A 70,456-nucleotide genomic window follows, 5' to 3' on the forward strand; every position below is an offset into this window, starting at 1 on the left:
TACTTGTTGAATGATTACATGAAGTATTCTGTTTTTGCTAGGGCAGTAGCGCTCAAGGTTTCCCTAATCTATTCCATCCCTGATTTCCTCCTCTCTTTGGGAACAATGGGCACACTATTCTTTAATTGAGACTTAATGTTTAAGGCAGAATGACAGAGAGGGACTGGTGCCCACATGGTTCAGGAATAACCCAGGACCAATGTTGTAATGACAACATCTGCAGCTGCTGGCATGACTGCTCAGAGACTGCCATGCCTGGGCACTCAGTGGGCTACTAACTTCTCATTATTAGGCATCTCCAATTTCCAATTCCATAGGATCTCCACCAAGTGTTAAATTATGCCTTAAGTAAGGCATATGTGAATTTGATTCTGCTTAGTGGCTTGGCTAACTAATTCTTTTCCTTCTTCTGAACCTCATTACTTCATCCCAGTTTCCCATTTCATAGGGATTGGATCCCGGGCAAGTAGTAGACTCTTTCAGTGTTTCCCCATCTATCGACCCAGGATAATAATAGTACCTACCTAATAGGTTTTTGTGAAGATTAAATGAAGTAATGCTGACACAGTGTTCAGCACAGTGCTCTGTACATAATTAGTGTGAAATACTTTTTTTTCTGTTCTTAGCTATTACTCAATACCTGTATTTTACATGTTTTTATAGTCTTCCTTCAGTGGTAGTATATTTGCATCTGCCACTTCAGAGATATTTTGGAGTCTCTGCAGTGATTCACAGCTCTGCTCTCTATAGTGGGTATATCAGGAAAGGGAGTTGACATTTTTTTTTTTTTTTAATCACTACCAACCATTGTCACCAAGAACATTTGTTACTTTTTCCCAATGAGCAGAGGAAAGTTGAGTAAGATGAACTCTTCCCTCTACTCTAAGGAAATACCAGCCTTTGGAGGGATTTTGTAAATTCTGGGAAAAGTAGGAAGAACTTGGTGTTGGAATAGTAGCAGGATGTGTGTTTGTGCTGAGTCATTTTGAAAACTTATTGAACTTGAAGACATGAATTGATAGTTGCACCAGTGGGTACAGTTTGGTGACTCTTTTCAACAGCACTTGGAGACAAAAAGCAGAGAAAACCAGCAGTTAGGGTAAAACAAGGTTAGAGTTTAATGAGGAAGCCTTGTTGAAGGCACTGGTGAGAGATTATTTAAGGAGAGGAATCATAGGATATGGCTGGGCAAAAAAGGAGGTAAAGTCAGAGAGATGCTTATAGATTATGAGACAACCAACAATGGAGAGATCAGAAGATAGGCAGTCCTTACTAGGCTGAGGACCCAAGTATTGGGTACAAAGGGGTGAAAGGGCTGGGATTTTGGTGGGATTTTAGAGTTGCAAGATTTCAGGCTTGGATGACTCTGGATGACAGATATTTCTGGTCATGGTCTTGAAGAGTAGGAAGGAAATGAAAGTAATGGGAAAGCCATCAGAGTTGAAGAGGTTAAGAAACTGTGAGTCTAGAATGTTCCATGGGTCCTCACTGACATTATTGGGACTCAGAAGTTCCCAGAGTGTTTAGGCTGAGAGACAGAGCTCTTCTCCAGGACATGGAAGCCAGGAGTGAGCCAGCCCTTCAGATGAGCCCCTGCTTGCTACTAAAAGGATAAAATGAAGAGGAAGAAGAGTAGGAAGTGGAGGAGGGAGACTGAGGGAAGGAGAAGAGAAAGAAAGGAAAAGAAACAAAAGGAGTTCTGGTTCAAAGTGGTTCTTTAATGCCCTTGCAATTACACTTCTGCTAGATCATCATGCCATTTCACCAGACAGGCCTGTCATATCTGAGTTTCTTTTGCACTTAAGTTATGCTCTTCCTACTTGATATTTATGTCACAGGAGAAGAGGCTCAGAGCACTTTTATGACTGGCCCATGATGACATAACATGTTATGTTACAGGACGGGGGGTTAAAGGTTGCCGATGGAGTTAAGGTCGCTAATGGGCTAATGGCCTAATTGTAAGATCAAGAGATTATTCTGGATGATCTGAGTGGGCCCAATGTCATCACAAGAGTCTTTATAAAGGGAAAAGGGAGGGAAAAGAGATAGTGTCATGATGATGCCATATAGGAGACTCACTGGCCATTGCTGACTTTGAAAACCAGGGGCCGAGGGCAAGGGACTGAGGAGTGTGGGTAACCCCTTAGAAGATGAAAAAAGCAGGAAAACAACGCTTCCCTACAGCCTCCAGAAAGGAATGCAGCTTTGTCCACACCTGGATTTTAGTCCAGGTAGACCCATCTCAGACTTGTGACCTCCAGAGCTGTATGATACTAAATCTATGCTGTTTTAAGTCACCAGCTTTATGGGAATGTCTAATGCCGATAATAGAAACTAGTTCATACCCCTGGAAATACGGTGGCACGTATGTATCCAGTCCGAAGGATTCCGACCCACCCCAAGCCTGAGGGGACCACCTTGCCCTTGGATCACTGCTTTACTGGGGCTGCCCAGGCCTGCACAGGGTTGAACGAGTGGCCTTCCTGCACGCCTCATTGGCTGGAAGGCATGGAGGACCAGTATGGGGCCAAATTCTTCCTGAATGGAGTAAGGAAGCCTGTTTCAGCCCAGAGGTGTGAAATCTTGGCTGGATTATCCAGTCAATTCTCAGGATGCTTGGCAAAGCTCCCTGGTTTGCAATGTTCTCTCAGTAATGGAAAGCTCCAGCCCCGTGGTTGCCTCCTCCACGAGCAGCCTGGGCAGGAGAATTGGAGAAATACCTTCGCATGTTCTTGGGCCTACTTCCTCCACTGTCTTGGTTTGCTTGTGGGCGAGTGGGGTGGGCTAGGAAAGGTGGGGTAATAGAAGTAGAAAGGCACCAGGGGGACCAGCAGACCCAGCGCGGCTCATAATCATTTGGTCTCATCACCTCTTGGCGGCCACGAAGAGACTTGTTCAGGGTTGAACCAGAAGACTAGCTCAGGCCTTTTCCCTCTGCAGGACTTGGCCAAGAGAGAAACTGCCCATTTCTTTTTAAAATGCAAATCCTATCTCGCCTTGGAAGAGAGTCCCAGAGAAGACTGAGGGGTCTCCATAGAGCGATGTTAGGAAAAGTTCGGAACTGGGAGGAGAAAGGCAGCCAAGGGGGCAGCACTGAGCCGGGGCGTGGAGGAGTGGGGACCTCCTTGCCCCACCTCTGCGCTCAGCACTTTCGGCCTGTATTTTGGCCAGGAAGGGCTGGCCTGGGGGCCTCTCTTTCCGCAGTCCCGCCCAGGGTGGCTCTCCCGGGTCTCCCCTATTTGGCCGGCTCAGCAGGGCTCTGGGCGGGGCCGGAGGAGCGTGGGGGTGGGAGGCCGGAGGAAGATGCGCGGAGCTGGCTGCGAGGCCCGGCGGCGCTGAAGGCAGAGGGGTGGGGATCTTGGGTGGGCTGCCCCCCTCCCGCTCTGACCCGATCCACACCCCGCGGAAAGCAGGCGCTGCCAGTTGAATCATTCCCCTTTCAGGAGGGAAGGGGGATAAAGGTAACTAACCCCTTTCTGCGTCAGAAAGCAAAGGGAGATCTTGGGCAGCTTTGCAGCCGCTCCGTCCCACTCCTGGACCATGCACCTCTGCATCTTTCTGCTCGGCCACAGGCGAGGACTTGATTTCTTGAGCTGAGAGCTAAACTTTGTTGACTTTTCTTCTCCCCAACAACTGAATCATGCCATGTGCCCAGAGGAGCTGGCTTGCAAACCTCTCCGTTGTAGCCTACCTCCTTAACTTTGGGGCCCTTTGCTATGGGAGCCAAGCTCAGCCAGGCCCTGTGCACTTCCCGGACAGAAGGCAAGGTTAGTGGCTTTTCTTTATTTCCTTTAAAAACCGTGGTGGGGAGACGCGTGGAAAGTTGGTTGCTCCCCCTCCCCCACTGGCTGAACTCTGCAAAACCGTTTGGCTGAGTCGTAAGGAAATCTGGGCTGGGAGCTCAGTACCATAGGGTGTCTCAGAATTCAGTGTTGAGTGATGATTCCTTAATTCTTACCGAAAGGTTGTGAATCCCGTCTCTTACACACTATGCTGAGGCAGAAAAGACCCAAGTGGTAACTGGTAACGCCCCCCCCTTTTGTCTTCTCTTTGAATGCTGCACTGTTTCAGTCCTCTATTTTTCAAGTTCTGAATACAGAAAATGATTTTTTTTTTTTTTTTTTTTTTTAAGTTCCAACTGGCCACTGGGGGTGTTTCTAGTTAGTTTCAGCTCTGGACAGGGGAGGGGAAATGTGATTCCGGCCCCCTGCTGAGTGAGTTTGGCTGTGTTTTGGTTTCCTGGAAAGATTTAGGGCTGTGTTTTAAAAATAACAGTTCTTTTGGGGGGAAATTGACCACTGTAGGGGCTCACCTTTCCCCACCTTGCCTTCTGATGGCATCTGGCTGCATCTCCTTGTGAATGTCATGAAGCATACAGTGCTGTTGAAAACGCTGGAGGGGGTGTGAGGACAACTTGCCCTTTAAACCTAACAGCTGGAGCAGAGGGCACTGCTGCCTCTGCTTTTTTATTGGACTTGGGAGGGTCAGAGACACTCCTGTGTTTTGTGGGGAGTTCCATGTGCTTCTGGGAGAAGATAGAGCTGCAGCAATGGCCCACGTGGCTGGAGAAAGTTCCATGCACCAAGACTGCTGAGGCACTCTGCCTGTGTCAGCTCAGCAACCACTGTCCACAGCCTTCTGGGGTGCAGGGACCATTGTTACTGTCTCTGTTTTAAAGCTGGGGAAGCATGATGAGTTCATGGGCCCAGTTCATGGTGGAGTGAGGTTTTGAACCCAGGTAGCCTTGCTCCAGAGGCTGGCCTCTTAGCAATAATAAGGTAGGGACAACACACACACACAGACACACAGACACACAAATGCACAGACACACCCACACACCCACAGCACTGCTTTAGCAGACATTAAGTCCAGTGTTTTGCTGACTGTGCTCAAGCGTTGAGAAGCTTGACTAGCATTCTGACCCTCTTAATTCCCAAGACCACTTGGGTGGCAGAGATCACGAGCCTGTCTTTGTTGAGGCTTTCCACACAGGGTTCTGCCTACGTTGCAAAGTTCCAACACCGCTGAGAGCTCATCTACTGTGACTTCAAGAACCATCAAGAGCAAGTCCCTTTTGCTTTCCTTGGACGCTGGAGCTGAGAACCCGGGTTAGATGTCAGCCAGCCAGCACTTGCTTGTGTAAACGTTCCAGATACCATCTCCCACCCCCAAGTTTAAAATAGCAGTGTTTGTTTTTCTTTGAAAAACAGTCCCTTTGTGAAAAGTCTCTCTTCTGACAGCACAGACAGAGCCTGTGAGCACTTCCCAGGGCATTTGGAGATGACCTGGTTCAAAGGCACACATTCTTGTGGGTTGGTTGCTTTTTAGGTCTCCTTGCTCCACATCTTTGTAAGTGAATTCAGCTTAGTGTGGAGCAGACTCCCCTGGGCCTTGCTCTCTCCTTTCTGGAAGGTGAGAGATGGTTCTTTTGCTTGGTCACCGCTGGGGTTACAGTGCTGAAATTATTTGATATTGACAAAGAGCTGTAGAGTGCTCCGAGTTTACCAGCGATGCTCAGCTATTTAGGTTTTAAAAAGAATTTTCGTTCCTAAAAGTCTTTTCTCCACAATATTTGTTCTTAATAAACTTACCAGTGGATTTACAAGTAATCCACCTTTGGTCCAACAGAGAAATTTCTGAGCAGGCTTCCTTTAGAACCGAGTGGAGAGAGAAAGAAAACAACTGAGAGAAAGACAGAGAGATGGAGAGAAGGGACGAGAAAATTCTAGGGCTTCTTGGGACTAAGATGACCTGAATTTTGCCCCAAATGGCCAGCCCATCATTTCACAAAGAACCAATGTCCCTAGATTTCCGTTTCTACTCTGACATTTTTTAATTGCACCCAAATGCTGCATGTTTAAACTTGTGAAAGACTTCAGATATCATCTCTGCCATCCTTATTTTTCCGGAGGTGGAGTGAGGGGCCTGGGAGGTGAGTCTGTTAGTCAGCATGAATTCAGGGAGCACCTAGGAAGTGCTACTTCAGCCCACGGGTGGAGGGGAGTGCACAGGGTCCCATGGTTGGAGACATTCTGATCCTGCATAATCCTTAACATTCTTTCTAGTTCTATGGGGCAGAGAGCAGAGGCAGGCTTTTAGCCCTGGGAAGAACACAGAGGTACATTCAATCTTTTCTCGGACCAGAAAAGGCAGATTTGACACTCTTGCCAGTATTCTTTCCACAGCGCTCGCCTGTGATACCAAAACATGCAGGGACTTCCCCAAGCTTTCCTGGTTCCCAATCAAGTATCAGAACAATGGGAAACATCAGTCTTGTGCACAACATACTGCCTTTCTGCCACAGCCATGATAGCCCCTGGGGTTCCTTATTCCTTGTACTGTCGGCAAGTCACCGGCTATTTCCCTGATCTCCGTGATCCCCAGATGGGAAATCAACAGTGCCGGCATTTCATCCCAGCGTAGAGATGTGCTTTCAGCTGCTCAGGTTTCTGCAAGAACAGAGGGAGTGTTTCCAGACAGAAGTTTCGAGTGCACTTCAACACAAATGGTCTAATCATGTATTTCTGCTATTGGGGAAAAAAAAAAAAGGATGGAAATGATCTCATTTATTTTCTTTATGTAAGGAGACACTTCACAGTTTTGGTATTTTATTTGCGTCTGTTATCCTAAGCAATGATGGTCTGGAGGTTAGTGGTCGTAGGGTTGGTGAGCCAATCCGAAATCCTGGGGCCTGTGGTACAACATGGGGGACCGATACGATACTCCACATCCTGACACGTGTAGTTTTCTACGATAAAAATGTATTTGAAAAGTTGCAACATCCCATGGAAGAGAATTCTGAAAATGAACTTCTGACTCTTAGAGAATTTCATTGCCCTTTTTAGTGAAGAGTCTTAGAAATTTACTGCTCTCTAAGAGAGAAATACACCATATCAAGAGTTAAATATAGATTTAACCTAAACTATAAAATCTGGCAGGTAAAATATTCTCTCAGCTCTCTCCTTTCTTCCTAAGCAGAGGGTAAAAGATCACCTGGTGTTGTGAATTTTCAAAAGCACTTGTGCTGGGGCGCCTGGGTGGCTCAGTGGGTTAAAGCCTCTGCCTTTGGCTCGGGTCATGGTCTCAGAGTCTGGGATCGAGCCCCGCATCCGGCTCTCTGCTCAGCCAGGAGCCTGCTTCCCTCCTCCTCTCTCTCTGCCTGCCTCTCTGCCTGCTTGTGATCTCTGTCAAATAAATAAATAAAATCTTTAAAAAAAAAAAAAAAAAGCACTTGTGCCAGCAGGCTTCACTCAAAGTTTCCCATGAGGTATCGTCAGTGTTTGTGACTGAGGGTTTGGAGGCTAATTTTAAAGAAGGCAAATCAAGGTATTCAGGGCTGATAATGTATTTCCATAAAGGGGCAGACTGTGATGGGATTACAGTGTGCCTCAGTTCCCCCCCCCCCACAGCCTTGTTGATGCGCCATCTTGATGTCTGGTTCTCAGCAGTAGACCCTTGAGAAGCCGCAAGGGCAGCCGTTAGAAGGGTGGGCTCCAGGGTCAGATCACCCCAGAATGAATCCTCACCCCTCTTCGTTGTCTTTTTACCAGGATGGGAATGAGGGCTAAGCTGAGGGACATGGTTACTAATATCTGTCCCAGAGAACAGTACGGATTAGACAAAAACCAGGTTAGTATACTCTAAATGCTGGGCTTGACCACAGAAATGGTAACAATTATTTCCTGATTTGTGCTTTCCCCATTCCTGTCATATCCCCTCTGAGCTCAGCTTTCTGTTGACCAAGGTTATAGCTACCTCATCTTCCAAACTAAATACGCACTGAGAGGAAGCCAAGGTGAGCGTGGGCTTCTCCCCTGTCTCTGCTTGGAGGTTATCTCTTTATGGTGCAGTGATCCTTGATGGCCAAGTTTCTGTCATAGCCACTGAGTGCTCTTGGTCAAGCACTGTTCGACCTCTATTACATTTATAAATAACACGGGATTCTCACAGCCACCTGGGAGGTAGAAACTCATATTGTGACGCCTTTGTATAGATAAGGCAACAGAAGGTGGGCTACCGACAACTAAGTCAGACTCCTGTGGCCTCCTATTTCTGTCCACACCTATGGGCTGACACGGCTTGCTGCTTTGTTTGCAATCAAATTAAGAGGCAAAACTAGTCTTAACCTCTTGTTACTCTACCTGCTAAACAGGCTATTGTTATCTCTCTTTATTGCTGAGCAAAAGCCTCTTAAAGAAGTTATGCCACCCTCTTCTTGTCAGATTATCTCCCTAGGGCAGTGGTGTAGCTTCTGATCTGTTACACTCTCTGCCAAGTGCAGCGGCTTCTGTACGTGAAGGGCAGTGGCTAGGAAGATCGTTTTGAAATAGGAAGCATGGGATTTCAGTATAAGGGATGCTGCTTGTTGGCTCTGGGGCCTCTCTTAGGCTCGGTGTCTTTATCTATGAAATGGGAATTCCCTGATCTGTGGCACAGGTTGCGATGACCGAGTGAGAAGGGACTGATGGTCCCTGGCTCCTCGCAAGTTCTTGTTAAATGGTGACTGTGGTTGTTACCGTCGTGTTATTGTTGAGCCAATTTACGCTGCTTCTCTTCCAAACCCATTAGATGAGAAGCAACTGGGTCAAGAGGTCTAAATTTGTTTGCTTTTTTGTTCTTTGAGGAGTAGGTGCTGGGGCTTAGGCAAGCTTTAGCTTTCATTTTATACTTTCAAAAATCGTGTTTAATTCTTTGAGATGCAACTACAGAGACAGGCCCTGTAAGGCACAGAGGAGCGTTCCCTGAGAGCATCTGGGCAGTGACCACGCACAGCTGGGCCCACTGCAAGGTGATGGCTATCCACTTGAGTAAGGCTTTTCTGCCCGTAACTTCCATCCACTGCTCACCCTGGAGAAGCCAGAGACATCACTGTGAGTAGTAGAATTAAAGAGTAACCTGAGAAGAATACCAGGGAAGCCAATTGTATCCACCCTGTTCTGACCCATCCTCCCCTTTCCTCTCCTGAGCTCTGAACTTGGAAGGTCAGTGAAACTCTGATACTAAATATATAGATATTCCTTGGGGAGTAGGCAGTATGGAGACCTAGTCCATTTGACTCCGAGTTCATGGCAAGTTAGTGTCACTGATTCAGGCAAAACCCTTTTCTTTTATTTTTTTCTCTGCACTTTTGTCCCTACACCCATTCCTCCTCATGGAAAATCATTTTAATGGGTTCCATATGTATTTTTCATTTACATATGTTCTGGCTGACTTTGTATTATTGTTTTGGTGTGCATGTATTTTCCATTGATGTCAGTGGCTCTGTTTTAACTTGTTTTGTTTCTTCTTTTTCACTCAACATTGTTTTTAAAGATTTATCCATGTTGCTGTGTGATCTCTTGCCACGAACTGCTGCAATCAGAAGCAATAGTTCTGGATTTTTTTTTGCGCTTAAAAAACTGAGACTGTTCGTTAGTACCTAAGAGTGAAAACTCTGTGCTCGGCCCCAAATTTCATCCAAGGCAGAAACGAACGATTTCACGAAGTGTGTTGGAAGGCAGTTATCTGGGAAAAGAGGATGTTTTATAAATGTACCCCCATTAAGTCCGGTTCTTTTAATTAACCAGCTACAGATGTGCTCACTGATTGACACATTACACGCCAGGCACCTGTGACGTGCAAGATTCTGGCCCCCAGAGGCTTCGGGAATAAAGTCTCATTAACAAAAAGCACGGTAAAATGAGGTATTCTGGGAGGTACGGAAAGTAAGGACCTGAGAGAACTTCAGCCAGGAACATTAGGAGAAAGAAGGGGGGTTGGAGTTGGGACTTTCAAACCTAAGTGAGAATAGATGGGCTGTCAGTGCAACAGACAGGATAGCGGGAAGTAACAGACAAAACAGCAGAAGCTGGAAGGCGGAATATAGCTGGGAGGCGGGAGGTGGCCCTTGTTTTCTCCTCTCTCTCTCTTGCTTCTTCCCTGGCTGCTTTTCTTTTTTTTCCCCCTTAATGCAAGTGTTGGTTATTTTACTAAGTGGCTCACGGTTTGCCTGAAGTAGTCTGTAATCCCGAGTGATGATTCGCTCCTGTTAGATTCCTTGTTCTTCTCAAACATCAGGCTGAGGAGGAAGGGGTGGGAATTTAAGTGTGAGCAAGCCAAAAGGCGTGTGTATGTTCTCGCGTGTGGAAGGGACAAGGGTTCCTGTCTTGCGTTTTTAAAGCGGTAGTTTTCATCTTGCCATTTTATTTTGTATACTTTGTAAACACAGAAAGAAAATCCGAGTTTGTTTTTTTAAGGACCTGTTTCACGGCACGGAACGCGAATGCCATGACTGGTGTGAAGTTTGTTGGCGTGTATACGACCGACCGGTTAGCTGTTTTTATTATTCCTCGGACCCAAGTTAATGGGAAGTTCCCGAGGCATTTAAGCTCCTTCAAATAAACAGTGGAGCTCTGTGATTTGTATTCAAGAACTCTTGAGGCTTGCAACATTCCTTACGCTGACCTTGCCCCTTTGCTAACAGGACACCTCATGAATGAATTCATCTTAATTTGACTCTGGGAAAACATCTGCCCTCCAGAGTTGTGCCTGGGTGTCGGCTCAGACTGCCACGTGTCCTCAAGGAGGGGCCCTGAGTGGATTTGAGTTGTTCCGGGAATTTACTGTTGACAGTGTTTGTGCAGTAGATGGGACCTGCAGACTTCAGGCCAACGGTGGTATTTTGCCCTCAACACGCTAAGTTCCAAATGGCGGAGCGTTGACCTTGCTGTTGACTCTGCCGAGAGTGCTCGCTGTCTCATTCTTTGTCTTCTCTTCTTTCAGAGCATTTTCTCAAGGCCCTGCCCGAATACCACATGGTGGCCCCAGTCCGAGTAGATGCCAGGGGGCACTTTCTGTCCTATGGCTTGCACCATCCTGTCACCGGCAACAGCAGGAGGAAGAGAGATGTGGATGGCTCAGAGGACCGGGTGTACTACAGAATTTCACACGAGGAGAAGGACCTGTTCTTTAACTTGTCGGTCAATCAGGGATTTCTTTCCAAAAGCTATATCCTGGAGAGGAGGTACGGGAACCTTTCCCACGTGAAGATGGTGGCTTCCTCAGCACCCCCCTGCCATCTCAGGGGCACAGTGCTGCAACAGGGTGTCAGGATCGGGACCGCCGCCCTCAGTGCCTGCCAGGGACTGGTGAGTGCCTGGGTCCCTCCCTCCCTTCTCTGCCCCCCGGCCCCTGTCCTCTCGGCTTACACACCCAGTACCCATGGGTTCACACACACCTCCAGTGGGTGCAAACTGAGCACTTGTGATGTGCGTGGTCCTGGCCACCAAATGGGTTGGGGAAGAAATGCATAAAAGAAAAAGCTGACCGATCTGGGAGATATGGAGAGGAAAGGCGCTGAGGACTCAGAGCAGGGAGAACTTCAACCAGGGACCGCATGGGAGCAAGGGAGGAGTGGAGCTGGGTCTTCAGCCTCTGAGGCCTTTCAGGGTGTTGTGCCTGACTGGCTGGCCAGCCCCTTTTGAATTTGGAAAACCTGGATTTGGACTGAGTGAGAGGCTCACTGGTGATGACGGTGTTGTCAACAGCTTTTGCGGTCTATAGTTGACTGTGTGGACTTCGTCATCAGACTTCATACAGAAACTTAGGCGGTCAGTTTATCCCTTCGTGCCTTCGTTTTCTTATCTATGAGATGGAGATAGTGACAGTACCCATCTCATATACCAGGGCTTGGCTTACGGTCCGCAGACCAAATCTGTACACCTCTTGTTTTTATAAATAAAGTTTTATTGGAACACAGATAAGCCCACATGTTTACATTGTCTAAGGTTGCTTTCGGACTACAACAGCAGATGAGTAGTTGGGATCAGGACTATATGGCCCATGAGGCCCCAAAATTGCTATCTGGCTTTTATAGAAAAAAAATTTGCTGATCCCTATAGAATATTGTGGAAATTAAATGAATTAATATATATAAACACCTTAGAAGAGTGCTTATAAACAATACGCACTCAATGGGTGTTGGCTGCTATTATCATCTTTTTATGTTTCCAACATACCAGGTACTAAAATGTGTGGCATATGAGGTAGTTTCAATACGTTCTTCTCTTCTGCTCTCCAGCCCCCCATCTTGGTTATATTGAGTAGATGATGAAGCTTGGAGATGTTGAATAAATTTACTGCACAGTTCATTTGAGCCCGAGTCTTTCTACCAGTTGCACTCTGATCCCCTCATCTTCCCTAGTTTTGGGGAACCATGAATCTACTTTCTGTCTCTGTTATCTGCCTATTTGAAACCTTTGTTTTAATGAGTCCTCCAGGAGATTCTGGTGCTCACTGAAGTCTAACAGGCACCGGACTACAATAGTCACTCATAACCCTGTTTGAATATTAGGATCCACGGGGAGTTTTTTTAAAAATTTAAAAAATTTTTTATTATGTTATGTTAGTCACCATACAATACGTCATTAGTTTTTGATGTAGTTTTCTAGGATTCATTGTTTACGTATAACACTCAGTGCTCCATGCAGTATGTGCCCTCCTCAATACCCACCACTGGGCTAACCCACCCCCCTACCCCCTCCTCTCCAAAACCCTCAGTTTGTTTCTTGGAGTCCACAGTCTCATGGTTTGTCTCCCCCTCTGATTCCCCCCCTTCATTTTTCCCTTCCTTCTCCTAATGTTCTCCATGCTGTTCCTTATGTTCCACAAGTAAGTGAAACTATATGATAATTGACTTTCTTGGCTTGACTTATTTTACTCAGCATAATCTCTTCCAGTCCCGTCCATGTTGATGCAAAAGTTGGGTATTCATCCTTTCTGATGGCTGCATAATATTCCATTGTATATATGGACCACATCTTCTTTATCCATTCATCTGTTGAAGGGCATTTCGGCACTTTTCACAGTTTGGCTATTGTGGACATTGCTGCTATGAACACTGGGGTGCATGTGGCCCATCTGTTCACTACATCTGTGTCTTTGGGGTAAATACCCAGTAGTGCAATTGCAGAGTATAGGGTAGCTCTATTTTTAATTTTTTTGAGGAATCTCCACACTGTTTTCCAAAGTGGCTGCAGCAACTTGCATTCCCACCAACAGTTTAAGAGGGTTCCCCTTTCTCTATGTTCTCTCCAACATTTGCTATTTCCTGCCTTTTTAATCTTTGCCATTCTAACTGGTGTAAGGTGGTATCTCAATGTGGTTTTGATTTGAATCTCCCTGATGGCTAGTGATGATGAACATTTTTTCATGTGTCTGTTAGCCGTTTGTATGTCTTCATTGGAGAAGTGTCTGTTCATGTCTTCTGCCCATTTTTTGATGGATTTATCTGATGGATAATCAGATGATGATTATCCATTTTGTGTGTGTTGAGTTTGAGGAGATCTTTATAGATCTTGACTATCAGCCCTTTGTCTGTAGTGTCATTTGCAAATATCTTCTCCCATTCCGTGGGTTGCCTCTTTATTTTGTTGACTGTTTCCTTTGCTGTGCGGAAGCTTTTGATCTTGATGAAGTCCCAAAAGTTCATTTTCGCTTTTGTATCCTTTGCCTTTGGAGACATGTCTTGAAAGAAGTTGCTATGGCCGATGTTTAAGAGGTTACAGCCTACGTTCTCCTCTAGGATTTTGATGGATTTCTGTCTCACATTGAGGTCTTTCATCCATTTTGAGTTTATCTTTGTGTATGGTGTAAGAGAACGGTTGAGTTTCATTCTTCTGTATTTAACTGTCCCATTTTCCCAGCACCATTTATTGAAGAAACTGTCTTTTTCCCACTGGATATTTTTTCCTGCTTTGTTGAAGCAATCAGACAACAAAAAGAAATGAAAGGTATTCAAATTAGCAAAGAAGAAGTCAAACTCTCTTTCTTCACAGATGACATGATACTTTATGTGGAAAACCCAAAAGACTCAACCACCAAATTTCTAGCACTCATACAGCAATTCAGTAATGTGGCAGAAGACAAAATCAATGCACAGAAATCAGTTGCTTTCTTATACACTAACAATGAAACCGTAGAAAGGGAAATTAAAGAATCGATTCCATTTACAATAGCACCAAAACCCGTAAGATACCTTGGAATAAACCTAACCAAAGAGGTAAATGATCTATACTCGAGCAACTACAGAACACTCGTGAAAGAAATTGAAGAAGACAGAAAAAGATGGAAAAACATTTCATGCTCATGGATTGGAAGAATAAACATTGTTAAATTGTGTACGCTGCCCAGAGCAATCTATACTTTCAACGCCATCCCGATCAAAATACCAACAGCATTTTTCAAAGTGCTGGCACAAACAATCCTAAAATTTGTATGGAACCAGAAGAGACCCAGAATCACCAAGGAAATGTTGAAAAAGAGAAACAATGCTAGGGGCATCACGTTGCTTGATTTCAAGCTTTACTACAAAGCTGTGATCACCAAGACAGCATGGTACTGGTACAAAAACAGACACACAGACCAGTGGAACGGAGGAGAGAGCCCAGATATGGATCCGCAACTCTATGGTCAAATACTGTTCGACAAAACAAGAAAAAATATACAGTGGAAAAAAGCCAGTCTCTTCAGTAAATGATGCTGGGGGGCTTTTCAAAAGTACCCATTGCCCACCTGTCCTCCCCGATGTTCTGATTTGATGGGTCTGAGAGGGGAGCTCAGACATCTGTAATTCTTTAAAGCTCCCTAGGAAACTCTAACACGCAGTCAGTGTTGCTGGCCAATGGATTGGCGTGAGTGGGGATTAATTAACAGCATTAGCTAATATGACTCTACAGTAGCAGCTCTCTCCTGTAATGCTAGTGTGCAGCCAGGGTTGAGAACCGCAGTTCTCAGTTGGCCCCTCTTTTCACCCTGTGTTTTGTAAGGGAGGTTGCACACTGTTTAGCATTATTCCAGGCTCAGAAACAGAATATTGGGATCTTTTCAATTTCACATGGCCCCAGGGAGCCATGAAGACAACCATCTGGGCGTTTTCATTTTCAGATTCCAGATTCATACTGAGTACACGGGCACAAAGAAGCAAATATGAACTAATGGACTAATGTGGTAGCCAAGATGATGGAAAATTTTAGATTCAAACTGCTGAATGATTTTTTTGCCAGAAGAGCCAGTCCACTTGCATTGCCTTGGAGCCCTTCACCCAGAATTGAGCAGTTAATGGACAGTTATAAAATAGGCACTAAAATCCAAATGACTTTCTTTTCCTTTCTGTGAGCATACAAGCTGGCCAGCTTCAAGTTCATTTGTGATTAAGGCCCAGTGCTCCTGGGTGGCTCAGTGGGTTAAAGCCTCAGCCTTTGGCTCGGGTCATGGTCTCAGGGTCCTGGAATCGAGCCCTGCATCGGGCTCTCTGCTCAGCTGGGAGCCTGCTTCCTCCCTTCTCTCTTTCTGCCTGCCTCTCTGCCTACTGCGATCTATCAAATAAATAAATAAAATCTTAAAAAAAAAAAGACCCAGTGCCCCTCATCAAAAGGATAGTGATTGGACTTGTGTCTGATTTCTCCTGATCATTTATCTGGGAATTTGACTTCTGTGACACTTATTTTCCTTTCATCCAAACATGACCCTATACTCAAATCCACAGGATTTGAGCTTAGGATATATTCAGTTTTAAGCCCCCCACCCCCCAAACCTAAGGACAGAAGTGGCATTTGGGAAGGCTTTCTGAGGCTTATTTTTGTGAGTCTATTTCTGAGTTTTATGTTCTATTCCACCAGTAGAATCTTTATTACTGTAGTAGCTATATAATTAGTCTGGAAATCAAGTAGACTGATTCCTACCATGTTACATTTTTTCAAACCTGCTTTAGTAATTCTTGTTCCTTTGCCTTTCCCTGTACATTTTAGAATAATCGGACCACAAAAATTTGCTGAGATTTCGGTAGGAATTACATTAAGCCTATATATATATAGATTTGGGGAATTAACATGTGTTATTTTTAGTCCAATCCATGAACACAGTAGGTCTCTTCCAATTCTTCTCATGAAACTTATCCAGGTTGACTGGTGGGACTGAAAACGTCCAAAATGCTAGGTTGTCCCTCCTTCCCAAGGTGAGAATTTTGCAGCTCCATGGGCCCTCCCTTCTAAATCTCACTCTGATGGCATTTCTCACCAGGAAATCTCCCAGCCATTAAGTGGGCTGTCCTTACCAAGGGCAGGCCCATACCACCTGTCAGGTAGTTAGTGTGATTAGAGAATGAGGCTGTTAAGTGGAATCAGTAATTGCCTTGTATTTTTTTTTTTTTTTTCCTAATTCACTTTTCCGGATCAGAGAATTTATTTGGGGAAAACTTAGTGAAAACTTTTTTGCAAATTTGTTCCCTTGGTTTGTTCACTCATATTTATGCTTGAAGTATTCTATTTTGGAGAGTTTTCTGATTCTAAATTAGTCTGGTAGAATGATAATAATTTCTTCTGCGCGGAGCCTCACTGTCTCCCCTGCTGCTCAAAGATGGCAGCTGGTGGGATGACGGCATTTTATTCCCGGGGAGACTTAGCTCATCGATTCAGAGTAGATTTGGAGAAGAGTCTGCTCTGATGGAACCCAAGTTTCTATGGCTCGTTAGTATGATTTACTATTTCTTTTCAGTCTGAAGAATTCCAGTGCCCTTTTCCCTTTTGAAAGGTTTTTAAGTGTGCAGCTTGTCTCGAAAGCTGTGGCAAGAACCTTCATTTCTGTGACTGCCTTAACCCTCATAGGCCCCTTGCAAACTATTCCTGCCTGAAAAAAATGGATAATCCCATTAGTCAGCCCTGCTTATCTCACACCGCTGTAGATAACAGCTTCAAATACTTGAGAAAAGTATCCTGACCTTTTGTCTCTTGTTGCGTACTCTTGTTGGGCGAGTAGGAGGAGTTGAATCTCTTCACTGACAGTGTTGGGACGCCTCATTAAAACTGTTCTTGTCAAGTCAACAGTGAAGGTCATGTTGCCCATCGGTGCCTTTCTGATTTCCTTGGACTTGTGTTTCAGCACCATGTGACACAATTCCTATTTTTAGGTATTTTTTTCTCTTGGCTTAAGTGACACCACATTATTATGGTTTTACTCCTACCCACCACTCTGAGAGTTCCGTCTCAACCTCCTTTGCTCCTTTCTGTATTTTTTAATTAATAGAGTGTCCCGGGGCTTGGTCTGTGGCTCCCTCTTCTCTCACTTGACCCTCTTATTAGGTGATCCTGACCAGCCCCAAATGTTATCAACTTCTCTGTCTGTCCATCTGTTCATTCATCATCTATCATTATTATCTATCGTCTACCTAATCATCTATTTGTACAGTTATGTTTGTCTTTTGTGTCTACCTGTCTGTCTATCACTCATCTATCTGTCATCGTATCATCTTTCTCTATCTCTGTATACTTATGTGAATAACTACTAAATTTATTTATTTATTTGATATTTCCTTATAACTCCAGCTCTTGGCCATCTTATGTGTATGCCTAATAGGAATCTTAAATTTGACATGTTAAAAGAAATATTCTTTTTTTTTTTCCTTAGGATTTGATTTATTTATTTGACAGAGAGAGGGAGAGAACGAGCACAAGCAGGCAAAGTGGCAGGCAGAGGGAGAAGGAGAATCAGGCTCCCTACTGAGGTGGGAGCCCAACGCAGGGCTCCATCCCAGGACCCTGAGATCATGACCTGAGTTGAAGGCAGACATTTAACTGACTGAGCCACCCAGGCATCCCCAAGCAATACTCTCTATTCCCTCCTCCTGCCATCTTCCCTATCGCTGTATTTGTCAACTCTGTTCTTCTAGTTACCCAGGCCAAAACTCATGGAATTATCATTGACTCATCTACTTCTCTCACACTCTGTATTTATTCCTGTCAAATCCTGTCAGCTCTTCCATCCCAGTGTATGCAGAATCTACTACTCGTGTCATTTCCACAGCTAACACCGTAGTCCACTCGTTCTCAGCAAGAGTAGTTTTGCCCTAGAGGGGACATTTGGGGATGTCTAGAGATATTTTTGGTTGTCATACCTGGGAAGGGGGAGATTGCTTCTGGATTCTAGTGAGAGATGTTGGAAACTTTCTACAGTGCACAGAACGGCCCTCCACAGCAAAGGATTATATGGTATAAAATATCAATCGTTTCTAGGTGGAGAAACTCTCCCCTAGTTCTAGTCACCATCCTGTCTCTCCTGGGCCACAGCATTGACCTCCCAAGTGGTCCCCCACTTCCTGTGTTAATTCCCTGCAAGTCATTTCTCACAGCGGTACACTGGACTTTTGAACACATTTATAGAGCGGTGCACTCTGCTGCTTAAAATCTCTGCTTATTTCCCACCACAGCAGGATAAAATCCAAATGTCTTGTCCTGGCTGCCAGGCTCCCTCTGATCTGCTCCTGGCCTACCTTGCTGCCCTCTTGCCCCATCCCCTTGGCCTCCTGCCTAGCTCTGCAGTCACACTGACCTTCTCTCTGTTGTTCAGATGTATCAAGCATACTCTGGCCTCATCACCTTTGTGTTCATGTTCACTCTGTCTAGAATGCTCTTCCCTCAGACTTCCATGGGGACACCCCTTCTTGTCTCTCAGATCCTCGCTCATGATCTTCCCTGGCTGTTCAGTCTACAGAGACGCCTCCAGAGTTTCATCACATTGCCTGTTTTATTTTAAAAAAGAACCGACAATACCTCATATTTTCTTCTCCTTTTTGCCTAACTCTTCTTTCCCTCACCTTGTCTTGTTCACGCGTGTTTAGCCGTGTTCCTTAGTAAACCTTCAGTAAATCGTGGTTGAAGGGATGGACGTATTTATTTCAGCCGTTAGCCTTCTCCTACCCCATGTTTCTGCAGACCCTTCCTGGCTGTGGCTTCACAGTGAGATTATGGTTTCTCAACGACCCAAACCAGGGCTGGAAAGCCATCTATTGACTTCTAGAACACAGTCTGCTGAAATGGTCCCTGAGTCACTTTGGGTGGGTTCCCAGGGCACTGGGTCCTTGTGATGGCGGTGTGATGTCACTCTGCTTTGTGGCTCTCCTGGGTTCATCACTCTAAGAACGCTGGGACTGCCACCATCATGTTGAGTTTGGGAGGGGACACTGCTGTCAACTCTGCTATTCTCTTCTGGGCTTGGGTCAGGCCTTTTCTTCTTCTTCAAAGTGTAATTTTTAGTAAGACTCTTTTAGAAAGTTTACATTAAAAGGAAGGACAATACAAATAATGACCTGAAACTTCTCTTCGCTTTAGCTGTGCTGGGTCTAGGCTGAGCTCCAAGAGGGTCTCTAACCAAGTGCTGGGCTTTTGATCTGTAGCAAGGGTTGCCCCACTGTTAATCCCCCTGCTGAGGGGTACCCGGAAGCATAATTGTCTCCTGAGTCCTAGGCCCAATCACGAGGCCTCTGAGAAGGGAGGAGAATATCTCCACCCCAGACTCAGGCCCATCTTTGTTTCTACTTCTTCTTTCCAGGTGTTTCTTGTAAGGAATAGATACTCGCTTCAGGGGAATCCCCAACCGAAAGTGGCTGGGCCCCCCAGGGTGGTTTGTGCTTTGCCAACCCCACAAAAGTACCCCATCACAGGGACCAGTGAGGGCTGAAATCCAGCTCTTATGCTGCTAATGGAACCAAATCCTAGCTTCAGGAGGAAAAGAAGGTTTTTATAATCCCTTTGCCCAAAGTGGAGGATCTTTTTGTTGTTTGTCAACTTAGACAGGTGCCTTTTAAAATTCATCTGTTTGAAAGGGACACCTTTCATTTCATAATTTCATCTGTCTCTCTTGCACACCTTCTTGCAATTTGCCCAAATGTGTGCTATTAGAATAACCCCGGAGCCTCTTACCCACAGGATTTGGGCTGGCTCTGTGGCCCCCAGGTGACAGTCACATGAGGACACAGTCTCCCATTGTCCACATGTTTCCCAAAGCCTGAGGTGCTCAGTTTCATATAGCAGTATGAAGAGTTGGGCTTTGTATGGGCGTTAAGAGCAGATCCTTTTCCTTTTTTGTTTTTTTCTGAATATTTTATTTATTCATTTGACAGAGAGAGAGAGCGCACACAAGCAAGGGAGTGGCAGACAGAGTGAAGGGGACAGTCAGGTTCCCCACTGAACAGGGAGCCTGATGTAGGGGTCCATCCCAGGGCCCTGGGATCATGACCTGAGCCAAAGGCAGATGCTTAACTGACTGAGCCACCCAGGCACCCCAGGGAATCCTTTTCCATTGACCTCCCGAAAGTCTTGACCAAAACTTTTTCCCAACATCTTCTTCAATTCAAGGTGAAGAACAAGTCTGTGTCTATTTCCCGAGACTATTGGGTTCTTGGCTTCAGATCTCCAGTGAACAATTGCTTGAGCTGGAACGAGGGAGGAGGTTTTCTCAAGAAGAGACAGTTACATAAATGCTCAGATCCTACCGACATGTCAGAGAAACACATTTCCACCCAATACCCATGTTTGAAGGCATCCCTGTTTCCTTGATTAGTCAGCTTTACATTGAGGTGAAGAAATTTTGATTTATGTCACCAGAACAAATGGAAGATGTGCTCAAAAAAGAGATTTAATTCTAGGATGTGGGCCACTATGAAGCCTTGGAGTGGTCTTCCAGCCTCTCACTACCAAGACCTCAGTTTTTGCTACCACATGCTGTTATAGCATTGTAACTCTGGAAAGTTCGTTAGGTTCTAATTTCCATAAATGCAAGAATTAAGTGTTCTCTGTGTTTCGCTGTGCAAATGCTGTCAGTGACATGAGTGACATGTAAACCCCTAAGCTCAATGATGGCGCCTCCATTGACAGAGGGGTGGGCTTCATACCACATGAGTCCCTTAGTGTGGGTTAGTTCTTGACCCAGATGGAAAGGTCTGCGTGTTCTTTTTCCATACGATCAAAGAATGTAACCATTTCTGCCCTCTTGTTCTTGAACTCTGGCTGAAGGGGTGATGTAGCCAAGGAATGAAATGCACTGGCAGAGCTGTGTGGGAAAACTTCCCCAGCATGGCTTCTTGCCTTGATTCCTGATCTGGAACTCTGTGGCTTGTTTGCAGAAAACAGTCGTTTTGAGTTGTGGGATGCCTCTGGGTCAGGGTTTGTTGTTCCTCGGCAGGAGGGATGGAAAGAAATGCTCTGTGTATCCTCTAACCCTGCTCCCAGGCTGAGGAATTCCCCGTGACCCCTGACCTTTGGGGGTTGCCCGGTCAGACCCATGCTTACTCTGACGTGAGACTTTGGAACAGGTCCTCTTGCTGGCGGGAGAGTCCTCTCCTCACCATCAGTGCTTTGTGTTAGAGGCTCAGAAACATGAGTTTCCCCCTGCCCCTCTTCTTTTTCGTCTTTCTGCTTCCTTTTCAGTTCATCTTGTGAGTTCCCAGCATGTCGGACAGGAAGTGAGAGAGAGAACTGAAGAACCCGAATTTCAAGAAGCAACATTATTTTCTTTCTTTTACTGGGTTTTGAGTTAAGGGCCTTCTCTGTGGACCAAGCACAGGTCAGGAGCAGGAATGACCTTCATCTTATGGGAGCTGAGAGGCCAGGTGCTCTGTTGTTACTGGTTAATTATGGCTTATGGGTTCACACAAATTCAGCTAGAGATGTTACTCCCTCCTCCTCTGTCTCTCTTCTCTGAAGACTTTATTTTTTTTTTAATTTTATTTTTAAATTTTATTTTTTTATAAACATATAATATATTTTTATCCCCAGGGGTACAGGTCTGTGAATCGCCAGGTTTACACACTTCACAGCTCTCACCATAGCACATAAAGAAAGAAAGAAAGAAAGAAAGAAAGAAAGAAAGAAAGAAAGAAAGAAAGAAAGAAACTGCTCTCTTACCCGCCTATGCAGAGTGATGTTCAGACTGGCCACACTGGCATCCCTGGGGAGCTTGGAAAGACCATACCCTGAATCTTTAAAACCAGAACCTGTGCTATAAATTCAGTGTTTGCCCTCAAAATGTATACGTGAGCCCCCTAAGCCGCAATGTGATGGGATCAGGAGGTGGCGCGTGTAGCAGGTGGTTAGGTCACGAGGCCTCCTGAGTGGGATTAGCACGCCTCACCGGATACCCCGTCTGCTGACTCCGCAGTCGCCACTACCCAGCCAACACAACTGGGAGAAATAACTCTTTGTTGTTTAGAAGCCACCCGGCTTATGACATTCTTGTTACATAAACCCAAACAGACCAAGGCACTCTGCATTTTAAGAAGATGTCCATATGATCCATGCGCACATTAAGGTTTAAGAAGCACTGCTCTAGACTGATATTTTTTTAAATCAGGCACTTACTGTTGTTAAATCAGGCACTTTCCAGGTTTGGGATACATTTTCCTTCCACTATACTTCCCACTTGCCCTGCTTGGTCAGTGGTAGGCCCAGCTCATCCCCCAGAAAGATCCCTCCCTGGATTCTAATCACTGGGCAGATCGTCCCCCTGATGCAATAGTACTTTCCCACTTCTGGGGAAGGCTTTGGAGTCAGGGTTTCTGGAACAAGTCTAGAGGGCCTCGGTTTGGGTCCTGGTTCTGCCACCATCTGTGCCGACGAGGTACGTGCGTTGTCATGTTAGCAGTCACACAACTCACGCGAGGGAGTTTCACCACCCCCAGAAAGCACACGGTGGGGGGGGGGGGGGTTGAAATCAGGGAAAATTCCAAATCCCTTCTTTCCATGCTGTCCCCTGTCACTTAACCACTGTAAACCATTGGCTTTCAGATCGAATTCAACCAGACGAGTTCAGAACAGCCTTCTACCTCTAATATCTTTGATATACTGAACTCTTACGAACTTCATTGCTAATCAAGAGGAATCCTATAATAATTATTAATAATCAACATCATCTTGGTACTATTAACTAGGTGCCAGAAACAACTAAATTCTTCAGAACTCCTCTATACTCTGAGTACCCAGGTCATAGTTTTAGCATCATTTTCTTTTATTTTTTAAAGATTTTCTTTATTTCAGGGAACAGGGGGAGGGGCAGAGGGAGAGGGAGAAGCAGACTCTCCACTGAGCATGGAGCCCAATGTGGGGCTCGATCCCAGGATCCTGAGATCATGACCTGAGCCAAAAGCAGACACGTAACCAACTGAGCCACCCAGGTGCCCCTCTAGCATCATTTATTACAGTTTCTTTTCTTTAAAGATTTTATTTATTTATTTGACAGAAAGATCACAAGTAGGAAGAGGGGCAGGCAGAAAGAGGGGGGGGAAACATGCTCCCCACTGAGAGCCCAATGTGGGGCTTGATCCCAGGATCCTAGAATCATGACCTGAGCTGAAGGCAGAGGCTTAACCCACTGAGCCACCCAGGCCCCCAGTTTTTTTTTTTTTTTAAAGTAGCTGTTTAGGGGCCCCTGGGTGGCTCAGTGGGTTAAGTCTCTGCCCTTGGCTCAGATAATGATCTCAGGGTCCTGAGATCGAGTCCCTAATCGGGCTCTTTTTGCTCAGTGGGGAGCCCGCTTTCCCCTCTCTCTCTGCCTGCCTCTCTGTCTACTTGTGATCTCTCTCTCTCTGTCAAATAAATAAATAAAATCTTTTAAAAAATAAATAAAGTAGCTGTTTACTTACCTGCTTCTTCCACTTTGAACTGCCTTCTGGGGAGGAATGGAAGGGGTGCTGCATCTCCTTTACATCTGCATGCCCAGAAGCTCGGAGAGTCCTTCACATTTATTTAGTGCTCAACAATATTTATTGAAGTACGCTAAGCCAGCAGACATCAAAATAGACTAGGAAACCTTCCAGTTGTAGAACTCGATCCTTCTAGTCAATACTGAACATGAATTCATCATTAGATTTATGCCCATATATTTACATCCATAAAATAAAGCCACCATTCTGTTGCACGGTGGAGGGTTCATCTCACATATAAATTCTTCTAAATGGGCAGGGGTCTTTTACTTTACATTTCCCTTGCTCGGTGGAATGGTAGCTGAGAAGGGAAGAGGCATAAATGACAGGAGAACTAAATGACAGTATGACAACCATTGATCTGGTAATGAATGATGAACAGTTTCCAAAAAAGAACGTGTAAGTTTTTCATAAGATTACTTTTAGGTCAGAGGTTCTCAACCAAGGGCCATTTTGCCCCCCATGGGACATTAGGCAATGTCTGGATGCATTTTTGGTTATCAGGCTGGTGGAGGAGTTGTTACTGGCATCTGGTGGGGAGAGCCCAGAGATGCTGCAGACACCCTGTAGTGCACAGAACAGCCCTTCACAACCAAGAATCCTTCAGCCCACAAGGTCCGGGGTGCTGAAATTGGGAAATCCTGATTTAGATAGACCCTCAAATAGTGCTGGGAATTTAGTACATCTTAATTGGTTGATTGCTCGGCTCAGCCCAGGACCTCTGATACCCTGGGCGTCTCCACCACGAGATAAAGAGAATCATTGTCTGATAATGATTGTGAGGCACCACAAGTCCCAGAGAGGCCCTCCAAATCACAGCCGGGTGTGGCTGGCTCAGTGGCCCCTCCTTCCTCTCACAGCCTGGGACCCACACGTGTCTTATCTGTTTATGGATATGACCATCATCCATAGCTAGACCATATATTCCTGTTGGCAGAAGACATGTATTTTTGACCTCATTGCACCCAGTCTGCCACTGTCTCCCATAGTTCTGTCTTATAATGCCTTGGCACTTAGGGCAGGACAACGATGCTTTATTTTTGAAATCCATTGGTTAACAGTTAAATAGTTGGTCGCCTGTAAATATCCTCTGTGTAAATTGCAACTAACCAGAATGTAGCGTGACCAGAATCGCCCATTCTTCCACCATTCGAGATAAATTAGGAGTCATGGTATTTGACATTGACATTTGTGTTCCTGGGGTCAAGGTTTATGTTGGGTATTTAGGGTTAGAATTAGAGAATCCCTTAAGTTCCCTTTTCTTCCTTGATTCCCTGGCTTGTGAGGGTACTGTCTTTATCTGGGAAATAAGATGGAGACTTCACTGGCATAAGAAAAATAAAGACAAAAACAAAGCTTTTCTGTCCAGGTGGCTCTCTGTGTTTGGGAAGGCATGATGGGCAGTTGAAGTGGAAAGGTTAACAGGGTGATCGGCCCTACATAAGTTTGTGACACAGGTAGGCATCCATCTCCTTACTTCCCCTGGCACCCTCCCACCCCCAGAAGTGCCCCCCACCTCACGTTTTTTAGAACCACTGACACTTGCCACCATCTGAAGAGCACTTAACTACTTTGGCGCTGGGTAATACAGTGTCTTGCCCGGGTCAGGGGCTCTTGTGTTTCAAAATCCAGAAAGAATGAATCACTACTAATAGGATTTCAAATATTAGACCATTAGAGGGCAGGATTGATTTGGGGAAGTCCTTCCTCACTGTTCCTTAAATCACACTGTCTTTAGCAAAAGCAGGTAAAATGAGCAATGGAAAGACTTCAAGTCAAAATCCCGTCCTGTGAGAAGACAATAAGATTTTTTAAATTCATATTTCACCTTTTGTTATCCACTGGAAAAAAGTTCCTTTATTTTCAAATAGAGGAAAGAATTCAGAGTCCAAAGATGTTTGATCTTGGCAAACCTGCGCCACACTAGGAAGCTTATTAACAGATAAATGCCAATACAAATAATTTTACTGCAGTCAGAGGTTGGTTTTTCCTAGGGCTCTTTAAGGGCAGGACTTTTAGTTCTGGAGCAGTTTAGAGTGTGCAGTTTAGAAAGGCCATAGGGTTTCTGATGGTGGCAATGGTTGTGTCTGGTTGTGTCTGGCACTAGTCCATTTTCCAATCAGTCCTGATTTAGATAGACCCTCAAATAGTGCTGGGAATTTAGTACATCTTTATTGGTTGATTGCTCAGCTCAGCCCAAGACCTCTAACACCCTGGGCATCTCCATGATGAGATAAAGAGAGTCATTGTCTGATAAAGATCCTGAGGCACCACGAGTCCCAGAACAGCCCTCTGAATCACAACCAAGTGTGGCTCTTCTATCATTACCCCCACGTTATGAGTGAGGAAGGCCAAGGGCACAGCAAGCACATGCCAGAACTGATCTTGAACCCACATTTTGTGGTTGCAGATGTCTTGGCCTCCTGCTGTGTTAACTCTATCATAACCAGGTGCCTCTGCTGTCCTCAGGGAGCTTTCCCAACGAAGGGCGGGGGGTCTCCAGACACCATGGAAAGAGAAGATGGTTTGCTAACTATGCTAACACAGCTTTTTCTTGCTTTCTAGGTTTTGGAGGTGCCCTGGGTTACCTTTTGGGTGGCATCGACTGGGCTCATCTGGAGACAGGAAGAGCACTGGGCACAGAATTCCAGGTCATGTTCTTCTTCTCCGCCTTGGTGCTCACTCTGTGTTTTATTATTCATCTCTGCAGTATCCCTGAAGCCCCACTTAGAGATGTTACAAGGGACATATCCCCACAGCAAGCCCCCCAGGACTTTGCATTGTCATCAGACAAAATGTACCAGTATGGGTCTATTGAGAAAGTCAAAAATGGTTCTGTAAACCCAGAACTGGCATTGCAGGGAGACAAAACCAAAAATTCTGCTGGACAGGTAAGAGGCAAATTCTTTTTTTCTTTACTCAGGAAAAATATCCTTGGTCTAACTCCTCCTCCTCCTCCTCCTCTTCCTCCCCTCCTCCTCCTCCTCCTCCTCATCCTTCTTCTTTTTTAACCATTCTTTGTTTTGTTTGCTTATTTGATGTGAAAAGTTTGATGCGAAGTCTAACCAAATCCTCCAATCCCCTATAGCTCTTATCCCTTTGAATCAAAACTTTAAAAATGTGTGCTTTTTCCTCTGATCTTCCTCTGACTCTTTTCAGTGCATCAAGGTAGGGAAGATGATGAAGCCAGTTCCAAAATGTTAGACCATGAGAGAAGCCTGGAACCATCTTTAGGCCTCAGGAAATAGCTTGACTTCTTAGATTGGGACTATAAATTTGTCCCTCCAAATGAATGCATCCCTGGGTTGGTAACTGGGTTGGGCATGTTGAATTTGTATTTCATGAGTTGATTAAATATTTCTTTTAGGCCATTTTCGGTGAACTGGTCAGTGAATTAATTAGTTTAAAAATTAAAAAAAAAAACTCTACTAAATTACAGAGAAATAGGACTAGATTAAGGGGAAATTGTCAGAGAGAAGAGGCTAGAACTATGCTGACCAATACATTGGCTTCTTGACCCATACAGCTATTTAAGTTTAAATTAATTAAAATGGAATAAATTAAAATGTCAGGTCCTTAGTTGTGTTAGCCACATTTCAAATGCTTAAGAACCCCTTGGGGCTAGGAACTACAGTCCAGGACAGTGCAGATATAGGACATTTTCATCACTGTAGAAAGTTCTGTTGGATAAGACTGATGTACAGCTGCTTCCTCCTTCTAGCTGAGTTTAATGGCACTACGTCAGCTATATAAGCACAAAGGATGCCCTGATTGGCAAAGAGGTTGTAGAAGACCTAGGTTTAAATCTTGATTCCTCTAGCTGACTGGCCTGTGTTATTCATTCAACAGCTACCAGGCACTTGCTGTAAAGAGCCTAAAGATTAAGAGGGTATGGGTCACCTTGGTGGCCCAGTCAGTTAAGTGTCCAATTCTTGGTTTGGGCTTAGTTCATGATCTCAGGTTGGTGAGATCAAGCCCCTCATTGGCATCAGGCTCTGCACTGAGCATGGCTCCTGCTTAAGAGTCTCTCTCTCCCTCTCCCTCTGCCCCTACCCCCATGCTTGCAGGCACTCTCTTAAAAAAAAAAAATTAAAATATTAAGAGCATAGGTGTTCAAATCCTGCCTCTACCACTTCTGGAACGCATGACCTTGAGCGTTTACATTTCTGTAAAATGAGAAAGTTGTTCTATTTACCTACAAGTGTTTTGTGCTGATTCTATGACATAAGCCATGCAAAACTTACTTAGATTGGTTCCTACCACATAGTAAGGTGTTAGCTACAAGTGCCTATTATGAGCCAAGCAGAATGCTGAGCCCCTCACACACCAACAGGGAATAGACTTAATCTGTGCTCCAACAGAACTTTCATACAAGCTCAGTGAGTCTCTGTGAGTTCAACGTCTCCTGATGGGTTGGCCTATTTTCCAGGATTATTGGGTTGTTCAACTAAGATAAAGCATGTAAAGTGCTTTTTAAGCTTTATATGACTATGAAAACATTATAGTCATTATTTAGTCAACACACTACTTTGGGTACCAAGTATGTACAGAGCATTACTAGGTATTTAGGGATCATAAAATTGACTAATCTGCTCACTATGCTCAAAGACTTACAGCCCTAACAGGGGGCATAATAAGCCATTTATACTATTACTTACATTCCAAGGTGGAATATAACACTTCCCAAAATGACGGTGGTGATGCAGTTGGAGAATTGGGACTAATTTTTTTTCAATGGCAAGAGGAGGCCTGAATTATTTCAGGATTCAGACTGGATCCCATAAAATTCATCTGCAGTTCCTCCATGCTATCATTGCTTACTTCAACCTTTCAGTGGTCTCCTTTTGAGTGCACTCTCATGAAGTTCTCCTCCCCGCTCTTGGCTCTGTGCATTTTTCACGTATAAATCCAACACCACTCAACCTCCAGTTGACAAAGGTGCAGGATACATGGAGTAGAGCAACTCCCAAGGGCCCTGGGCCATGGAGAGGGCTTCTCCAAGGGAACTGATGAGTCCCAGAATAAGATGCCTTCTGAATGTTCCTTCTGAGTGGAAATGCCCAAAGTGTTTGAATATTTACAATCCCAGCTTTTGCAGAAACACTAGACACAATTTGAAAGCTCATATTTGTTTTTGGATGAAAGGGAAAGTTAGATTAACAATGAAAGTAGGATGAAAATTACGTCTAAGGCAGAAGCATAAATTAGGATTTGGAAAGAGGATGAATACTTGCTGGCCACATTCACTTTTTAGAATTTTGCATTTTTGGAATGAAAAGAAGGAAAGGCATGAAACTTAGGCTATTGCTGTTTAAAGATTTTATTTCTTTACACCCAGCACGAGGCTTAAACCTACAACCCTGAGAACAAGAGTTGTGTGCTTTACCAACTGCACCAGCCAGGAACCCCTGTTTTTGGTTCTCTAACCTTAGCTTCTTCCTATGGTCAAATAAAAAGTAACAATCCTGCATTGAGTTTCTTTTTCAGTCAACATTTATTTTGACAGTTACTGTATTTTACGTTCAAAAAGTTATTTTTCCTAATTCCAAAGGAATGTCTATGCTTTTTAAATACTGACTAGGTACGGTTGTCCCCAGTTATCTGAAGTTTCACTTTCCAAATTTCAGTTGCCTGTGGTCAACCGCCATCTGGAAGCAGATGACCCTTTTGATTTATCATCAGAAGGTCAATAGTGGGGATGCCTGGGTGGCTCAGTGGGTTAAGCCTCTGCCTTTGGCTCAGGTCATGATCTCAGGGTCATGGGATCGAGTCCCGCATCGGGCTCTCTGCTCAGTGGGGAGCTTGCTTCCCCCCTCTCTCTGCCTGCTGCTCAGCCTTACTGTTGATCTCTCTCTCTCTCCCTCTGTCAAATAAATAAAATCTTAAAAAAAAAGGTCAATAATAATAGCCTAATGGTATGTCATCCACCTCATTTCATCTCATTCCATAAAAGCCTTCTATCATCTCATGTCATCACAGGAAGAAGATGAAGAAGAACAGTTGGTACAATACAATGATGTATTTTAGGAGGGAGAGATCACACTCACAACTTTTATTATAGTATATTGTTGTAATTGTTCTATTTTGCTATTAGTTATTGTTGTTAATCTCTGACTGTGTCTAATTTATAAATTAAAACTTATCGTTAGTATGTGTACATACAAAAAAACATAGTCTATCTAGGGTTTGATACTATAGGCTGTTTCAGGCATCCAGTGGGGGTCTTGGAAGGTATTCCCCATGGATATGAGTGGGAAAGACTGTGTAAGATCATTTATTTATTTAACCTATAGGCAGACTACACCAGTAGGTTAAATACTAAAAAATTGACAAATTAAAAAATCAATTTATGTAACAAATCTACAATAAGTAAATGTATTTTTCCACAATAAATATTGAAGGGAAAGGCATTGTTATATAAAGTTAAGAGTTATAAAACAATATGTTGTTATAGTTAAAATAGAAATTCCCAGGAGACCACCTTATAAATAAACTAGCCAGGACTCAATTTCATTATGTCAAGACTCAGAATAAATAAAGATCTGACAAGAAAGACCTAATCCCCCACCATGATTGATGTTTATAGTCTCAGTGTCTTAATATTCCCAACCTTTCTTTCTTCTGTTATAAAACAAGACGCCGAAAGCTCTTTTATTCTTTTTATTTCAAAACAGTTGTGTCAATAGTTCAAGATTTCTCATTTTCTCAAGGTTTCTGAGGCAAAAAAACAAAAACAAGAACAAAAACAGTGTAGCCTTTGGTTTCAACACAATTTAAGTCCAAATTAAAGAATGTGGATATGTGTATTCATTGTGTGTGTATATGTGTGTGTGTGTATTTTATATTGACTTCACCTCTGACTCCATATAGGGATCATTTACATGTGCTGGCTCATGGCAGGAACCAGAAAAAAATAAACTGGAAAGAGGGACCTGAGCAAGAGCAGGGAGCTGCTTGGCTCTTTGTATTAGTTTTCTGTTGCTACCTAGCAAATTACCTAGAAAATTACCTCAAGGAGCTTAAAAGCACATTTATTATGTCACAGTCCTATAGGTCAGAGTTTTGGGTGGGCTCAACCGGGTTCTCTGCTTAGGGTGTCACAAGGCTGAAATCAAGTTGTGAATGGAAGTGCATTCTCATCTGGAGGCTCAACTGGGGAAGAATCGGCTTCTGAGCTCATTCAAGTAGAACCCAGCTCCTTGTGGTTGTAGGACTGAGATGCTCCTTTTTTTTTGCTGGCTGATGGCCAGGAGTCAATCGCATCTCATCTAAAGTCCCTTCCATTGGGTCTCTTCCACCTTTAAAGCTAGTAACCCTTGTGCTTTAAAATTCTCTAACTTCCTTTTCTGCTCTCACCTACAGAAAATTCTCTACTTTTTAAAGGACTCATGTGATCCGGTTAGAGTACCCAGCTAATCTCCCTTTTGATTAACTCAAAGTCAATAAATTAGTAACCTTAATTATATCTGCAAAATCCCTCTTCCATGTAACATAACATAATTATGGGGTAACATCAGGGGACAGAGTTCATGGGGCCATCTTAGAATTCAGTCTAACACACTTTCAGACTCAAGAAATCTAAGAATTATAATCATCCAAGGGCAAGCTTAGATCTGTGAGCTCTGTCCTTATGTAGTGGTTTTGTCATTCAAAGACAGGATGTTAGATATTTGTTCCACCTTGGCCCAAAGCAAGTTCCATTTGCAGTCCCTTTGCCCTTAAGTCTCCAAAGCTTTATTCAGGGCCTGAAATTGCTCAGTATCCACACATACTTAACAGAACACCTCCTATAAGACCTCTCTATGGAAACCTTGGTGCTGTGCCCAGAAAGTGTGATTCTGTCGGGGTAATCGACTGACAGATGTGAAACACGGCTGAGTGCTCTGGCTCACACAGCTGGCTGCACGTCTGCCCTGAAGTTCACACCAGTTTCATGTTTTATTCCAGTATAGGAAAGCGATGACCATGAAGTCACTGCTGAGGGCGCTGGTGAACATGCCTCCCCAGTACCACTGCCTTTGCATCAGCCACTTCATTGGATGGACCGCCTTCCTATCTAACATGCTCTTCTTCACAGATTTCATGGGTCAGGTAATAAACATGTTTGTGCAAAGACTCATTGACTTGCACATCACTCCCTTGTTCAGCACCTGTCGAGTTTCTTCTCGGCTCACTCCTAGGATGGGCACAGTGAGAGTATAAGAAAGAGTACCTTCAAAGAGCTGTCTTACAGACAGGAGCTGGAGACAATTTACTGCACCCAAGACATCTCTATGGGACCAGCACTTGATCAAATACAGCAGACAGGGAAGATGCAGTGTGAGCTGCAGCTGTCGTGGCAGGCTCAACAAAGCATGTTCAGTATGACCCAGGCCTTGAAAGGTGAAAATGAGCTAGACAGAGAAGAGGGAAAACATTCTAAGCAGAAATAGGAATGGCACGTGTGGAGATGAGTCAGAAGCCTGCTGGCTGTACCCGAAGAAGGGTGGCAGGGTTGCCTAAGTCAGGCAGGAGCCAGGTGTTAGGCGGAAGGAAGGGTGTTAATGATCCAGGGAAATGCTGCTTAGACTTGATGGCATTAGGACTTCCTGAAGGTCCTTGAGTAGAAGTGTAAGAGGAAGAGAGGGGTGATATGGTCATGGGAGAGTGAGCTCTGTGTCCTGGGAAGCTGTACAGGGACAGAGAGAGCACATAAAAGGGAGTCCCTACCACAGTGCGTTTGTATCTCAATGTTCCCAAATCTCTCTTTCAGATTGTGTACCACGGGGATCCCTACAGTGCACACAACTCCACAGAGTTTCTCATCTACGAAAGAGGGGTCGAGGTTGGATGTTGGGGCTTGTGCATCAATGCCGTGTTTTCCTCACTTTATTCTTGTAAGTCTCTTCCTTCTGAAAGTATCTTCTAGAGGGCTCTGGTCTAGCAGAATTTTGGATTTTATATTTTTATATTTATTTTCTGCTTTTTAAAATACCAGATCCTTGGGTCCCCTGGGTGGCATAGGCAGTTAGGCATCTGACTCTTGGTTTGGCATAGGTCATAATCCTAGGGTCGTGAGATCGAACCCCATGTCAGTCTCCTTCTTCAGTGTGGGGTCTCCTTGGGATTTTCCCTCCTTCTTCCTCTGGCCCTCACACTCATGCTTGCTCTCTCTCTTTCCAATAAATAAATCTATGAAATAAAATAAAATAAAATAATAAAATAAAATACCAGATTCTTGATAATTATATGGAGATCAGGAAAAACTCTTCCCTTAGAAAGGACCACAAGATGTATTCTCTTTCCATACTGAAGTCTATGTTACTTTCCTCATTGATTACTTTTTCCTTGGAGTTCATGGGTTCTTGATCAAAGTTCCCTGGAAAATAAAAGGAAATCTTGGAAACCAGATGGTGAACTGTGAGATACACAAGGACTAGGGTCCCAGCACTGAGTACTGATTAGCATCAGGTCTGTGTTCTATTGGAGTAAGGTCACTGGTGGAGTTTCACATATACACAAATATAGCTTATTAGATCTGTAGATGACAGAACATAAGAGGGATGGTTAATATGCTAGGTGACAGAACTAACATGCAAAATGACCTTAGCTCAGGTGGGGAGGAAGGTATGTCACAGGAGCACTGTTCCAGGACTGAGGATGACAACTTTCTTTCCCAGGTACCAGCTTTCCATGGGGACTGAGTCCATTAACCCCCACTTAGCCACATTTCATTTGTAAAGACACTGCACACAAAGAGATTCCTGTGATTGGTTTTATTTATTTATTTATTGTGTCTTTAAAAAAGATTTTATTTATCTAATTTATTTGAGAGAGAGAGAGAGAGCATTGGGGAAGGAGCAGAGGAAGAGAGATAAGCAGACTCCAAGCTGAACACAGACCCTGATGCAGAGCTCAACTCCAAGACCCCTCAGATGACCAAAGCTGAAATCAAGAGTCTGTCGCTCAACAGACTGAGCCACCCAGGCACCTCTGTGATTGGTTTTAAACAATCCCAAACTAATGTACTATAACCTTAGTCTCATTTGGTGCCTGCCAATGTATATGGACATCTCCAAGATCTGTATGCATTGAATTAAGTGAAATAATCTAGCCTATAAAATGTAATCAGGTCCCCCCTTTGGGATGGAAATTGGGCTTCTAATAATAATGGAAACTCCTCCTAGATTGTGGGGAGATAGCTGGCCCCCAACACAGAGCTCTAAGCTTTGGGCAGGCCCAAGGAACAGCAGGGTTATGGCCCATGTGGGAGAAGGGTAAGTATTGGAGGGTGATCCCTGTTACCATTCTCAGGGGCATTCATTCTGCCATTGAAGTGTGCTTCTTGGGTGGGGGCAAGAGAGGGAATGCTTATAGTGTCCCCTTGTCTGACTTCCAACTAGCCACAGCACAGCAGGAAACCTGCTTCAGGGTCAAAAAATCTCTTCAAAATATAGCACAATTGAGAAAAGTGCAATTGGGAAAAACACGTAAGGAATTCATGAGCCCAGTAATCATGAAACAGTAAACTTTATTATTCTAAAATTTATAATAACAAAATAATAGTGGCTTATAACTTATATTTCCCCTCCCCACTCCTTACCTCCCACTCCCAGGGGGCATGAACGAAGAAAATCACAGGAGGAGGGTTTCAAGTACTTAAAATAGAATCAGAGAATAATAGACTAAAAGGGTCTCATCATTCCTCTCAGTCCTTTTGTGCTTTCAAGATGTGGAGAGACTATTTACTACCACCCTTGTTCTTGTAAGAGGAGCCCAATTTTCCACAAGTAATACACATTTTAGTTTTGTGTCAATGCTTTTTTTTTTTTAAGATTTTATTTAATTATATGACGGAGCACAAGTAGGCAGAGGCAGGCAGACACAGAGAGGGGAAAGCAGGCTCCCTGCTGAGCAGAGAGCCCTATGCGGAGCTCCATTCCAGGACCCTGCGAACATGACCTAAGCCAAAGGCAGAGGCTTATCCTACTGAGCCATCCAGGCGCCCCTGTGTCAATACTTTTTTTTCTCAAAGAATCCCCATTAGGGACATTCCCTTAGTCTAGTCTTAGTTCCTGTACGAATTGCATGGCATTTGAAGATTAAAATGCATGTTATTTTTAGGTCCTTTCGAGTTAAAAGCCCTGTGTACAATAAATTATTATTTGAATAGTTTCCCAAAGTTATATTAATGTATCAATCTATGGGATCCCTTTCACTTGAATTAGAACTAAATTTTATTTATAAATTGCCAGTCAGCCCTTAAGGATCTTCAGGGACTCTCGGTGACCAAAGTCGAAGTCCTGAACCTGGTGTTCCAAGATTCTCAGTTTGGGTCCCCGTCACACTTTGACCTCTCGCTCCCCATTCAGATTCACTGCCCCTGAGGACTCATTACACAGACTTTCTCAACTCTGTGTATTTCCTACTGCTTTTGGTTTCTCCTTCTCCAGATGCTCTCTCTAATTCCACATCTAGACAACTGCTAATTGTGCTTTTAGACTCAGGTCCAGTGGACCTTGTCTGTTAAATCTTCCAAGTTCTCTCCCCCTGCACTCCAGCCCACCCTGAGCAAAATCAATCAGGTCCTTCAGTTCCAGAGCGCACCCGCTATCTTGGACTCATCACATAACATCAGATGCAGATCTAGAATTTCTATCCAGATGGAGTTTGGCAGGGCAATCTGGCTGCTGGGGTGGAGGGTGAGGGATGGTATTTTCAAGTTCCTTTTGCATAGCGGGCATACTTAGATCCATGAAAATAGCAGTATTAAGTACTGGAATGTAGCCAATTTTTCATATCCAACACTCCTACTCATAGCCGATGCTTAAATACATTATTTACCTCCAGTTGTAACGAGAGACACACTGTGAGGACATACCGTGACTCGGTATTAGACCCAGTGGAAGGCAAGTCAGCTTTACGCTTACACTGACTGATTTCTCCTCATGGATAAAAGTTTCTTTGCTTGGCTTCCAGTCTTTGTTCTGAAGTTGCTTATATTTCCCAATAGCTCTTTATGCTTCTTTGCCCTCCTCTTGGCTGGCCAACATACTGGATGAGAGCATTTCTCCAGTGAATACTGATAATGTCTTTTGGGTACTGAGACATCTAGATTACATTTTTTGTATAAATATAATCATTAAGCAAACAGAAACTGACCTAACTCTAGATGGCTTTTTCTCTCCACCTTGACAACAGCCCCCTAGGGATGATATGAACTTAGTAGAGGAAGTAATGGTGTCCACTTGTCAAGCTCTGACTTCCATGGGATGATCTGAAATAGTGTTTAGTTTCATAATTGAATCAAGTGTAATACAGATTAGGTTTCCTGTCTTTGTGATGCGAGTCCAACAGTTATTTGGTTAGATAGGGAGAATTTCATTCTTGAATAGACACACTCCAGGTCTTTGTCAGTCATCCCCTGGGTTCATATGTTCCAGTAGGATGGCCAGGAGAAAGATAGGGAGCCTATGGATGAGAAACAGCCACTTAAAACAGAGAGACTGGAGGGTTTTTTAGGGAATTTTCCCACCATGGTGGAACACAGAATGAAACATTTTAAAGCAAAAAAATTTCAATTTTTAGGAATGAACTCTACTACAGTACTTTTAGGAGCAAGCCAAATTTACTTGCTGGGAGGGGAACCTCCTTAAGAGATAACCATCTTGCATGCCTGTATTTGTTGAAATAACAATACCCACCATTAATCATTAACCGGATGGTCTACGTGTGCTGGGTGCTGGGCTCAGTGATGTCGCAAGCTTTGGATCTCACTTGATCCTGACAACAACCACAAAGAAGGGTTTTACTAGTCCCATTTGTTTGTTCCTTTGTCTTTTTAGGTTTCTTTTGGATGAGGAAGTTGAGGTTTAGACAAGTGAAGGGAATGGACTGATGGGGAGGGAGCCTACAATGGGGTGGCACTGGGTACAGAAAGGGCCTCTCACCAATGGGGAAGTGTTGGCAAGTCAGGCAACCTGCCTGTCCATAGACAGAGAGCATTCTTTGGCTTCCTTCTTAGGCATGCAGATGACATTCAAATGCGGGGCGGGGGGGTGGGGGGTGAGGGGTGGGGGGTGGGGTGGGAGTGGGTGTGGGGGTGTGGGGGGCTGGTCAGGGAACGAGATAACTTGCATCATTCTTAAAATCTGGTGGTTTCAGTTTCCTCCAACCTAACTTTGGGCCATGGAGTCAAGATAGGCCTGGATTATTGTTTGTGTCCTATTAGGCCAGACTCTGAATCAGAAGGACCCACTCTCCTCCCACATCTGGCACCCCTGTCACGCCCACAGTCCCATAGCCAAGGTGGCCTTTCCCACCATCTCTTTGCATCCTGGCACTATTCAGCTGCCTGGTCCTTACTTGTGGAAAAAGAAAATCAACCTCGGGAGGCAATTTCCAGCCCTCTGTGTGCACAGGATTTAAAACTGATTCCAAAAGCCAGCTGTCTTTAAGCACAGATAAGGAGGTTCTTTTGTTCCATATTCAGTATCAAAGGAAAGCTCCTTAGAAAAAAAGTGAATTTGAAAAGAAAAGATTCTCTGAAATTACAAAATATTATGAGGAACTGCTCAGCGTAATTTCTTTCTTTCTTCTCCCCACAGACCTTCAGAGACCTTTGGGATCCTACGTAGGGTTGAAAGGTCTTTACTTCCTGGGGTATTTTCTATTTGGCCTGGGGACAGGATTGATTGGACTTTTCCCGAATGTCTACTCCACCCTGACTATGTGTACCTTGTTTGGTGTGATGTCCAGCACTCTGTACACTGTGCCCTTCAGCCTCATTGCCAAGTACCACCGTGAGGAGCAGGATGAGAAGGTATGTCATTGAACCTCACCGGAAGGCCAGGGGGGATGTGGGAGGAAAGTGGAGGGCCCAGCCGGAGAATAAGGATCTTGAAACAGCAACTCTAAAATGCCCAGCCAAATGTAATGATGGTCTGGCCAAAGCATGACCAACTTCCCAGACTGCACCCTACTCCTTACTTGGAAGCCCTGTGCCCCCGGAGAGCAGCAGAATAGGTACCATTGCCCTCTGTTATCTGATTAGGAAAAGGGGGCTCAGGAATGCTGAGAAACCACCCCACCTCCACAGAGAAGAGGAAAGGGGAACCTGGGGATTCTGACAATTGCCCCAGCGTCCCCTGCAGTTGCAATATTTCTGGGCCCCCCATCCCAATGGCTGCCCTGAAGGATGGTTCATGTAGAGTAAGTGTGTTCCTGCATTTCCCTTGCAGAGACGGCAGGCCCCAGGATGGAGCCTGGACAGCGATGGGAGAGGGCAGGGCCTGGATTGCGCTGTCCTCACCTGCATGGTGCAGCTGGCTCAGATCCTAGTCGGAGGTGGCCTGGGCTTCCTGGTCAACAAGGCTGGGAGCGTCATCGTGGTAATCACGGCCTCTGCAGTGTCGCTGATCGGCTGCTGTTTTGTGGCTCTCTTTGTTAAATACGTGGACTAGGTCAATAAACATTGTCCCTACCCTCAGACACTGGGAAGTCCATGGCAGAAAATCAATCTCTTTCTTTGGCTCTACAGTTTTGGGGTCTGCCCACACCTCACTTTCTGCCAGCTCTCTGCACAACAGTTTCCAGATTTCAGGCATTATTCATCTTAGAAAAGACTGGGATCGGCCTCCATTCACTGGGGCAAAAGCTGAGTGTGGGAGAGAGCGCCTCCATCTCAGGGTATTTCTGGCCTTGACCAAACTTGAGAAGCAGACTAGTTCTACACACGACAATTGGGTTTATTCTATCATGTGTTGTGTTTTTTCTAATTAGAGGTCCGTATTTTGTCAGAGGGTCATATTTTTCGTTAATTCACCAATGCTCAAAATATTGCTGACGATTTATTTTATGATATTAATTTATTCATATTTAATTCACTCATACAGACAGATAGTCCCTGACTTAACAATAGTTGGACTTAACAAAAAAAAAAAATTTTTTTTTTTTTACTTTATGATAGTTGGACAGCAATGCGCATTCAGTAGAAACCCATACTTCGAATTTTGAATTTTGATCTTTCCTAGGTGATATGCCATATGACCCTCTCTCTTGATGCCAGGCAGTGGTAGCCACAGCTCCCAGTCAGCCTCACGATCACAAAGGTGAACATCTGGTACATTGACAACCATTCTGTCCCCATAGGGCTACGTTGATTTTTTTCACTTTCAATACAGTATTCAATAAATTACAAGAGATAATCAACCCTCAAAACCAGTCTGTCTTCCAGTCTTCCCTCCTCCATCTCCTTCACATTAACTATCCTAGAGCTGCAAGGTCATACTGAGTTAGAGGAATGGTCAGGGACAATCAATCCCTGCTCCCTTCCCCATAGTGTGGGATGATAATGTGCCGATGCCCAGAGGACCCCACGTGACTTGGTACCCTACATTTATTAAAAGAGACAGCACCAAGCTACCCCTCTTGCTTTACCCACCTGTCTTTGACCTCTGTTAGGTTTTAAAATGGAATTATTTGCAGACTTCAATGTTTATTTCCTGATCATTTCTCCAAAGACTGTTCTGGTGATTGAATATTTTGAAATCATGAATGGGTGAGCTAGGAGGGTGACCTGCAGCAGAGGACCCTCTTACCTGGACCCCAAGAAGTTAAGAGTTGTCATCTCTGGCCAAACACAGGGTGTGATCTTTATTACGAGTGAAGCTCTTTTCAGCTAGAGCACTGGATGGGCTGCTGGCATGAAGAAAGGAGCCAGAGCACCCACCCTGGGGCATCTCATCTACCCACCCCATCCCCCTTTTACATATGCATGAACACTCACTCAAATATTCAAATAAACACTCTGCTCTTTTAACTCAACTCCACTGAGGTTTGAATGAGAGGATAGAAGTAAATTTTAAAAGTCTTTAACCACTTTTGGGAACTCAAGTATTTGTTCTGAGGTTACCAATGACATGTTCTGTCTGGGACAAAAATGTTCTATTCTCAGACAAACAAAACAAATACAGGGACATCTAAATTGAACAGAAATCCCAGGAAATTCTGTAGAAGAAAAGGAAGCCAAACTGCTTTATTTCCTGCTTCCTCCCCCCATGCAGTTGACAGGCCAATCTCCAACCTTTAATAATTGCTTTTCTTCAGCTTCAAATGTCCTCTCTATGTCCCTGCTGCCGGTCTAAATCGCCATTCCTGCCCATCTAACTTGTACCCATATTTCTAGGTCCATCTCAAGTACTGTTTTGGTGAGGAAGTCTCTGAACCCCCAGCAGAGCTAAGCTCTCCATCCCCATGGACTCACTTTCTCGTAGCCATTGTTATGACATTCAGCTCTTCATTCAGTGACTTAGTTGCCTTGTGGACATGACTTGTGTTTCCTTCTAGATGTCAAAATCATTAATGTGTCTACCTTGTATATGTCATCTCAGCAGCCAGTACAGGGCTTGGCACACAACTGGCACTCAAAAACATAAAATAAATGTGGCCATTTCCTAGTTTATTTATTTATTTATTTATTTGTCTTTGTGGTAGATGGAAGTCATAATCTTAGTTTTCTGTCTAAGCCTACAAAAACCCTGGCGGGGCCATCCCTCTACTGGTTGGTCCCGAGCCTCTATCAAATGGACGTCCGGATTTGCGAAGAGTGGGGGCGGGGAGGGGAGTGCTGCTGAAAAGTCCCCACCCGCAGACCTGTCTACTCAGACCTTGTCAAGTTGCTCCAGGGCACAGCTCGCCTGCACCGCGCACACTGGAGCGCGCTGCGTTTCCAGGAGACCCGCTATGCTCTCCGGGAACCGGGATGTCCCCGCTGCCAGCGCCTGGAGCACTCACTTCCTGCTCGGTCACCAAGTGAGCACGTCAGCTCCACTTTCCCTATAAAGGCCGTGGCCCGATGAAGTCTCTATTCAGCCCCTCTCACCTCTCTGCACCGGCTTCTTCCCGCAGTGACGCCACTCCCCCGCGAATCTCTAGTGCGCGTTGGAGACAAGTATTTTGCCTCGGTGACACCTAAGCATAGAGTCGCGATCCGGCTCCCGCGCACCCACCGGCTCTGTCGAGGATGATTAACTCTACAATGGCTCCATGGGAGGTACCCCTCTCGCGGTGCCTTTCTCTAGAGGGCGGATCGGGATCGTCAGTACTTTCTGGCGACTCCGAAAAAGTTTCTTATTCCCAAACTGGTCCCCTGCGCAACCATGCTGCAAGTCAGATGGCGCTGTGGCGGTCTCGCGCGCAAGGCGCGAAGGAAAGCTTTGGTGGGCGGCTCCCCCGGTTGGATGCACTTTGAAGACCCCTTCAAGAGCTTCATGAAAGTCGCTGGAGTAAATGCGCTCAGTTGTCGGCGCATCTCTGGCTGAGCCCCACTTCCTTGTGCCCAATTTCTCTTCATTCCTGATTCCTTTCTCCGCTTCCGGGCGCCCTCACCCAGCCCAGTGTTGAGAGCTTAAGGGGAGGAAGAAGTCTATGTGGGGAGAAGGGGACGCAGGCTGGCGGCTTGTTCTTGTGAGTCTAACATTTGCCAGCGTCCTCTCTCCACCTGGTTTGAAGCCTTCCCTCTCCGCAGACGGCCTCCCCTCCCCCGCCATTTCACAGGCTGTTCCTCTAGGCTTTTCCCTGTCTTGGTCCCTCCTACCTCTCATCCGATGGGCCCCCAGCATCGCTTATCTGCTTTCTTCTTTCCCCGCCCGGGGAAGGCCACTTTGCAGTGACTGCGTCCCCGGCCCCCAGTCAGTAGGCGGAGCTGCTGGGCAGCAGGTCGTAGCGCCCCCCGCTGTAGACCACCACGCCAGGCGGGTAGTAGACCAGGTCAGGCTCCGCGGTCCGGTGGAGAGGTGCCAGGGCCTGCAGTCCCTGCTCCTCGGGCTCTGGCTTGGTGGTGGCCGTGAAAGGGCGCATGCTGGTCAGAGAAGGGGACGCGATGCGCCACAGTAGACTCTTGAGCGCTTTGCGGAACTCGCGGCGCACCAGGCAGTAGAGGATGGGGTTGAGACAGCTGTTGGAGTGAGCCAGGCACACGCTCACCGGGAACGCGTATACCTGGCACAGGAAATACTCTTGGCTGAAGGGCACGGCGTTGAACTTGATGAGGATGCTCCAGGTAGTGAGAGCCTGGTTGGGCAACCAACACAGGAAGAAGGATAGGACCACGATGGTCACAGATTTGGTGACCTTCGACCGTCTCCGGGTGCTGGCTGTGGCCAGGCCGCCCCGGGCGGCTGAGGCTCCTCCTTCGGTCCCAGCCACACGGCGGTCGGAGATGAAGCGCACCAGCAGAAGATAGCACAGGCTGGTGATGCACAACGGAAGCACGAAGCCTAGCAGCACCTTCTGCAAGTGGTAGAGGCCCAGCCAGAACTGTCTGTCTCCGCCCAGCAACTTGTCTGGGAAGCGCACCAGGCACAGCTCCTCGCCCATCACCTTGATGGTGGTGGAGAAGACCGCGTTGGGCAACGAGGCCAGCGCGGCGGAGGCCCAGATCAATACGCACAGTGCTTTGGCTGAGAAGCAGCAGCTGTCCCCCAGGCTTTGGCCGCAGCATTCGCCCCGGCCATGCCCTCGGGTCCGGTGGCTCTTAAGAGCGGACGCCACCGAGTGGTAGCGCGCCACGCTCATGGAGGTGAGGAAGAAGACGCTGGCGTACATGTTCATGGACGTCACTATGGATACGATCTTACACATGGCCTTGCCGAAGGGCCATTTGAAGTCGAGAGCGTTTTCCACCGCCCAGAAGGGCAGGGTGAGTACGAATTGAAAGTCTGTCAGCGCCAGGTTGGTGACAAAGAGGTTGATGGAGGACTTGCGCCATCCCTGCTTACTCTTCATCAGGTAGAGCACCAGCAGGTTGCCAGTCAGCCCCAACGCGCAAACCACCCAGTACACCGCGCTGATGAGGATCCGCACCCGGGACTCGGTGTCCGCACTTTCTGCCCCGCCGGTGCCCGGGGGATGCCCCGGCGCCGCGCCGTCAGTAAACTCCAGCCCCAGCTCCCACCACAAGTCCTGGAGCTGCAGCGACGACGCGTTGCCGCTGTTGTTGGCCGCCTGTAGAAGGGACGGGATCAGACCGAAGAGTTCTGCAAGCTCCTCTCCGCCAGCCTCCTTATTCATGGTGACTGTCGTGGCTGCGGCGACTGCCTCCAAGCGCAGGTGCCTCTAGGTCATGTTCGGGGAGGGCGGAGGGCAGAAGTGAAGACCAAAGCGAGTCCAACTCGCTAGGGGTTCTGTCCCGGCGAGGGCGCAGGGCGTGCGTGGGAGCTTTCAAAGCCGCATCTGTAGATAGCCCCCCGGGAACTGGGTGCCAAAGGCTCTCCCCGCGCGGAGTACACAGCCTTGGGGGCCAGAGTTGTGCTTGGCGTTTGTTCTGGAGGGGAGAGCTAGAACTGAGCAACGCTGTTCCTGAGGCGAGCTGTGGGCATCCAAGGGTTCTCTGGCCAAGGTCGGAGTCTCCGATCCTTGCTGTACAATCCAGACGTTCCCCCCACTGCCTTTTTTGGGCACTAGCTTATACCCACCCTGCCGCTCCGGACCGCTACAGGGGGCTCCCTCCTTCTCTTTCAAACCTTTGTCGGTTTCTCTGCTGCTGCTTGGACGAGGTTTCTGTCCCTTGAGAGGAAAGAGAGAGATAGGAGAGTTCCGTCTACCTTGCTCTGATCCCCTGGAGGTCTTTCGATGTCGACCTCGCTGGCTCGCGCCTTCATCTCTCCGCTGTTGTCAGCTCCCAGTGAGTTGTCAGCGGCCGCCACCCGAGTTATATTTGCACCAGCAAAGCTCGGGCTGCGGGCTCCCATGGAGCATGCGTAACCCCCGCGCGGGTATGAGGGGGGCGCTTTCCGAGGTGCTGAACTTCGCCACGCCCGCCTCGGGGAGGAGGAAGAGGAGGGTAGCTGGCAGAGCCCACCAGCTGATTCCCCCTTTCCACTTCAAAGTTCCAGGAGATAGTTGTAACCCTTTATTTTCCCACGTTGCTGGAGAAAGTCGGCTTTGATTTGCGATCCCTTTTTCTTTCTTATTCCCAAACGTAAACAGGTATTAGAAATTTTTTCTTTCTCCCTTACTCCCACTTTATCTTTGAAATTATCCCATTCGATGAAAGGGGTTTCTAAAACTTCACGCTCTGTTGCCCATTTCTATTTTTGAAAGCAATGAGTAACCTCTTTTCAAGCCCAGACCTTAAGTCAGATGATGGGCTTTTACCGGATACACAAGAACACAAGCTCCATTTCTCTTTCTACTTGGTGCCTGTGGCTGTTGGGATTTTCAAAGCATCCTCGTATAGCAAAACTCTGGGTTCACGTGTTGCCCTCTGCCTTTGGTATATTCTTAGAACTGAGGCTAAGCAGAGACTATATCATTGGTGAGTAGACTTCATAGACATTAGGTACCACCTGTCCAGCTCTGAGCCCAAAGCTCTTCCACAAATTGTTTATCCACATGACTCTCTTTACCTTGATGAATTGGAATAGAGGATTCCATAAAGCTATTTTTGGACTACCAGCCCCTTACTCTGACAACTGTTATGATCAGAACTCTTTAGCAGGTGTTTTTCAGACCAATGGAAGTAAATGCTAAGGAATCTTCTAAGTTACTTTGGGCAAGGGAAACCGGTGTAAGCCATTTGAATTACTTCTCAGACGCAGTTTGTTTAAATGCCAGTTCAACTGCTCTAGTGTAAATTGCACTTTTTAAGGGTGAACTTAAGAAATTTGAAATGTTTTCTTCACTATCCCCCATGAAACTGAGATTAAAAAAATCTTAAGCATGGCTCTCCTCTCTCCTGCAGAATCCACAACTTTACTTACAGATCTCAAGAGGATGTGACTTTAAAGCAGAGGAGAGATTAAGCTACTAGTTAAAAAAGAAATGTGATACCCAAAACATTTGAGGGGAAACCGAAACAGTCTGGCTGGATTCCAAAGCGAGGACCCAGTTCCAAGCCCAGAACACGCTTCACCACAGACTCTGGATTTATCCACTTGTCCGCTAGAGGGCGTCAGGACTTTAGTGAAGGAATGAACTAAAACCAAACCCCCTTTCAAACAGTTCTAATCTAGAGAAGCTCAGCGCTGCTGGGACTATTGCTCCCAATCCACGGGGTGCCTTTGGGGACACCTCTTATCTCTGTATTTTTTACTAGTCTCACCTTCGAGCTCACTTTTGATTTCATGTTTTACCATTCTTTCTCCATCAAATTTTTATCTCTCCTTTCTTTAAAAAAAAAGTAAAAAAAAAAAAAAAATTTCAAGGTGCTGTTGAAAAACAAGGAAGACTAGGGCATACCCTGACAGACCTTTGCCTTGGTTTTCATGTCTGTAAATGAAAGGGATTATAATTTCAAATATTCTGAGGCTCAGTACTAAGCAGGTGACGTCAGAGTGAGGTAGGCAACTTGCTAAAAATATAAATTACAACTCTCCCCCCAGCCCCACGCTGACCCAGAGACTGATTCTCAGTAGATTTGAAAAGGGCCCAAGACTCTACATTTTAAAAGCCTTCATCCAGATGATACTAATTTTTTCCCAAGTTTGGGAACATCTGGACTTTTATTTCTTTTCTGATTTTCCATGTAAAAAAAAATTAAGTTGCCCAAACTTTATCACACACTAGGACTGGAAGCAAAGGAAAAGAAGGAAGTCTTGGCAAGTTTTCCTAAAATCACATTTTAGGGCCCAACCATGACATTTTCTTCATTGTGGGACTTGAGGGGGCATGTGCTCTTGAGGCACACCAGGCCTTGAGGTACACCAGGCCTTGGTTGGTCCCAAGTGCTACTCTCCGAGAATGCTGTCAGATGCTCCTGAGCCTAGAATGTTCTTCATTTTCAAATCTGCTCTCTGAAAATGAACCAGAGATCATGTTCGAGAATTTGTAGTATCACTTAACTCTGCCTTTTTTATGGAAGCAAAAATCCACTTTCAAATATGAAATGAAATTTTCCGATATGAACTAAAGATATTTTAGACCATTTACTTAAAAGCATGAGCCATGCTTTTCTCAAACATCATCTAAAAAATTGAAGGAGAGAAACATTAGTTGTGGTCAAATATCATTTAGGCATATAAGATCATAATCCAAATAATGTAAAATATAACAAACAGGTAAGTAAGAGTTAGGGTGTGAGTTTGGGGGAACCTGTTATCACGTGGATTGTTTGTTCTGGGTAGACTGTAGCAAAATGGAAGAACTTAAGCTCAATCTAAATGAGGAGACAGGAAACTACAGGAGTCAGGTTAGAGAGGAGACACAGAATCGTAATTCTGGGATTCTATAAAGAAAAGTGGATTTTCAGATAAAACCTATTATTTCAACATTTTTTTGGAATATGTATAGTTACCCCTCACTGTGCATTACTTCTTTTCAGCCTGCAGATATCACAGATTTTTATTTTACCATAATTATGAATTGAGTTCCTAATAATGCAAAGCAATGTGTTAGGTGTTTGGATATACAACAAAAACAACAATGGCACAACATGAATGATAATAGTAGAAACCATGATTAACTACTCATACTCCACATTTATTTGGACACTGTATTATTTTTCTAGGGTTGCTGTAACAAATAACAGCAAAACAGGTGGTTTAAAATGACAGAAATATATTATCTCAAAATCCTCAAGATTAGAAGTCAGAAATCAAGGTGTAGGCAGAGTGGGTTCCTTGGAGACTCAGAGAGAAAACATTCCTTGCCTAACTTCTGGTGGGTCTATGTTGTTTCCTTGGTTTGTAACTACATCACTGTCATCTCTGTCTTTGTCTTTAAATGGCATTCTCCTCTCATTGTATATCTTTGTGTCTCTGTTTTCTCTCGATAAGGATACTAGTCATTGAATTAGGGTCTACTCTAATCCATGTGACCTCATCCTAACGAATTATATCTGCAAAGAATGTACATTTACATTTCCAAACAAGGCCACATCCACAGGTACCAGGGACTAGGACTTGAGCACATCCTTTGAGGGGAAGCAATTGTACCCACTGCAGGTAACAACTGTGTGCACTGTGCAAAGGGCTTTATCAGCATTTTCTCACCTAGTACTGAAAACCAGTGAGGTTGGTACTACTATCATCCCAAATCTGATTTCTAGCCTTTAATTCCCAGAGCTGCATATCCAGCTGTTACTTGCCACTTCTACATGGTTGCTGATTTCCTTCAGATTTCTCAGTCTTAGTCAAAGGCATTACTATTCATATAACTGTTTGAACCAAAAGCCCAAGAGTAATTCTTTATCTCTCATTTTCCCTTACACCAATTTAACTCGATCTAGAAGGTCTTGTTGGATGTTCCCAAGAATAAGAACAAAACAACTCCCCCCAAATTTCTGAATCTATCTACTTCTTTTTATTTTTCCATTTCTCTCATTCCATATTCTCTCCATTTCATCTCTTCACGAATAATAATTTATGTTAAAACTTTACGGCTTAAAACAACACATATCCTCTCACCATTTGTGTAGGTCAGTGTAGCGTCATTGGCTCCAGGTCTATCACAAGGTGGCAGGCAAGCTATCATCTGGGGCTGCGGGTTTATTTAATAGATGTAGTGGTGGTGGGGGGGAGGGTTGCCTTTAAGTTCATTCAAAAAGTTGTTGGCAGTCCTTGATCTTCACTCTGTAGGGTTCTCCACACGGTTGCTTCATAATATGGCAGCTGGTTTCCAGCAGGGTGAGTGATGAGAGAGAAGAGAGAGAGAGAGAGGAATTGGCATAAAAGCTATAGTGTTTTATAATCTAGTAAAAGTGACACTCCCACAACTTCTTCCCTATTCTGTTGTTCAGAGGCCAGTCAATAAGTCCAGGGGTACCTGGGTGGCTCACTCAGCATCTGCCTTAGGCTCAGGTCATGATCCCTGGGTTCTGGAAGCATTGGGCTCCCTACTCAGTGGGGAGCCTACTTCTTCCTCTCCCACTCCCTCCACTTGTGCTCCTTCTCCCTGTCAAATAAATAAATAAAATCTTAAAAAAAAAAAAAAAGTCCAGCCCTCTCTCAAGGAGAGGGGAATTATACAGGAATATGATTACTAGGAGGCATCTTGAAAGCTGACCACCACCATAGGACAGGTTATCACAACACCCAGCAGGAAACAGGAGTTGAAGTCCCACTTAACTGAGTAGCTATCTCCAGAGCTATGCAGTGCTGGGACAATAAAGACTGACATTCAAGTCTAGTAAAGTGGAGGGGACTAAGTAAACAGTCTAGGCTTTCAGTTCAGACCCCAAAAGAGGCACACCCTAAGGGTAAGTTCTACACTCTATTCTCAACATCCAGAAAATACCCAGTTTCTTCAAATACACATAAAACATTCACCAAGATAGGCTACTTCATGGGACTAAATCAAGTTTCAACAAATTTCAAAGGACTGAAATCATACAGAACATGTGTACTTTGAGCACAGTGGACTTAAACTAGATTCAACAAAAGGATGATTACTGCAAGTCCTCGAATGTTTCAAATGAAGCCACACATTTTAAATAACCCTGATTAAAGAACGAAAATGTAAAATGTTATAAAATATAGAATATTTTGAAGTAAATCATATTAAAACATGGCATCAAATTTTGAGATGCAATCAAAACAGTGCTTAGAGGGAAATTTATAGCTACAAGTGTATCTTTTTAAAAAGAAAAGAGGTTACACCTCAATAATCTAAGCTTCCAACTCAAAATCCTAGAGGAAGACAAGATTCTTTAATTCCAAAGAAGCAACATGGGAATATGGAAGATAAGAGCAGAGTATGTGGACAGCCCCTGCTACGCCAGGGATTAACCTTCTAACTGCTGACTCAGAGAGAGTGGGTAGAAGAGGTCTCAAGAGAAGACCAGAGCAGCCCTAGGTGCGGTTACTCAGGGGGCTTTCAGCATAAACACAAAGGACAATATTTATTTCTGGGGAAAAAGAGAGAAATGAATAGTCTAAATACTAAAACCAGAATCTGTTTCCTGACTTCAGGTGGTAGTTAGAAGAGGAAACCAACTCTTCAATGGAGAGGCGTGCCCATGGGTCTCAAAGCACGTCCTTTCCAGAACATTCCCCATCCAGTCTTCCAGCCACCCACCCTTGGATCAAATATTTGTTTATCATTTTTACCTTTGAGGGAAATGCGGTAATAAATAAACATAGTCCTTGTATCTATAGTTTATAATCGAGGGGAAAATCAATGGTAAGGAGTTGTGAGATTCATAAACTCGAGTTTCACTGTATGAAATTCTGCCTGCTCTCTAATTCATCGCTTGACAACATCCGTTCTATGAGTCTTTCACAGACTTCTCTGTGCCTTACGTACTAGCCCCTGTATTCAATAAACATATCCTGTGTACCCCATCTTCTCACACTGGGTTTTAAGGACTCCAGCAGGATAGCCACACACACATCAGTCCTCTTACTGATCGCAGTGTTCATCGGATCGCAGCCACTGCTTTACTGCAGGGAACGGTGGCTGGATGGATAGAGCCCTTTGCTCCTGGAGGCTGCTCAGGAGCCGGGGGTGGGGGTGAGGGGGCAGATTTCCCAGGACAGCAAACAGTCAATTAACGGTGAGAGCCAATGCTATCTGCCACACTCAGGCGGACTGTGAAGCAACAGAACAGGCCTTCTTGTTGCCAAGGAGGCGATCCTGGGGGACGCCATGTGGAGAGTGTGGCCGCGGTAGAGAAAGGTGTTCACAGAGGCATCTAGGTCTCAGCCAGCTGTCCCCTGGGCCCCATGAAAGGGTATCCGAGAGCACAGAGCCTGGCTTTCTGTGCTCTGAAGATCAAAGGGCCGCAGATACCCATCTCGTGGCGGTAGAGAGAAGCCACACCTCTGTCTGGCAGAGAGGACCGTCTATGCTGAAACTCTACAAAACCGTCAAGAGAAGCTTTATCTTAATCCAGGGTTAACTTCAAAGCCCGTTTGTCATGGTTTTCATCTGCATCTTTTCAAGTCACTTTATCCTGAGGAGAAACATATACTGTTCATTGAAATGAGATTGTTGAAGGACTTAGGGGCCTTGTTTCGTAAGTTTCAAGGAAATATCTTTTTTGTTTTGTTTTAGATTTCATTTATTTATTTGACAGAGAGAGACACAGCGAGAGAGGGAACAAAGCAGGGGGAGTGGGAGAGAGAGAAGCAGGCTTCCTGCTGAGCAGGGAGCCCAATGCGGGGCTCAATCCTAGGACCCTGGGATCATGACCTGAGCCAAAGGTAGAAGCTTAACGACTGAGCCACCCAGGTGCCCTTAGGGCAATATCTTTAACAGGAATTAGTAGAAGGCATGCGTCTGCCTGATTAGGCTAGGTGCAGCTGACCAAGTTTCGCTCCGTCAGTCTTCCCTGGCCAGCAGATAAATCAGTGACAAGACAAATGAACAGGTCCACAGCAGCAGATCCCTACAGTGGAACACTGTGCAGAAATAAAAAGGAGCAGAGGATTGGGACACAAAATACCCAAATAAGGATGCTGAGTGAAAGAAGGTAGAAAAAAGTCAGTTTATACCGTATGAGTCCCTTTATGTGAAATTCAAGAAATGGCTAATGAATGTCCATGTCGGCAGGGGAGTGGCTACCTGTGGTTGTGGGGTCATTCAAGGAGGGGCAGGAGGAGGGGACTTCCAAGGAGCAGGAGGAAATTTCTTGTTTGACTCATGTACACTAGCACACACACACGTGCACATACACATTTATATGTCAAAGCTTACTGTGTCCATGATTTCACAGGTGTGTCTACGTATATGTGCAAACACAGAAAATTGTATACTTTAAACATATGCAGTTTACTGCATGTCAGTTGTACTTCAATAAGGCAAAAAAGTGGGGGTACTATTATGGTATATCTTTATTGCCACCTGAGCTAATCTCATTGACTCGTTTCCAAGTTTCTTGGGAGCAGAGCTGATCTGCTCTCAATGACCCCAGGAGGCTCATGGAAAGCAGCAATGAGTAGCTGGGGAGTCCCTCTGGGGCCAGGGCAGGAGCTCTCCACTGAGGAGGAGAATGCCAGCCCAGGCTACTCATAGGCTCTTTTTGAGCTCAGTAGGTTAAAAGAACATTAAAGGTGGGGTAAACTAGGCTTGTGCACCTTCCTTGGTACTTTCATACCTTCCTGACACTGCTTTCCATGGGAGAGTTTCTGATTGGTCAGATTCCAAGGACGTTGATGTGCTGTATGTACTAGCGGGTGGAGTTATTGTTTCTTAACCAATCAAACTCAACCTTTCTTCTCCATTTTTTTCTTCTTCTGGGCCCAGAGACCGTAAAGCCTGGACTTATCCCTTGTCCTTATTCCAGTCTGAGCTAGTGAATAAGTCCTCCTTGAAACGCTTTCCACTTGGTTTTCTCTTATTTCCTGTAATGATTTCTCTTTATTTCCCGGAACTCTAAATAGTGGAGCACTCCCAGTGTCTTAGCCTGTTTGGGCTGATATAATAAAGATGTCAAAGACTGGGTGACTTATAAACAGCAGAAATTCATTCCTCACGATTGTGGGGGCTGAGAAGTCCCAGATCAAGGCACTAGCAGAGTCAGTGCCTGGTGAGAGCCTGCTTCCTGGTTCACAGACGGCCGTCTACTTGCGTGTCCTCACACAGTGGAAAGGGCGAGGGAGCTCTCTGGGCTGTCTTTTATAAGGGCACGAACCCCATTCATGAGGCTTCCACTCCCATGACCTAATCACCTCTCAAAGATCCCACCTTCCCATGCCATCACTTTGGGGTTTAGGATTTCAACATAGGAGTTTTGTCTGTGTGTAGGGGTAGGGGCAAGGGGAGACACATATATTTAGTCCATAGCACCCAGAGTACAAGCCTCATGTCTTTTTTCTTCCCAGCTACGTTCACACAGTAGGTGTTCTCCTTCCATTTCAAGGCTGTTAATATCATCCAAATACCCACACTGACTTCTAAACGCATAACCCCAATCCGAACCTCTTCTGAACTCCAGTCTTATACATCCAATGGCCTATTGACATTTCCTTTCAGATATCTAAGAGACATCTCAAGATGTCTCCAAGTGAACTTTTGATTTTCCCTACCCCCACCGTTTCTAGTCCACCTTCCATCTTCCCCATCTCAATTATGGGCAACTCTAAACCTTGAAATCCATCTCGAGTTCTTTTTTCTCACACATCCAGTTAATTAGAAAGTCTTGTTGTTTTACCTTCAAAACAAATCCAGAGTTTGCCCAACTTCCTCCATGTCTTTTGCTACCACCTGATGTGATCCATCATTATCTCGTCCCTGAGTCAGTCGCATGGCCTCTTAACCGCTCTTTGTGCTCCTCCTTTTCCCTCTACAGCAGCCCAAGGCATCTTGTAAATCCTAAGTCAATTCTTGTCACTCCTGCACTCAACCCCCCCCCCCCCACACCCACCCAATGACTTCTTAATGTGCTCAAGGTAAAAATCCAAAGTCTTCCTTGTGGTCTCTAAGGGCCTTCATGACCTTCCCTTCCCCTGTCCATCACCACTCTGTTTGTTCACACACTACAGTCACAACAAACACTTGGCTTCCTCTTGAGCTCTCTCAGCATACTCCTACTTATTCCCAATTGACGGTCTTTCGTATTACTGTCTCCTTGGCCCGGAATGTTCTTCTTCCAGATACCGATTTCATTCAGATTCTTAATGCCTTCCTTAAAATCTTCTTGGTGGAGGCCATTCTTGACCGTCTTATATAAAACAGGAACCCTCCCCTGTTGATCACTTCCAGTCCTCCTTAGCCTGTTTATTGTCTCCACTGCTCTTATCACTGTCTTACATATTATATATTTACTTGTTTATTCTCTTCCCCCCTGCTCAAGCCATGGCATATGCAAACACAAGGAAAGAGTCTCTGATTATTTTATTTGTTGCTATATCCCCGATGCCTGGACACAGAAGGCAGTCAATAAATACTTGTTGAATGATTACATGAAGTATTCTGTTTTTGCTAGGGCAGTAGCGCTCAAGGTTTCCCTAATCTATTCCATCCCTGATTTCCTCCTCTCTTTGGGAACAATGGGCACACTATTCTTTAATTGAGACTTAATGTTTAAGGCAGAATGACAGAGAGGGACTGGTGCCCACATGGTTCAGGAATAACCCAGGACCAATGTTGTAATGACAACATCTGCAGCTGCTGGCATGACTGCTCAGAGACTGCCATGCCTGGGCACTCAGTGGGCTACTAACTTCTCATTATTAGGCATCTCCAATTTCCAATTCCATAGGATCTCCACCAAGTGTTAAATTATGCCTTAAGTAAGGCATATGTGAATTTGATTCTGCTTAGTGGCTTGGCTAACTAATTCTTTTCCTTCTTCTGAACCTCATTACTTCATCCCAGTTTCCCATTTCATAGGGATTGGATCCCGGGCAAGTAGTAGACTCTTTCAGTGTTTCCCCATCTATCGACCCAGGATAATAATAGTACCTACCTAATAGGTTTTTGTGAAGATTAAATGAAGTAATGCTGACACAGTGTTCAGCACAGTGCTCTGTACATAATTAGTGTGAAATACTTTTTTTTCTGTTCTTAGCTATTACTCAATACCTGTATTTTACATGTTTTTATAGTCTTCCTTCAGTGGTAGTATATTTGCATCTGCCACTTCAGAGATATTTTGGAGTCTCTGCAGTGATTCACAGCTCTGCTCTCTATAGTGGGTATATCAGGAAAGGGAGTTGACATTTTTTTTTTTTTTTAATCACTACCAACCATTGTCACCAAGAACATTTGTTACTTTTTCCCAATGAGCAGAGGAAAGTTGAGTAAGATGAACTCTTCCCTCTACTCTAAGGAAATACCAGCCTTTGGAGGGATTTTGTAAATTCTGGGAAAAGTAGGAAGAACTTGGTGTTGGAATAGTAGCAGGATGTGTGTTTGTGCTGAGTCATTTTGAAAACTTATTGAACTTGAAGACATGAATTGATAGTTGCACCAGTGGGTACAGTTTGGTGACTCTTTTCAACAGCACTTGGAGACAAAAAGCAGAGAAAACCAGCAGTTAGGGTAAAACAAGGTTAGAGTTTAATGAGGAAGCCTTGTTGAAGGCACTGGTGAGAGATTATTTAAGGAGAGGAATCATAGGATATGGCTGGGCAAAAAAGGAGGTAAAGTCAGAGAGATGCTTATAGATTATGAGACAACCAACAATGGAGAGATCAGAAGATAGGCAGTCCTTACTAGGCTGAGGACCCAAGTATTGGGTACAAAGGGGTGAAAGGGCTGGGATTTTGGTGGGATTTTAGAGTTGCAAGATTTCAGGCTTGGATGACTCTGGATGACAGATATTTCTGGTCATGGTCTTGAAGAGTAGGAAGGAAATGAAAGTAATGGGAAAGCCATCAGAGTTGAAGAGGTTAAGAAACTGTGAGTCTAGAATGTTCCATGGGTCCTCACTGACATTATTGGGACTCAGAAGTTCCCAGAGTGTTTAGGCTGAGAGACAGAGCTCTTCTCCAGGACATGGAAGCCAGGAGTGAGCCAGCCCTTCAGATGAGCCCCTGCTTGCTACTAAAAGGATAAAATGAAGAGGAAGAAGAGTAGGAAGTGGAGGAGGGAGACTGAGGGAAGGAGAAGAGAAAGAAAGGAAAAGAAACAAAAGGAGTTCTGGTTCAAAGTGGTTCTTTAATGCCCTTGCAATTACACTTCTGCTAGATCATCATGCCATTTCACCAGACAGGCCTGTCATATCTGAGTTTCTTTTGCACTTAAGTTATGCTCTTCCTACTTGATATTTATGTCACAGGAGAAGAGGCTCAGAGCACTTTTATGACTGGCCCATGATGACATAACATGTTATGTTACAGGACGGGGGGTTAAAGGTTGCCGATGGAGTTAAGGTCGCTAATGGGCTAATGGCCTAATTGTAAGATCAAGAGATTATTCTGGATGATCTGAGTGGGCCCAATGTCATCACAAGAGTCTTTATAAAGGGAAAAGGGAGGGAAAAGAGATAGTGTCATGATGATGCCATATAGGAGACTCACTGGCCATTGCTGACTTTGAAAACCAGGGGCCGAGGGCAAGGGACTGAGGAGTGTGGGTAACCCCTTAGAAGATGAAAAAAGCAGGAAAACAACGCTTCCCTACAGCCTCCAGAAAGGAATGCAGCTTTGTCCACACCTGGATTTTAGTCCAGGTAGACCCATCTCAGACTTGTGACCTCCAGAGCTGTATGATACTAAATCTATGCTGTTTTAAGTCACCAGCTTTATGGGAATGTCTAATGCCGATAATAGAAACTAGTTCATACCCCTGGAAATACGGTGGCACGTATGTATCCAGTCCGAAGGATTCCGACCCACCCCAAGCCTGAGGGGACCACCTTGCCCTTGGATCACTGCTTTACTGGGGCTGCCCAGGCCTGCACAGGGTTGAACGAGTGGCCTTCCTGCACGCCTCATTGGCTGGAAGGCATGGAGGACCAGTATGGGGCCAAATTCTTCCTGAATGGAGTAAGGAAGCCTGTTTCAGCCCAGAGGTGTGAAATCTTGGCTGGATTATCCAGTCAATTCTCAGGATGCTTGGCAAAGCTCCCTGGTTTGCAATGTTCTCTCAGTAATGGAAAGCTCCAGCCCCGTGGTTGCCTCCTCCACGAGCAGCCTGGGCAGGAGAATTGGAGAAATACCTTCGCATGTTCTTGGGCCTACTTCCTCCACTGTCTTGGTTTGCTTGTGGGCGAGTGGGGTGGGCTAGGAAAGGTGGGGTAATAGAAGTAGAAAGGCACCAGGGGGACCAGCAGACCCAGCGCGGCTCATAATCATTTGGTCTCATCACCTCTTGGCGGCCACGAAGAGACTTGTTCAGGGTTGAACCAGAAGACTAGCTCAGGCCTTTTCCCTCTGCAGGACTTGGCCAAGAGAGAAACTGCCCATTTCTTTTTAAAATGCAAATCCTATCTCGCCTTGGAAGAGAGTCCCAGAGAAGACTGAGGGGTCTCCATAGAGCGATGTTAGGAAAAGTTCGGAACTGGGAGGAGAAAGGCAGCCAAGGGGGCAGCACTGAGCCGGGGCGTGGAGGAGTGGGGACCTCCTTGCCCCACCTCTGCGCTCAGCACTTTCGGCCTGTATTTTGGCCAGGAAGGGCTGGCCTGGGGGCCTCTCTTTCCGCAGTCCCGCCCAGGGTGGCTCTCCCGGGTCTCCCCTATTTGGCCGGCTCAGCAGGGCTCTGGGCGGGGCCGGAGGAGCGTGGGGGTGGGAGGCCGGAGGAAGATGCGCGGAGCTGGCTGCGAGGCCCGGCGGCGCTGAAGGCAGAGGGGTGGGGATCTTGGGTGGGCTGCCCCCCTCCCGCTCTGACCCGATCCACACCCCGCGGAAAGCAGGCGCTGCCAGTTGAATCATTCCCCTTTCAGGAGGGAAGGGGGATAAAGGTAACTAACCCCTTTCTGCGTCAGAAAGCAAAGGGAGATCTTGGGCAGCTTTGCAGCCGCTCCGTCCCACTCCTGGACCATGCACCTCTGCATCTTTCTGCTCGGCCACAGGCGAGGACTTGATTTCTTGAGCTGAGAGCTAAACTTTGTTGACTTTTCTTCTCCCCAACAACTGAATCATGCCATGTGCCCAGAGGAGCTGGCTTGCAAACCTCTCCGTTGTAGCCTACCTCCTTAACTTTGGGGCCCTTTGCTATGGGAGCCAAGCTCAGCCAGGCCCTGTGCACTTCCCGGACAGAAGGCAAGGTTAGTGGCTTTTCTTTATTTCCTTTAAAAACCGTGGTGGGGAGACGCGTGGAAAGTTGGTTGCTCCCCCTCCCCCACTGGCTGAACTCTGCAAAACCGTTTGGCTGAGTCGTAAGGAAATCTGGGCTGGGAGCTCAGTACCATAGGGTGTCTCAGAATTCAGTGTTGAGTGATGATTCCTTAATTCTTACCGAAAGGTTGTGAATCCCGTCTCTTACACACTATGCTGAGGCAGAAAAGACCCAAGTGGTAACTGGTAACGCCCCCCCCTTTTGTCTTCTCTTTGAATGCTGCACTGTTTCAGTCCTCTATTTTTCAAGTTCTGAATACAGAAAATGATTTTTTTTTTTTTTTTTTTTTTTAAGTTCCAACTGGCCACTGGGGGTGTTTCTAGTTAGTTTCAGCTCTGGACAGGGGAGGGGAAATGTGATTCCGGCCCCCTGCTGAGTGAGTTTGGCTGTGTTTTGGTTTCCTGGAAAGATTTAGGGCTGTGTTTTAAAAATAACAGTTCTTTTGGGGGGAAATTGACCACTGTAGGGGCTCACCTTTCCCCACCTTGCCTTCTGATGGCATCTGGCTGCATCTCCTTGTGAATGTCATGAAGCATACAGTGCTGTTGAAAACGCTGGAGGGGGTGTGAGGACAACTTGCCCTTTAAACCTAACAGCTGGAGCAGAGGGCACTGCTGCCTCTGCTTTTTTATTGGACTTGGGAGGGTCAGAGACACTCCTGTGTTTTGTGGGGAGTTCCATGTGCTTCTGGGAGAAGATAGAGCTGCAGCAATGGCCCACGTGGCTGGAGAAAGTTCCATGCACCAAGACTGCTGAGGCACTCTGCCTGTGTCAGCTCAGCAACCACTGTCCACAGCCTTCTGGGGTGCAGGGACCATTGTTACTGTCTCTGTTTTAAAGCTGGGGAAGCATGATGAGTTCATGGGCCCAGTTCATGGTGGAGTGAGGTTTTGAACCCAGGTAGCCTTGCTCCAGAGGCTGGCCTCTTAGCAATAATAAGGTAGGGACAACACACACACACAGACACACAGACACACAAATGCACAGACACACCCACACACCCACAGCACTGCTTTAGCAGACATTAAGTCCAGTGTTTTGCTGACTGTGCTCAAGCGTTGAGAAGCTTGACTAGCATTCTGACCCTCTTAATTCCCAAGACCACTTGGGTGGCAGAGATCACGAGCCTGTCTTTGTTGAGGCTTTCCACACAGGGTTCTGCCTACGTTGCAAAGTTCCAACACCGCTGAGAGCTCATCTACTGTGACTTCAAGAACCATCAAGAGCAAGTCCCTTTTGCTTTCCTTGGACGCTGGAGCTGAGAACCCGGGTTAGATGTCAGCCAGCCAGCACTTGCTTGTGTAAACGTTCCAGATACCATCTCCCACCCCCAAGTTTAAAATAGCAGTGTTTGTTTTTCTTTGAAAAACAGTCCCTTTGTGAAAAGTCTCTCTTCTGACAGCACAGACAGAGCCTGTGAGCACTTCCCAGGGCATTTGGAGATGACCTGGTTCAAAGGCACACATTCTTGTGGGTTGGTTGCTTTTTAGGTCTCCTTGCTCCACATCTTTGTAAGTGAATTCAGCTTAGTGTGGAGCAGACTCCCCTGGGCCTTGCTCTCTCCTTTCTGGAAGGTGAGAGATGGTTCTTTTGCTTGGTCACCGCTGGGGTTACAGTGCTGAAATTATTTGATATTGACAAAGAGCTGTAGAGTGCTCCGAGTTTACCAGCGATGCTCAGCTATTTAGGTTTTAAAAAGAATTTTCGTTCCTAAAAGTCTTTTCTCCACAATATTTGTTCTTAATAAACTTACCAGTGGATTTACAAGTAATCCACCTTTGGTCCAACAGAGAAATTTCTGAGCAGGCTTCCTTTAGAACCGAGTGGAGAGAGAAAGAAAACAACTGAGAGAAAGACAGAGAGATGGAGAGAAGGGACGAGAAAATTCTAGGGCTTCTTGGGACTAAGATGACCTGAATTTTGCCCCAAATGGCCAGCCCATCATTTCACAAAGAACCAATGTCCCTAGATTTCCGTTTCTACTCTGACATTTTTTAATTGCACCCAAATGCTGCATGTTTAAACTTGTGAAAGACTTCAGATATCATCTCTGCCATCCTTATTTTTCCGGAGGTGGAGTGAGGGGCCTGGGAGGTGAGTCTGTTAGTCAGCATGAATTCAGGGAGCACCTAGGAAGTGCTACTTCAGCCCACGGGTGGAGGGGAGTGCACAGGGTCCCATGGTTGGAGACATTCTGATCCTGCATAATCCTTAACATTCTTTCTAGTTCTATGGGGCAGAGAGCAGAGGCAGGCTTTTAGCCCTGGGAAGAACACAGAGGTACATTCAATCTTTTCTCGGACCAGAAAAGGCAGATTTGACACTCTTGCCAGTATTCTTTCCACAGCGCTCGCCTGTGATACCAAAACATGCAGGGACTTCCCCAAGCTTTCCTGGTTCCCAATCAAGTATCAGAACAATGGGAAACATCAGTCTTGTGCACAACATACTGCCTTTCTGCCACAGCCATGATAGCCCCTGGGGTTCCTTATTCCTTGTACTGTCGGCAAGTCACCGGCTATTTCCCTGATCTCCGTGATCCCCAGATGGGAAATCAACAGTGCCGGCATTTCATCCCAGCGTAGAGATGTGCTTTCAGCTGCTCAGGTTTCTGCAAGAACAGAGGGAGTGTTTCCAGACAGAAGTTTCGAGTGCACTTCAACACAAATGGTCTAATCATGTATTTCTGCTATTGGGGAAAAAAAAAAAAGGATGGAAATGATCTCATTTATTTTCTTTATGTAAGGAGACACTTCACAGTTTTGGTATTTTATTTGCGTCTGTTATCCTAAGCAATGATGGTCTGGAGGTTAGTGGTCGTAGGGTTGGTGAGCCAATCCGAAATCCTGGGGCCTGTGGTACAACATGGGGGACCGATACGATACTCCACATCCTGACACGTGTAGTTTTCTACGATAAAAATGTATTTGAAAAGTTGCAACATCCCATGGAAGAGAATTCTGAAAATGAACTTCTGACTCTTAGAGAATTTCATTGCCCTTTTTAGTGAAGAGTCTTAGAAATTTACTGCTCTCTAAGAGAGAAATACACCATATCAAGAGTTAAATATAGATTTAACCTAAACTATAAAATCTGGCAGGTAAAATATTCTCTCAGCTCTCTCCTTTCTTCCTAAGCAGAGGGTAAAAGATCACCTGGTGTTGTGAATTTTCAAAAGCACTTGTGCTGGGGCGCCTGGGTGGCTCAGTGGGTTAAAGCCTCTGCCTTTGGCTCGGGTCATGGTCTCAGAGTCTGGGATCGAGCCCCGCATCCGGCTCTCTGCTCAGCCAGGAGCCTGCTTCCCTCCTCCTCTCTCTCTGCCTGCCTCTCTGCCTGCTTGTGATCTCTGTCAAATAAATAAATAAAATCTTTAAAAAAAAAAAAAAAAAGCACTTGTGCCAGCAGGCTTCACTCAAAGTTTCCCATGAGGTATCGTCAGTGTTTGTGACTGAGGGTTTGGAGGCTAATTTTAAAGAAGGCAAATCAAGGTATTCAGGGCTGATAATGTATTTCCATAAAGGGGCAGACTGTGATGGGATTACAGTGTGCCTCAGTTCCCCCCCCCCCACAGCCTTGTTGATGCGCCATCTTGATGTCTGGTTCTCAGCAGTAGACCCTTGAGAAGCCGCAAGGGCAGCCGTTAGAAGGGTGGGCTCCAGGGTCAGATCACCCCAGAATGAATCCTCACCCCTCTTCGTTGTCTTTTTACCAGGATGGGAATGAGGGCTAAGCTGAGGGACATGGTTACTAATATCTGTCCCAGAGAACAGTACGGATTAGACAAAAACCAGGTTAGTATACTCTAAATGCTGGGCTTGACCACAGAAATGGTAACAATTATTTCCTGATTTGTGCTTTCCCCATTCCTGTCATATCCCCTCTGAGCTCAGCTTTCTGTTGACCAAGGTTATAGCTACCTCATCTTCCAAACTAAATACGCACTGAGAGGAAGCCAAGGTGAGCGTGGGCTTCTCCCCTGTCTCTGCTTGGAGGTTATCTCTTTATGGTGCAGTGATCCTTGATGGCCAAGTTTCTGTCATAGCCACTGAGTGCTCTTGGTCAAGCACTGTTCGACCTCTATTACATTTATAAATAACACGGGATTCTCACAGCCACCTGGGAGGTAGAAACTCATATTGTGACGCCTTTGTATAGATAAGGCAACAGAAGGTGGGCTACCGACAACTAAGTCAGACTCCTGTGGCCTCCTATTTCTGTCCACACCTATGGGCTGACACGGCTTGCTGCTTTGTTTGCAATCAAATTAAGAGGCAAAACTAGTCTTAACCTCTTGTTACTCTACCTGCTAAACAGGCTATTGTTATCTCTCTTTATTGCTGAGCAAAAGCCTCTTAAAGAAGTTATGCCACCCTCTTCTTGTCAGATTATCTCCCTAGGGCAGTGGTGTAGCTTCTGATCTGTTACACTCTCTGCCAAGTGCAGCGGCTTCTGTACGTGAAGGGCAGTGGCTAGGAAGATCGTTTTGAAATAGGAAGCATGGGATTTCAGTATAAGGGATGCTGCTTGTTGGCTCTGGGGCCTCTCTTAGGCTCGGTGTCTTTATCTATGAAATGGGAATTCCCTGATCTGTGGCACAGGTTGCGATGACCGAGTGAGAAGGGACTGATGGTCCCTGGCTCCTCGCAAGTTCTTGTTAAATGGTGACTGTGGTTGTTACCGTCGTGTTATTGTTGAGCCAATTTACGCTGCTTCTCTTCCAAACCCATTAGATGAGAAGCAACTGGGTCAAGAGGTCTAAATTTGTTTGCTTTTTTGTTCTTTGAGGAGTAGGTGCTGGGGCTTAGGCAAGCTTTAGCTTTCATTTTATACTTTCAAAAATCGTGTTTAATTCTTTGAGATGCAACTACAGAGACAGGCCCTGTAAGGCACAGAGGAGCGTTCCCTGAGAGCATCTGGGCAGTGACCACGCACAGCTGGGCCCACTGCAAGGTGATGGCTATCCACTTGAGTAAGGCTTTTCTGCCCGTAACTTCCATCCACTGCTCACCCTGGAGAAGCCAGAGACATCACTGTGAGTAGTAGAATTAAAGAGTAACCTGAGAAGAATACCAGGGAAGCCAATTGTATCCACCCTGTTCTGACCCATCCTCCCCTTTCCTCTCCTGAGCTCTGAACTTGGAAGGTCAGTGAAACTCTGATACTAAATATATAGATATTCCTTGGGGAGTAGGCAGTATGGAGACCTAGTCCATTTGACTCCGAGTTCATGGCAAGTTAGTGTCACTGATTCAGGCAAAACCCTTTTCTTTTATTTTTTTCTCTGCACTTTTGTCCCTACACCCATTCCTCCTCATGGAAAATCATTTTAATGGGTTCCATATGTATTTTTCATTTACATATGTTCTGGCTGACTTTGTATTATTGTTTTGGTGTGCATGTATTTTCCATTGATGTCAGTGGCTCTGTTTTAACTTGTTTTGTTTCTTCTTTTTCACTCAACATTGTTTTTAAAGATTTATCCATGTTGCTGTGTGATCTCTTGCCACGAACTGCTGCAATCAGAAGCAATAGTTCTGGATTTTTTTTTGCGCTTAAAAAACTGAGACTGTTCGTTAGTACCTAAGAGTGAAAACTCTGTGCTCGGCCCCAAATTTCATCCAAGGCAGAAACGAACGATTTCACGAAGTGTGTTGGAAGGCAGTTATCTGGGAAAAGAGGATGTTTTATAAATGTACCCCCATTAAGTCCGGTTCTTTTAATTAACCAGCTACAGATGTGCTCACTGATTGACACATTACACGCCAGGCACCTGTGACGTGCAAGATTCTGGCCCCCAGAGGCTTCGGGAATAAAGTCTCATTAACAAAAAGCACGGTAAAATGAGGTATTCTGGGAGGTACGGAAAGTAAGGACCTGAGAGAACTTCAGCCAGGAACATTAGGAGAAAGAAGGGGGGTTGGAGTTGGGACTTTCAAACCTAAGTGAGAATAGATGGGCTGTCAGTGCAACAGACAGGATAGCGGGAAGTAACAGACAAAACAGCAGAAGCTGGAAGGCGGAATATAGCTGGGAGGCGGGAGGTGGCCCTTGTTTTCTCCTCTCTCTCTCTTGCTTCTTCCCTGGCTGCTTTTCTTTTTTTTCCCCCTTAATGCAAGTGTTGGTTATTTTACTAAGTGGCTCACGGTTTGCCTGAAGTAGTCTGTAATCCCGAGTGATGATTCGCTCCTGTTAGATTCCTTGTTCTTCTCAAACATCAGGCTGAGGAGGAAGGGGTGGGAATTTAAGTGTGAGCAAGCCAAAAGGCGTGTGTATGTTCTCGCGTGTGGAAGGGACAAGGGTTCCTGTCTTGCGTTTTTAAAGCGGTAGTTTTCATCTTGCCATTTTATTTTGTATACTTTGTAAACACAGAAAGAAAATCCGAGTTTGTTTTTTTAAGGACCTGTTTCACGGCACGGAACGCGAATGCCATGACTGGTGTGAAGTTTGTTGGCGTGTATACGACCGACCGGTTAGCTGTTTTTATTATTCCTCGGACCCAAGTTAATGGGAAGTTCCCGAGGCATTTAAGCTCCTTCAAATAAACAGTGGAGCTCTGTGATTTGTATTCAAGAACTCTTGAGGCTTGCAACATTCCTTACGCTGACCTTGCCCCTTTGCTAACAGGACACCTCATGAATGAATTCATCTTAATTTGACTCTGGGAAAACATCTGCCCTCCAGAGTTGTGCCTGGGTGTCGGCTCAGACTGCCACGTGTCCTCAAGGAGGGGCCCTGAGTGGATTTGAGTTGTTCCGGGAATTTACTGTTGACAGTGTTTGTGCAGTAGATGGGACCTGCAGACTTCAGGCCAACGGTGGTATTTTGCCCTCAACACGCTAAGTTCCAAATGGCGGAGCGTTGACCTTGCTGTTGACTCTGCCGAGAGTGCTCGCTGTCTCATTCTTTGTCTTCTCTTCTTTCAGAGCATTTTCTCAAGGCCCTGCCCGAATACCACATGGTGGCCCCAGTCCGAGTAGATGCCAGGGGGCACTTTCTGTCCTATGGCTTGCACCATCCTGTCACCGGCAACAGCAGGAGGAAGAGAGATGTGGATGGCTCAGAGGACCGGGTGTACTACAGAATTTCACACGAGGAGAAGGACCTGTTCTTTAACTTGTCGGTCAATCAGGGATTTCTTTCCAAAAGCTATATCCTGGAGAGGAGGTACGGGAACCTTTCCCACGTGAAGATGGTGGCTTCCTCAGCACCCCCCTGCCATCTCAGGGGCACAGTGCTGCAACAGGGTGTCAGGATCGGGACCGCCGCCCTCAGTGCCTGCCAGGGACTGGTGAGTGCCTGGGTCCCTCCCTCCCTTCTCTGCCCCCCGGCCCCTGTCCTCTCGGCTTACACACCCAGTACCCATGGGTTCACACACACCTCCAGTGGGTGCAAACTGAGCACTTGTGATGTGCGTGGTCCTGGCCACCAAATGGGTTGGGGAAGAAATGCATAAAAGAAAAAGCTGACCGATCTGGGAGATATGGAGAGGAAAGGCGCTGAGGACTCAGAGCAGGGAGAACTTCAACCAGGGACCGCATGGGAGCAAGGGAGGAGTGGAGCTGGGTCTTCAGCCTCTGAGGCCTTTCAGGGTGTTGTGCCTGACTGGCTGGCCAGCCCCTTTTGAATTTGGAAAACCTGGATTTGGACTGAGTGAGAGGCTCACTGGTGATGACGGTGTTGTCAACAGCTTTTGCGGTCTATAGTTGACTGTGTGGACTTCGTCATCAGACTTCATACAGAAACTTAGGCGGTCAGTTTATCCCTTCGTGCCTTCGTTTTCTTATCTATGAGATGGAGATAGTGACAGTACCCATCTCATATACCAGGGCTTGGCTTACGGTCCGCAGACCAAATCTGTACACCTCTTGTTTTTATAAATAAAGTTTTATTGGAACACAGATAAGCCCACATGTTTACATTGTCTAAGGTTGCTTTCGGACTACAACAGCAGATGAGTAGTTGGGATCAGGACTATATGGCCCATGAGGCCCCAAAATTGCTATCTGGCTTTTATAGAAAAAAAATTTGCTGATCCCTATAGAATATTGTGGAAATTAAATGAATTAATATATATAAACACCTTAGAAGAGTGCTTATAAACAATACGCACTCAATGGGTGTTGGCTGCTATTATCATCTTTTTATGTTTCCAACATACCAGGTACTAAAATGTGTGGCATATGAGGTAGTTTCAATACGTTCTTCTCTTCTGCTCTCCAGCCCCCCATCTTGGTTATATTGAGTAGATGATGAAGCTTGGAGATGTTGAATAAATTTACTGCACAGTTCATTTGAGCCCGAGTCTTTCTACCAGTTGCACTCTGATCCCCTCATCTTCCCTAGTTTTGGGGAACCATGAATCTACTTTCTGTCTCTGTTATCTGCCTATTTGAAACCTTTGTTTTAATGAGTCCTCCAGGAGATTCTGGTGCTCACTGAAGTCTAACAGGCACCGGACTACAATAGTCACTCATAACCCTGTTTGAATATTAGGATCCACGGGGAGTTTTTTTAAAAATTTAAAAAATTTTTTATTATGTTATGTTAGTCACCATACAATACGTCATTAGTTTTTGATGTAGTTTTCTAGGATTCATTGTTTACGTATAACACTCAGTGCTCCATGCAGTATGTGCCCTCCTCAATACCCACCACTGGGCTAACCCACCCCCCTACCCCCTCCTCTCCAAAACCCTCAGTTTGTTTCTTGGAGTCCACAGTCTCATGGTTTGTCTCCCCCTCTGATTCCCCCCCTTCATTTTTCCCTTCCTTCTCCTAATGTTCTCCATGCTGTTCCTTATGTTCCACAAGTAAGTGAAACTATATGATAATTGACTTTCTTGGCTTGACTTATTTTACTCAGCATAATCTCTTCCAGTCCCGTCCATGTTGATGCAAAAGTTGGGTATTCATCCTTTCTGATGGCTGCATAATATTCCATTGTATATATGGACCACATCTTCTTTATCCATTCATCTGTTGAAGGGCATTTCGGCACTTTTCACAGTTTGGCTATTGTGGACATTGCTGCTATGAACACTGGGGTGCATGTGGCCCATCTGTTCACTACATCTGTGTCTTTGGGGTAAATACCCAGTAGTGCAATTGCAGAGTATAGGGTAGCTCTATTTTTAATTTTTTTGAGGAATCTCCACACTGTTTTCCAAAGTGGCTGCAGCAACTTGCATTCCCACCAACAGTTTAAGAGGGTTCCCCTTTCTCTATGTTCTCTCCAACATTTGCTATTTCCTGCCTTTTTAATCTTTGCCATTCTAACTGGTGTAAGGTGGTATCTCAATGTGGTTTTGATTTGAATCTCCCTGATGGCTAGTGATGATGAACATTTTTTCATGTGTCTGTTAGCCGTTTGTATGTCTTCATTGGAGAAGTGTCTGTTCATGTCTTCTGCCCATTTTTTGATGGATTTATCTGATGGATAATCAGATGATGATTATCCATTTTGTGTGTGTTGAGTTTGAGGAGATCTTTATAGATCTTGACTATCAGCCCTTTGTCTGTAGTGTCATTTGCAAATATCTTCTCCCATTCCGTGGGTTGCCTCTTTATTTTGTTGACTGTTTCCTTTGCTGTGCGGAAGCTTTTGATCTTGATGAAGTCCCAAAAGTTCATTTTCGCTTTTGTATCCTTTGCCTTTGGAGACATGTCTTGAAAGAAGTTGCTATGGCCGATGTTTAAGAGGTTACAGCCTACGTTCTCCTCTAGGATTTTGATGGATTTCTGTCTCACATTGAGGTCTTTCATCCATTTTGAGTTTATCTTTGTGTATGGTGTAAGAGAACGGTTGAGTTTCATTCTTCTGTATTTAACTGTCCCATTTTCCCAGCACCATTTATTGAAGAAACTGTCTTTTTCCCACTGGATATTTTTTCCTGCTTTGTTGAAGCAATCAGACAACAAAAAGAAATGAAAGGTATTCAAATTAGCAAAGAAGAAGTCAAACTCTCTTTCTTCACAGATGACATGATACTTTATGTGGAAAACCCAAAAGACTCAACCACCAAATTTCTAGCACTCATACAGCAATTCAGTAATGTGGCAGAAGACAAAATCAATGCACAGAAATCAGTTGCTTTCTTATACACTAACAATGAAACCGTAGAAAGGGAAATTAAAGAATCGATTCCATTTACAATAGCACCAAAACCCGTAAGATACCTTGGAATAAACCTAACCAAAGAGGTAAATGATCTATACTCGAGCAACTACAGAACACTCGTGAAAGAAATTGAAGAAGACAGAAAAAGATGGAAAAACATTTCATGCTCATGGATTGGAAGAATAAACATTGTTAAATTGTGTACGCTGCCCAGAGCAATCTATACTTTCAACGCCATCCCGATCAAAATACCAACAGCATTTTTCAAAGTGCTGGCACAAACAATCCTAAAATTTGTATGGAACCAGAAGAGACCCAGAATCACCAAGGAAATGTTGAAAAAGAGAAACAATGCTAGGGGCATCACGTTGCTTGATTTCAAGCTTTACTACAAAGCTGTGATCACCAAGACAGCATGGTACTGGTACAAAAACAGACACACAGACCAGTGGAACGGAGGAGAGAGCCCAGATATGGATCCGCAACTCTATGGTCAAATACTGTTCGACAAAACAAGAAAAAATATACAGTGGAAAAAAGCCAGTCTCTTCAGTAAATGATGCTGGGGGGCTTTTCAAAAGTACCCATTGCCCACCTGTCCTCCCCGATGTTCTGATTTGATGGGTCTGAGAGGGGAGCTCAGACATCTGTAATTCTTTAAAGCTCCCTAGGAAACTCTAACACGCAGTCAGTGTTGCTGGCCAATGGATTGGCGTGAGTGGGGATTAATTAACAGCATTAGCTAATATGACTCTACAGTAGCAGCTCTCTCCTGTAATGCTAGTGTGCAGCCAGGGTTGAGAACCGCAGTTCTCAGTTGGCCCCTCTTTTCACCCTGTGTTTTGTAAGGGAGGTTGCACACTGTTTAGCATTATTCCAGGCTCAGAAACAGAATATTGGGATCTTTTCAATTTCACATGGCCCCAGGGAGCCATGAAGACAACCATCTGGGCGTTTTCATTTTCAGATTCCAGATTCATACTGAGTACACGGGCACAAAGAAGCAAATATGAACTAATGGACTAATGTGGTAGCCAAGATGATGGAAAATTTTAGATTCAAACTGCTGAATGATTTTTTTGCCAGAAGAGCCAGTCCACTTGCATTGCCTTGGAGCCCTTCACCCAGAATTGAGCAGTTAATGGACAGTTATAAAATAGGCACTAAAATCCAAATGACTTTCTTTTCCTTTCTGTGAGCATACAAGCTGGCCAGCTTCAAGTTCATTTGTGATTAAGGCCCAGTGCTCCTGGGTGGCTCAGTGGGTTAAAGCCTCAGCCTTTGGCTCGGGTCATGGTCTCAGGGTCCTGGAATCGAGCCCTGCATCGGGCTCTCTGCTCAGCTGGGAGCCTGCTTCCTCCCTTCTCTCTTTCTGCCTGCCTCTCTGCCTACTGCGATCTATCAAATAAATAAATAAAATCTTAAAAAAAAAAAGACCCAGTGCCCCTCATCAAAAGGATAGTGATTGGACTTGTGTCTGATTTCTCCTGATCATTTATCTGGGAATTTGACTTCTGTGACACTTATTTTCCTTTCATCCAAACATGACCCTATACTCAAATCCACAGGATTTGAGCTTAGGATATATTCAGTTTTAAGCCCCCCACCCCCCAAACCTAAGGACAGAAGTGGCATTTGGGAAGGCTTTCTGAGGCTTATTTTTGTGAGTCTATTTCTGAGTTTTATGTTCTATTCCACCAGTAGAATCTTTATTACTGTAGTAGCTATATAATTAGTCTGGAAATCAAGTAGACTGATTCCTACCATGTTACATTTTTTCAAACCTGCTTTAGTAATTCTTGTTCCTTTGCCTTTCCCTGTACATTTTAGAATAATCGGACCACAAAAATTTGCTGAGATTTCGGTAGGAATTACATTAAGCCTATATATATATAGATTTGGGGAATTAACATGTGTTATTTTTAGTCCAATCCATGAACACAGTAGGTCTCTTCCAATTCTTCTCATGAAACTTATCCAGGTTGACTGGTGGGACTGAAAACGTCCAAAATGCTAGGTTGTCCCTCCTTCCCAAGGTGAGAATTTTGCAGCTCCATGGGCCCTCCCTTCTAAATCTCACTCTGATGGCATTTCTCACCAGGAAATCTCCCAGCCATTAAGTGGGCTGTCCTTACCAAGGGCAGGCCCATACCACCTGTCAGGTAGTTAGTGTGATTAGAGAATGAGGCTGTTAAGTGGAATCAGTAATTGCCTTGTATTTTTTTTTTTTTTTTCCTAATTCACTTTTCCGGATCAGAGAATTTATTTGGGGAAAACTTAGTGAAAACTTTTTTGCAAATTTGTTCCCTTGGTTTGTTCACTCATATTTATGCTTGAAGTATTCTATTTTGGAGAGTTTTCTGATTCTAAATTAGTCTGGTAGAATGATAATAATTTCTTCTGCGCGGAGCCTCACTGTCTCCCCTGCTGCTCAAAGATGGCAGCTGGTGGGATGACGGCATTTTATTCCCGGGGAGACTTAGCTCATCGATTCAGAGTAGATTTGGAGAAGAGTCTGCTCTGATGGAACCCAAGTTTCTATGGCTCGTTAGTATGATTTACTATTTCTTTTCAGTCTGAAGAATTCCAGTGCCCTTTTCCCTTTTGAAAGGTTTTTAAGTGTGCAGCTTGTCTCGAAAGCTGTGGCAAGAACCTTCATTTCTGTGACTGCCTTAACCCTCATAGGCCCCTTGCAAACTATTCCTGCCTGAAAAAAATGGATAATCCCATTAGTCAGCCCTGCTTATCTCACACCGCTGTAGATAACAGCTTCAAATACTTGAGAAAAGTATCCTGACCTTTTGTCTCTTGTTGCGTACTCTTGTTGGGCGAGTAGGAGGAGTTGAATCTCTTCACTGACAGTGTTGGGACGCCTCATTAAAACTGTTCTTGTCAAGTCAACAGTGAAGGTCATGTTGCCCATCGGTGCCTTTCTGATTTCCTTGGACTTGTGTTTCAGCACCATGTGACACAATTCCTATTTTTAGGTATTTTTTTCTCTTGGCTTAAGTGACACCACATTATTATGGTTTTACTCCTACCCACCACTCTGAGAGTTCCGTCTCAACCTCCTTTGCTCCTTTCTGTATTTTTTAATTAATAGAGTGTCCCGGGGCTTGGTCTGTGGCTCCCTCTTCTCTCACTTGACCCTCTTATTAGGTGATCCTGACCAGCCCCAAATGTTATCAACTTCTCTGTCTGTCCATCTGTTCATTCATCATCTATCATTATTATCTATCGTCTACCTAATCATCTATTTGTACAGTTATGTTTGTCTTTTGTGTCTACCTGTCTGTCTATCACTCATCTATCTGTCATCGTATCATCTTTCTCTATCTCTGTATACTTATGTGAATAACTACTAAATTTATTTATTTATTTGATATTTCCTTATAACTCCAGCTCTTGGCCATCTTATGTGTATGCCTAATAGGAATCTTAAATTTGACATGTTAAAAGAAATATTCTTTTTTTTTTCCTTAGGATTTGATTTATTTATTTGACAGAGAGAGGGAGAGAACGAGCACAAGCAGGCAAAGTGGCAGGCAGAGGGAGAAGGAGAATCAGGCTCCCTACTGAGGTGGGAGCCCAACGCAGGGCTCCATCCCAGGACCCTGAGATCATGACCTGAGTTGAAGGCAGACATTTAACTGACTGAGCCACCCAGGCATCCCCAAGCAATACTCTCTATTCCCTCCTCCTGCCATCTTCCCTATCGCTGTATTTGTCAACTCTGTTCTTCTAGTTACCCAGGCCAAAACTCATGGAATTATCATTGACTCATCTACTTCTCTCACACTCTGTATTTATTCCTGTCAAATCCTGTCAGCTCTTCCATCCCAGTGTATGCAGAATCTACTACTCGTGTCATTTCCACAGCTAACACCGTAGTCCACTCGTTCTCAGCAAGAGTAGTTTTGCCCTAGAGGGGACATTTGGGGATGTCTAGAGATATTTTTGGTTGTCATACCTGGGAAGGGGGAGATTGCTTCTGGATTCTAGTGAGAGATGTTGGAAACTTTCTACAGTGCACAGAACGGCCCTCCACAGCAAAGGATTATATGGTATAAAATATCAATCGTTTCTAGGTGGAGAAACTCTCCCCTAGTTCTAGTCACCATCCTGTCTCTCCTGGGCCACAGCATTGACCTCCCAAGTGGTCCCCCACTTCCTGTGTTAATTCCCTGCAAGTC

General features: G+C 45.1%; 4 protein-coding genes across 4 annotated transcripts in view; 3 read left to right on the forward strand and 1 right to left on the reverse strand.

The window, feature by feature from the left end:
* Positions 1–3,430: 3,430 nt before the first annotated feature.
* On the forward strand, positions 3,431–11,585 carry LOC111140784 (A disintegrin and metalloproteinase with thrombospondin motifs 12-like). The gene is made up of 3 exons (XM_022492966.1): positions 3,431–3,767; positions 10,762–11,126; positions 11,526–11,585. The coding sequence occupies exons 1-3, from the start codon at positions 3,641–3,643 to the stop codon at positions 11,583–11,585; spliced, it is 552 nt and encodes a 183-aa protein (XP_022348674.1). The 5' UTR covers positions 3,431–3,640.
* Positions 11,586–23,828: 12,243 nt separating this feature from the next.
* LOC111140785 (membrane-associated transporter protein-like) lies at positions 23,829–38,039 on the forward strand. The gene is made up of 7 exons (XM_022492967.1): positions 23,829–23,905; positions 24,011–24,072; positions 26,072–26,397; positions 31,454–31,597; positions 32,259–32,382; positions 37,093–37,307; positions 37,726–38,039. Exons 1-7 carry the CDS (start codon positions 23,829–23,831, stop codon positions 37,945–37,947), a joined length of 1,170 nt encoding a protein of 389 aa, XP_022348675.1. The 3' UTR covers positions 37,948–38,039.
* A 3,137-nt stretch (positions 38,040–41,176) lies between these two features.
* On the reverse strand, positions 41,177–42,583 carry LOC111141288 (relaxin/insulin like family peptide receptor 3). Its single transcript, XM_022493738.1, has one exon. The coding sequence runs from the start codon at positions 42,554–42,556 to the stop codon at positions 41,177–41,179; it is 1,380 nt and encodes a 459-aa protein (XP_022349446.1). The 5' UTR covers positions 42,557–42,583.
* Positions 42,584–55,738: 13,155 nt separating this feature from the next.
* LOC111141131 (A disintegrin and metalloproteinase with thrombospondin motifs 12-like) overlaps positions 55,739–70,456 on the forward strand; it is a 291,198-nt gene continuing 276,480 nt past the window's right edge. The window contains exons 1-2 of the mRNA XM_022493477.1: positions 55,739–56,075; positions 63,070–63,434. Of these exons, the coding sequence (XP_022349185.1) occupies positions 55,949–56,075; positions 63,070–63,434 (492 nt within the window). The 5' untranslated portion in view covers positions 55,739–55,948. The remainder of the gene's footprint in view (positions 56,076–63,069; positions 63,435–70,456) is intronic.

Source organism: Enhydra lutris, unplaced genomic scaffold (genome assembly GCF_002288905.1).
Source record: "Enhydra lutris kenyoni isolate GAN:26980312 unplaced genomic scaffold, ASM228890v2 scaffoldscaffold5, whole genome shotgun sequence".
Classification (NCBI taxonomy): Eukaryota; Metazoa; Chordata; class Mammalia; order Carnivora; family Mustelidae; genus Enhydra; species Enhydra lutris.

What these genes read in the sequence shown, in the direction of transcription:
- LOC111141288 (XM_022493738.1), bottom strand. Translation starts at nt 42,556, where the DNA reads ATGAATAAGGAGGCTGGCGGAGAGGAGCTTGCAGAACTCTTCGGTCTG.
- LOC111140784 (XM_022492966.1), top strand. Translation starts at nt 3,641, where the DNA reads ATGCCATGTGCCCAGAGGAGCTGGCTTGCAAACCTCTCCGTTGTAGCC. An exon ending in CTTCCCGGACAGAAGGCAAG is followed by an intron (nt 3,768 to 10,761) that starts GTTAGTGGCTTT and finishes CTCTTCTTTCAG; the next exon opens with AGCATTTTCTCAAGGCCCTG. An exon ending in TCAGTGCCTGCCAGGGACTG is followed by an intron (nt 11,127 to 11,525) that starts GTGAGTGCCTGG and finishes TGTTGTCAACAG; the next exon opens with CTTTTGCGGTCTATAGTTGA.
- LOC111140785 (XM_022492967.1), top strand. Translation starts at nt 23,829, where the DNA reads ATGACAGGAGAACTAAATGACAGTATGACAACCATTGATCTGGTAATG. An exon ending in AGAGATGCTGCAGACACCCT is followed by an intron (nt 24,073 to 26,071) that starts GTAGTGCACAGA and finishes CTTGCTTTCTAG; the next exon opens with GTTTTGGAGGTGCCCTGGGT. An exon ending in TCACAGATTTCATGGGTCAG is followed by an intron (nt 31,598 to 32,258) that starts GTAATAAACATG and finishes TCTCTCTTTCAG; the next exon opens with ATTGTGTACCACGGGGATCC.